The following is a 59,472-nucleotide window of genomic DNA, read 5'->3' on the forward strand; positions in this document are numbered from 1 at the left end:
AGAACCAAAAATGAAAAGGAGATAACAATGTACCAAATATGTGAAAGGATGTTTTCAGCGGAGTTATTGTGTCATTATTGTGATATCATGATATCAATTCAATGCTTATAAATCATATAATAATCAAAAAATAATTTTAAGATTCATTCCCAAAATCAAAATATTATTCATTAAAGTGTCTCAGGTAAACAAAAATTACAAAATTGATTGACAAGCCAATATAATCCATTGATAACCCCAATTAAGAGACAAAGAGTTGTATTTACTAAAGGTGTGAAAACTATCAGTGATAGGTAAACAGATGACACTAATGAGTTGGAGTTAGTTATTTTAATATATTGATTAGCTTCACTTAATTTTTTTAATCCTTTAATCATCACAATATAATAAGAATTATGAAGTGTACATGCTCATTTAACACCAAGTTATGTATGCAGTGAAAAATATTTTCATCAAGTGTTGATTGACTTTAAATTTTTCAGGTTCATATTGGTTTATATTCGCTTTTCTCAAACAATAGGTTATTAGTCATACCCTACAAAATCATTGATGCATTATGTAAACAACACATGGCTAATCTAACATTTGAACAGTGAACAAAACAAGAGAAATGAATACATCTTTATTATTAACAGCAATATAAATTATCATGATGAGCATCAACTAAATTCAAACCAAACAAACATTAATGCAGAAATGAATATTATTCCTGGATTTGCATTGGTTTTACCGGCGTTCAGTTACTGTCAGCTGAAAAAAAAAATGCCCAAATTTTGTCCGACTTATACGAGGGTCAAGACTAAATCCTTAGAATTTGGAGCTGAAAAGGGCCCCCGACTTATAGTAGGATCGACTATTAGGCGAGTATCTACGGTAATACGTGATTTAAAATAGGCTTCATTTGGGAACATAAGTGTAATCTTTGATGCATGATTATCGGTCGGACTGTGGAAATCGTGAATCTTTGTAAAGGTCATTAAATTCCAAAAAATATTATTAAAATAAAAGTTGACCAATAAGAATTTAGAATCGCCTCTACTTTATATGTTATCCGCTGCATCTAAAAAGGAAGACAATTTATCCTTTGTAATCCAAAATTGCTTCCTGATATAAAATTTCTGTTCAAATTTTACTCTTGAAATGAATGCAATATATTAGATATGTTTCTAATCAAATTATTTTTCATTTTGAGAGACCCGTTTTGTCACCTTACTGAATAGTTCAAGAGAAAAAATATTCCTGATATCATGTAAATATATGTAAATCACTGATTTAAAGTCAGTGGTGTTAGTATAAAAATAATAATTAACTAGACTCTGGTAATTGGCAGTGTAAACTAGCAAAATAGAAACATATATAAACAATGCCATCAATATTCTCCATAAACTTCCCCTCCCCATAAAAAATTACAACAAACATCCAAACTTAGCACACCATTCACACACTTTTTACACTGGACATTCATGTTTCTAATAATGACTACGGATAAAATCAAACAAATCCTTCAACTTACATTTTGTATTTACAAATATTCATCTTCTCATTTACTATTATTTGTCATATCACTTTTAACAATAACTAAAACATCGCTATTTAAAAGTATATATACTACTTAAATAACAAACCACAAAACGTATATATGTATAGAACACACTATGGCAAATGAGATCCTGCTCAATAATGAAAGTATGATAATGGTCAAAAACAACTGTTTTAAAAGATATCTCCATAGCTAATTATGACAACTTTTGAAACTTTTGATGGATAATAGTTAATGCCAAATGAATTTTCCTCAATCAATAGGTGCGCGTCTTGTGAAAACACCCTAAACGTTTCCTATAATTATATTTACTTATAAACTTAAACATCAGCGAGAGGAAATTGTGGCAACATCTCTCAGTCTGCTTCATATTTAACTACACTTTTAAAAATCAAAACTGAAGAAAACTTTATAACTGTACTAGACAATGAATTTATAAAATAAAACAAATAAAAAAAATTGATATTAAATTGTCCTTTAGTAGTTACCCAAGTTTATTTTTAAAACCGAAAACAATCAGATCTAATCAATTTTTGATTGCAGGTTTTGACATTACTGAACCTGCATCGCAAATTACTTTAACAGACAGATCACTTTAGTTTGACGGTGTCAGAGCTGCATGCAGGCAGTGTCAGTATATATCCAATCATGAACGATACTTCCATATGTCCAGATGGTATCTGAAATACCCGAATAACCGTTTAACGTCCATTCTAAATAAAACTGTCATCAAACATCTGATTCACTTAAATTTTTGCTCCTGATCAAGTTCAATGTCGATGATGCCGGGGAGCACTCGGTTACTGTTGTTGCATTAGACATGTTACTTCCCATTAATCTAGCAAATGCTGGATTTGATAGACGTTTATCTACATTGATTTCTACATCGGCATATTGTCTCTGTTTACTTTTACTGATTGGTCCCCATGTTGGTAATGGTTTCACCCCATCCTTCATCAACTGTAAAATAATAAATGCTGTTTTTGATACGTTGGCATTACGGGAGAATTACACAGTTTGGTGCATTATCAGATATGATGCAGATGAAGCATACTCTCAGTGACATATTACAAGTAAAAATCTGCAATTACTTTTAGAAAGTATTGCATGTTTGGAATATTTTAAATATCACTTATTTTGAATACATTGTAAAATTTGGATGCTTTTAACCATTACGTTTCTATAAACAATATTGAGTAATAATTTCAAGGGGTGCATAGACAGAGTCATATTTGAATATCACTTTTCATTTATTTCGAAAGTTTTTGGTGATACCAATACAAAAGATGTTTCGCTTTAAACAATAACTGTTTCGTGATATACGTGTAGTTTCTTTTCGTCTAGATGTGTTAGTCATGTTAAAGCACATCCTACCAAGCAGTTTTGAATCGTGATATATTTAGTGTTTAATGACTGTATTACTCACTTCAAATCCTCCAATTCGGCAGTATTTATATAGGAACCATGCTGGTATAACAACTATAGGGAACATAGCAATCAACCATCCTAGACTTTTTGCCCATTCTGGATACAGAACATCATCAAGGTCAGGTTCTTTGTACATAGCAATGTTCATAATTATAGTTATCTACAAAAAAAGGTAATGTGATAAAAAGTACATATCAAAAATGTGCAAATACAAATATTACCTTCATGTTCATTGAATTCTAGTATCAAATCTTAAATGACGATGTTAACATTAAAATTAATGCAAATAAAAATTACTTCAATTTTAAAAATAGCCTAATATTTGTATACTTTTCTTCATTTTCAGCATGATTGTCACCCTTAACACAATTTTAACATTATCTAATAATAATTAAGTATTACTGTATTTTTTTTTATAATAAAAATCATTGTTGAAAATAAAGCACACAACTTACAGCAATGACTAACGCGGATCCATATCTCCAACATATATACCAGTATTTGCCAGGTTGATGGCCAAGCATCATGTTTATATTGTCTGCAAACTTGCTGTAACCTAAGGAAGTAACAGAAAGGATATAAAACATTGTCTCAAAATAATTTTATGCCAAATATTATGAAATATACGACAGACATACAAGTATGTACAAGAAGTAACGTTTCTTTGTTTTTGCAGATGACCATTAGTCATGGATAACTTGTTACAAATTAATAAATGAGATTTGTGGAATGCAACAGTAGCAGAACAAAATATAAACACAAAACACATCTACAGATCTACAATTGATCTGTAGTAAATCTTGAAACCGCTAGGATTTCCTTTCTCTATGCTATGATACCAATACCTGTTCTCGGACGAAAATTAACGGCTGATGGAATTCTATTTTTAGAACTGAATCACCCAAGATGTCTTGTTCAAGTTCGGCATTATATTTCTGTATATGTACTTACCATAGACCCAATTGATAGTAATCAGTTCCACCAGACCAACAACTAACAGTGGGAATCCGCCTACACTATAATCTACCAGGTTCAACAAGAATATACCACCCTGAAAAATCAAAAACAATGATGAATTAGATGATTGGTTGAATAACGCGCTAGGCAATTATTTCATGCATATTCAGGACGAAGCAATAATGACATTAATTCAAAGTGCGTATATCATGTATATCAAACTTTAATTTTCAACTGATGTTCAAGTCAGCATCATCAATATTTGACATCATCAAAATTATTATATTTGTATTTTATATTGACTAGTTAAGTCCATTTTCTGTCATTACGAAGATGAAAGTTATGCCTTTTATGGTGGATAAACAAGATATCAAACCATCAGAGAAGAAAATGTTTAACTGTCAAGAAAAAACGAAGCAAATCATCTTTTTACTTATTGTCTTCTATGTATAATTCATTATCAGTAATTTTCATTGGAAAGTACGAATTTCACACAAAATAAGAACGTATTCATTCGAACCAAGAACTGAACATCACTCTTAAAAATATTATGTACATCTAAATCTTTAATCTTTTTTCCGTGGCATTACTCTTTGTTCATTAACCGCAATGAAAAATAAAAATTATTGCTTATTCTCCAATAAATAAAATATAGATTGTACATTTAGCTATCTGTCCCAAGTGTAAGGCTGAACAAGATTCCTTTGATAGATGGTCAATCAACATAAATTTGATATCGATAAAATAAGTACCAATTAATTACAGAACATAGACATTCATTCAATCTTTCCATGGAAATAAATAGAGATAAGTTCAACCACGTGAGTTCACATCGTCATGCGATCAAACTTTCACCAAAGATATTTTTAAACATGATGTAATAGTACTCGCTTTGTCTATATTAAGGTTATCTGACTTAATGGTACACACTTTACTTAAAACTAATACTTACATTACATATCATTGGAAGTCCCAGTAAAAATGCAACAGAGCAAAAGATTGCACGGAAAGCAATATTGTATTTCCTTTCTTTTCTCAAAATGGGGAATTCATCTCCTATTGCACTCAGTACGCATTCAATAATTGAAAACTGAAACAAACAAAAAATAATTTTCTATATCGATATATTAAGAATCTAAAAACAAAATCAATCTACTAATTTATGCAGTAGTCTTCATTTTTCTTGTGTTTTAAACTGAATTTCAGATAGTCTTAAATTTCTAATTACAAATAATATCGTGGAAATTTTTTTTGCTCACAATTGATGAAATGCACATGAAACTTACCTCTGAACCGAAGCCAAGAGTAGCCATCATGATGAAGAAAAACACTGCCCACATCGGTGAAACAGGCATACGGGAGAGTGCTTCTGGATAAACAACAAAAGCCAATCCAGGTCCTATAAAAAAGAATATATATAGATTGAAAAATTACACTATCATGACTATAGACCGATTTTATATGCTGAAACGAAATCTGCATGATAGTTCCTCATTCATGATTTGTTTTTTTTAAATATTGTTATTAAGATTTAAGTGCATAGTGAAATCATATTTTATATGATTAAGATAATATTGTATTGTATCTTTAAAAATTACATACCATCATCAGCGACATCCTCTATTCCTACTCCTTTTTCTAATGCCATGAAACCCAGAACAGAAAAGATGACAAGACCTGCAAAAATACTTGTACCACAGTTGATAAAGCATACAATTAATGAATCTCGATAACAGTTGTTGTTGAATTTGTTGTAGCTTGCCATAGCAATTAATCCTCCTGAGCAGGCACTCAGCGAGTAGAAGATCTGTGTTGCGGCATCACTCCAGACACGTGGGTCTAGTAGACGTTCGAAGTCGGGTTTCAAATAGTACGCAATTCCAGTGCCTGCTCCTGGTAAGGTAACACCCCGGATAAACAAAACTGTCAGCATAATATAGGGGAATATGGCAGTGAAATATACAACCTATAAAAAAAGTAAAAGTAGGATAAAATTTTGATAATTTTTATTTGACATGTGAGGGTGTGGATGGAGGTTTACAGAATAGAGAATAATGGGCAATAAATATAATGAATTGACAAAAATAGACAAAAAAATAATGAATAGAGAATAATGAGGTGCTTAAACATAAAGAATAGAGAATAATGGGCAAAAAATATAAAGAATAGAGAAAAATGGCCTAAAAAGTTAAAGAATACAGAACTGAAGGACCCTCCATCCAGACCCTTACATATCTAGTGATTGAAACGTGTTAGTGTTTGTTTGTAATGTGTTTTTCCCTTATTACTTTTTTCATGCTGTTACATTATTTTGTTTTTGAAGGTAAATATAAAATATTCAATGGAAATACAAATCATGTCAACAATACATTGTTTACTAATAATGCGCCATATTTATCGTTTTTTATGTTTACTGATACTTATCATAGGAAATCAAAGTTCATTACCAAGAAATAGATTTATAAAAACAGGATACGGACACCACTTAATAATATCCGGCTTCTGAGCAACACATGTTACTTCTAAAACTTATTTACAGTTCACCTCTTTCAATGTCGCTTTTCCATTTATATTGATAGGTTTTATATTTTAAACGGCTCATGCAATCATGATGTTTAAACATTCAATCATAGAAACGAAGGATTTGTTATAGTAGGATTGGTAATATTATATTATAATAAATTATTTTTTTTTACTACTATAAAATCTGTGTAGAAAAGAAAACAAAACAAACAAACGTGTTTCTTTGAAATCAGTGTTCTAATCGCGAAAAACGGTCAAATTGCATTTTGCCATAGTACACACTAGTGCAATATTACGAAAGAGAATTTAGTAGCCTTTTGTTGTGATTATTACTGCTTATGGGCTATAGATTTTTTATGGGAAAGCGCAAGCGTTTCCTACTTGAGTGTATTGTAAAGTAATACTTGTTAACGACATGAGGGGCCTATATATACTTACAACTATTACTTTTATCTGTACAAAAACGGAACGGTGCATAGTAAAATGCAAAAGACTGTTATTGTAATACCGTTATTTGCATAATGAAACAAAACATATCTTTATTATTATGCTTTACAAAATCTGGAACATACCTTTCCTAAAGACTTGATTCCTTTCATTAAGACTAAAAACACCAGGAGCCAAGCAATAAACAGAGATAACGCTAAATGCCATTGGATGGTTCCAAACTCATCTATAGAGTCATTCTGTGAAAGTACATTAAACCTGCAATGAAAATCCGGATACTATGAAAACTTTCAGGTACGGTAAACTAATCAAGCCTACAACAATCGAGTTAAACAATACGAATAGTATTTGGTATGGTCAACTCCTCTGCAATATGCAAGATTTTTTTTGTAATAAAACATACGGCAGAAGATTTGACCAAATTAACTGAATATGATTATACCTGTAGTATTCCTCGCTTGGAGTTCTGGTGAAGTTGAGCTGGGGAGAACTCGTAGTAGTATTCTCGAGAGTTGCATTGATTGTTTCTGTAAACAAAAAGAACTCAAAGTAAGCTCCAATATAATCAGCACAATTGTGTAACTTATGCTTTTTTGGTGTATGGATTTGCGTATGTATGATTCAAAACAAAATATGTTAATCAAATATTCAAAACTTCAAGACATGCACATGTACTAAAGTTCTATATTTCAATATCATTTCTGATGGCTTTAAATAACTTTTTCCTAATGCAAATATACATACCATTTCTCATATATTGAGAGTCGGTGGGAATAAGGCAGTGCTTGGTGTTCCAATCATTATCACACGTTGTCCATGGTAACACGGAAGTAAAAGAAGAGTAGAGATAATACAGAACGTGCGCTATAACAACATTGTAATATAATCCGATTAACCATGACACAATAACCATTGAATAGCCAAGACCTGAAAGAAAAAGAAAATAGTGCATTTTATTTTTTAAAGACCTTTTCTCTCTCAAATAATCGGATTTCAAAATCAAGCTATGCACTTGTCATAAACACAAGCATTTTTTTTTGACTGAAATGCTTTTTTTCAAAACTCTAAAACTTGTTATCTATACATGTACTACATGATCCTGCATGCATATGCGTAAGTGATGATTCAAAGTTATATCAAGATCAGTAAGCGTACATTATCAGAGAACGTTAAACTTAAATCGTCTATTTGAGGAAAAATAGTGTTTAAAATACTTAATTTGGTGTAACATATTGTTAAATACGAAAAGCAAAAAAAAAAAACTGCTTATGTATGCAAATCACGTTTAACTTACCTTTCATCAGAGGGTTTAATCTCCATATTGTTATTGGACCTAGACTAGCGTACTGTCCTAGCGCCAGCTCCATGTAGAACAACGGCAAACCAACTACAGCTAACATGATGCAGTAAGGCAACAAAAACGCACCTGGAAAATATAGGTGATCAAGACAAGGTTATATTTACATCGAAAATAAAAACACATTATCAAATCAACAGATGGAATAAACTACTTTAGTATCATGTTCTCTTTTGGTACATGTCTTTTTCAGAGCTGTGCGCTCCATGAAAGTAATGCATATAAATATGAAATTTGATTGAAACTGTTTTACTCATAGAATATTTGTTTTTTTCTTTTGTCAAAATTTAACCCCCTTTTCTACATTTGATGTATATGACACCCACCTCCACCGTTTTTGTAGCAGAGGTATGGGAATCGCCAAACATTTCCAAGTCCGACGGCATATCCAATCATTGTCAACATAAATTCTAATTTGCCACCCCATGCTGCTCTTTCCTGGCATTCTTCCAGTTTTGCATTGAAATCTGCACTTCCATCACTTCCATCACTTCCATCACTTCCCATAGAACTGAATGAACTGGATACATCGTAGTCTTTTCGTTGTGGGTTCGTGACATGAAGTTCTTTCTGAAAATAAAATTAAATTAAAATATATACCAGTATATGTATATGAATATATATAAATAATAAACAGCTGATGTCATATAAGTTGTAAAAATTGAAATTCAGGAATTACGTTTAAAAAAGAAATTTTCTTTTTCATGTAGACAACAACGATTTATTTTACATGTTATAGTGCCAATGGAAGCTACCTTAACTTCTTCAAAATTCAAACGACAGGAAGACCTTTGCGACAATACTATCATTTTGGCATTTTAGGCTATAGTTACAATAACATGCACAGACTAAACAATTAAATAAACATACGAAGATGTCGTAAGATTGCCAATGAGACAACTCAAAAAACCAAATAATGTAAAAGTGAACAATAATTATTGTAGGTCAGCGTACGGCCTTCAACAATGAACAAACCGCATAGTAAGCTATAAAAGGCCCAGAAAGAACAAATGTAAAACAATTCAAACGACAAAACTAACGGCCTGATTTATGTACAAAAACAACAAACGAAAAACAAATAAGATATACGGCAATAAACGACAACCACTGAATTACAGGCTTCTGACTTGGAACAGGCACATACAGAATGTGGCGGGATTAAACATGTTTGCTGGCGCCAAAACCTCCACCTAATCTAGCTAGTGGTGTAACAGTACAACATAAGAACAAACTATAAATAAAATGCTCCGCAGGGCGCAGCTTGATACGACCGCAGAGGTCGAACCCTGAACAGTTGGGGCAAGTATGGACACAACATTAAAGCTTGATACAGCTCTGAATTTGGATTGTGATTAAATATTTGACACAGCATAGGTTTCTGACACAGAATGAATGTGGTCTAAGAACTTAAAAATTTTAAATTGGACATTCACCTATTATGGTCCAATATCCAAAATCTAAATACATGGTTAGATTCAGCATATCAAAGAACCCCAAGAATTCAATTTTTGATGAAATCAAACAAAGTTTAATTTTGGACCCTTTTGACCTCAATGTGGACAAAGTTGATAACGGGGCCCAAAAATCAAAAATCTAAATACATGGTTAGATTCAGCATATCAAAGAACCCCATATATTCAATTTTTGTTGAAATCAAACAAAGTTTAATTTTGGACCCCGATTTGGACCAACTTGAAAACTGGGCCCATAATCAAAAATCTAAATACATGGTTAGATTCAGCATATCAAAGAACCCCATATATTCAATTTTTGTTGAAATCAAACAAAGTTTAATTTTGGACCCCGATTTTGACCAACTTGAAAACTGGGCCCATAATCAAAAATCTAAATACATGTTCAGATTCAGCATATCAAAGAACCCTAAAAATTCAATTTTTGTTAAAATCAAACTAAGTTTAATTTTGGACCCTTTGGACCTTAATGTAGACCAATTTGAAAACGGAACCAAAAATTAAGAATCTAAATACACGGTTAGATTCGGCATATCAAAGAACCCCAATAATTCAATTTTTGATGAAATCAAACAAAGTTAAATTTTGGACCCTTTGGACCTCAATGTGGACCAATTTAAAAACCGGGCCCAAAATCCAAAAACTTAATACACGGTTAGATTCAGCATATTAAAGAACCCCAAGAATTCAAAAATAAAACCCCATTGAAATTGATAAAGAAATAAGCAATTTATACGAAGTATCTTCTTTTGCACAATACTGTGCAATTGAATATTTCTTGCTATTGCGCAATACTGTACAATTGACAATTTCTTGCTATTGCGCAATATTGTGCTATTGGATATTTCTTGCTATTGCGCAATACTGTGCAATTGAAGATTTCTTGCTATTGCGCAATACTGTGCAATTGAAGATTTCTTGCTATTGTGCAATACTGTGCAATTGAAAATTTCTTGCTATTGCACAATACTTATTATATAATAATTTACACATCCTGTTTGGTGTGTATCTCCTACCATATCATTATTATTTGCTTTTAAATATAAATCAGAAATAACCAACTTAAAATGGAAAATTAAAAAAAAAAAAAAAAAAATCCCCCCCCCCCAAATTTTTTGAACCCCCTTATGATTCATCACCCCCAAACTCAATCACAGCCTTCCCTTTGTGGTATGGTACCTTGCAGTACAATTTCAGAGAGATCCATACACTTGAACACAAGTTATTGTCTGGAAACTAGAAAAATGCTTATTTTTGGCCCCTTTTTGGCCCCCAATTCCTAAACGTTTCGGGCAATTACCCCCAAACTCAATTCCAGCTTTCCCTTTGTGATATGGAACCTTGTAGTACAATTTCAGAAATATCCAAACACTTACACACAAGTTATTGTCATGAAACTAGAAAATTGCTTGTTTTTTGGCCCTTTTTTGGCCCCTAATTCCTAAAATTTTGAGGCAATTACCCCCAAAATCAATTACAGCCTTCCCTTTGTGATATGGAACCTTGTGGTACAATGTCAGAGAGATCCATACACTTACACACAAGTTATTGTCTGGAAGTTACAAAAATGCTTATTTTTGGCCCCTTTTTGGCCCCTAATTCCTTAACTGTTGGTACCATAACCCCCAAAATCAATCCCAACCTTCCTTTCGTGGTATTGAACCTTATGGTAAAATTTCATGGAGATCCATTCACTTAAACTAAAGTTAGAGTGCGAAAACCAATGTGTCTTCGGACGACGCCGGACGACGCCGGACGACGACGACGACGACGACGACGACGCCAACGTCATACCAATATACGACCAAAAAATTTTTAATTTTTGCGGTCGTATAAAAATCAGTTGAAAAGGCTTAACTTTATGTCATGTCTGATAAAAAACATTAAAACTAAGAACGTTGCCGGGATAATGTCACAAAATAACCAGAGTAACGTGGTTTGGCACGTCACTGAAATCCGTTATTTGAAAAAAAGGAACACCTCAGCTTTAAAAATCATGTTTTCAATGTATTATTTGTTAGTTGTATTTAAAGTTATTGGTGTCTTATTTGTCTATATTTTGTAGTTAAGCAAGTTGTTGTCCCATTGACGTATTCCCCACATCTCCTAACTTTTATTCATTACAGAAGGAATATTTTGATCAAAGTCTTATTTGTTCACTTGAATAATGTCTTGGATAAAAGATTATTTATTATATAACTCTACATAATCTATTATATCGAAAATTTCAATCCCACATTTGTTTACTTGCGGCTTTCAAATACCGTGATAGATATATTGTTATTTCTAATCAAATAAAGTCACATTTGGTCAAAAGACTTATTTATTAATATCATGACACATTGATCGTTAAATGGTCAGTGTTGACCCTAACAAATATTTGCGTAAAGAAAAGTGACATTTTACTTTTAATGTTACCGACATCCTTTTACTAACCAGGAATTGAGCTTTATTGAAAAATTAAATTATGATCAGATCTAGAGGTAAAAAAAGTGGCGACAAAGTCTGCCATTAGAGAGCAAAAACTTTGAATGAAATGACACTAGGTTACTTGTGTGGCTGTCCTTCTCCCTCCCGAATCCGAACATGGTATAAAACATGTAATTTTCAGTTTGTAAGGTGGAGAAAACTCGGTTTTCTCAAAGTTTACCAGATATCACTTTCAGGTTGATTTGTAAATAAGCATGAATAAATTTTCCAGTGAACTTAATTTCTTTTCAAGGCGTTAAGTTTCTATAAAGAATCAATTCTATAAGATGATACAGTCGTAAAACAGATTGCATTACTGATTTTACATGTTGTATCTGGTATAAAGCAGTCAAACCCAGAGCATGCCAGAAACAACTGGATTTCTCACGAATCAATATTCAGTATTCAGATCGATTTAACTGATATATTTCTAATCAACGAAAAACAGCTAATTATCAGTCAAAAATGTACCAAAGCAGGAATATGTTTCAAATCAGTTATTTCTAGCCAATTAAGAAACTTCTTATCGATTATTAGCAAATATACGTCATCATTCAGGAATCTTGTGGAAAAGTCTGGTAACCATGGCAAAACACATATCATGTGCTATATTTGACGATGCAAAGAGCACTAATGTACAGAAATAGAAACAAAACATAAACATACTTTAGCCAATCCTACACTTTGTAACACTCAAAAACTAATTATTCAATAAAGTTGGCCAACGTTCAAGAATATATAGAAGTAAACAAGAATCAAATAATACTGCCAAATACAAGTTAGATAAGTAACAACACGAAGGATTTCTGAATTTGGACAAATAAAGTAGGAACAAATTATTAACTAATAGAACCCATGGGAATCCCATATGTTATATGTTTTCACCCGGGGGTTTCCAACAACCTACACCCCATGTGGTCACATGTGTTTATCTTCACTCCTTTGTTGACATTTGATAAGAGACTGATTGATTTTCCTGAAAACAAAAATGCCATTTATCTTGCTGGGTATGACATGTATGATACAAACTTACAAATAGTACTTTCCTTCAATCCCTCGGGTTATAAATGTGCATTTCTTAAAAAAAAAAATTGTTTGTTTGATACAAATAGTAAATAGTTTAGGTGACATATTATATGCACCACTTGATAAACATGTTAAAAAGGAGTAGTCAAAATAAAAGGCAAACAAATAAATGATTGAACATTTAAATTTCTTATGATTTGTAAAATAGTCCGAGGAAGATATACGTCACAACTAATAAAGTCATTAAATTTTTCCGCCTTTATGAAATTTTAAAGTATGATTTCCCCTGTGTTTTTGTATTATGACTTCCTTCTTAGCGCCATGTGGATTTGTTTGTATACAGATACATATACTCCAAATGTTTATAATTTTATGTATGAGCATGGAAGTATTATATGGACAGAGAGCACATATACACCCCTTTTTGACACCGAAAACCACATTTATCCATTAATATTATTGTTATTATTATTATTATTATTCACTTTTAGGTTAAATGGCACAAAATGGCGCGAAACAGAATAAGATGTGAAACTGTATATATATAGTGGATTTTTAAAGATTTTTATCTCGCATGATGACATCGGTTGTCATTTTTCAAACGCTACAATTTTTTTATTTTATACCATTGTTTTTAAAAGAACTTAACAAAAGAAGAAACTCATCAAGATATTATTATATTTTATGAGTATGAAATCGCGTATGAGTAATTATTTAAGAGAACGCACTGGAAAAGGAATCAGCAATATAATAATAAATTTCCTAAAGCTTTACTTACAACTTCAACGACTTGAACGCCTGGGAAGAGATACTGGACATTTTCTCCGCCATCAACAACTCCATCTTCCATACCAGAAACTGGTAAAAATCCAGACTCTGAATCAACAGCTTTTGTGTCTCTCATCATTTTAATTATGACGATTTTATTTCACTTGTTTAGTTAATTTCAAGACACGCTATATCAGTATATTTGATATGTTTCTTCGTTCGCTTCCTATTTCAGTATGAAAATAAACAATTGAAATTGTGTGTAATTTGTAGTAAAGTTAATTATTCATGACATGCGTCATGGAATTATTTCCCAGCCTAACTTTCATTGATAAACGATTGTCACGTGACAGGGTCAGGGAGGTGAAAACGACGATTTGTAAATATTTACGCTCCTGTGCGATCTTTTACTTCTTATATGGTTTATAGGGCGCGTAAGGAATGCTAATTTTATCGGTTGAATGACGTGGGAAGTGGGTCGTTCAAGAAATAAGAAATAAGACTTATAGTAAATATTTCTCAGAATGCACTATACCCTTGAATATAAACATATATGTCTCTGATTTTTCAGAAATCTTGTGTATCGAGCATATTCATAATATTTTTATGAATATTTCTCAATGTTTACACTCATCCGACTGTATATATTTATTTTTATCTGTAATACATGAAAAGTTATTTTTACAACAGCAAGCACAAATGTTTTTGTATTAACCCCCAGGTCGAGTTTCTTGTTTTAATCTCTAATTTTCCCACCACTATTTCCAAAGCATCAAGTAAATCTGTTAATTCTTTACTTGTGAAATTATACATGTATGCATGGAGAGACAATCAATGGAAAATAATAAAACGAATACTCTGTCGTAAAACTAAACATTTTTAAATTAACCGATAGTTTTTATCGACAAAAATATTAAACAAATAGTTGACAGGTGAATCGATCTTTAAATATTTCAGGTCAATTGAATATTTATTGAAACGAATCTGTGTTATTTTCCAACACGGATAAAATTTCCATGATAGAAGGTTTTACCGTAACTATAGTATCTCTATGAAAGTGATTAAGAATTTCGAAATATTTCCAACGTCATAATATATTCTTTGTTAGTCTTAGCATGGAAATATTATTGTCAATATAATACTTCCATGGTCTTAACTAATGGACAAAACAAACTTTCAATAATTTCTGTTCCCACTGGGACTGATATATTATAGTCCTAGTTTCTGACCAGATTTCTTTTCACTGTACGTAAATATACAATTTTAAGAAGCGTCAGTATCAGTTGATGTTGAATTACTTTTTTAAAAACCAGTGTTTTTGCATAATAATTTAATTCTGAAATCCCTTGCCGGTCAATGGCGTTTTTAAAAGAAAATCAACGGAGTAAAATACTTCCATAATAAACATCATTCAGAGCAATGGGTATACATTTTTGTTGGGAGGAAATATAATGGAAGCTGAGCGGAAACTCTGGTATACATTTTAGGAAAAAGACCCAAATACTGACAAAGAAAGTTTCAATGTTCAATTCAGGTGTACTGAAATTTATAAAATACGCAAACAAATCTTTTAAAAATATTTTTAATAGAAAACGCCGATTTAACATAAGTATAATATGGGATAATCGCGTTGTGAACGGACCAATTGGATACGTGACGCTTAAGGATGCCATTTTCACTGAGATGCCAAATGTCTGATTTAGTAAGAAAGTTTTAGCTGGGTGGTATCCAGCGGATATAGGTTACAAATGGATTCCAACTGTGTATAAAGTGCTGCTCTCAGATAAAATGTAAATTTATTCATCAGAGGATTGTGACAGATATTAATAAAGAATACATAACAATAAGAGCCTTACACTAATAAATGCAAAACCATAATGTTAAATATATGAATGAACCTGTTTATTTCTGACATACTTATCATTCATTGCAAACTCCGTTCAAAACAAAAAAAAAAGAACCCACACATATCATCTCAACATTAATAGAAGTTCATTACTATAGTAAAGTACTTCTGACTTACTCATACAAGTTGTTGTTGTTTTTTATTATACGATTCTTTATTGTCATATAAGTACACCATTATACTTGTGACAAAAACAAATAATAACAACAACAAAACATAAACTGATTTGAATACATATACATGTATATATATACATACAAGGAAAAATAACTACGAGTCCCCTGTCCTCAGCTTTTAAAGACTTTTCACTACATGTCTATTGTCAAGATTGAATATATTATTATTCTGTAAATGTTTACAATCTCATTGTTGATGTGTTATTAACTTCCTGGGGCCATAATTTGGCGAAATAAGTTTATTCTATTTTAGTCTAATTTTATTCTATTCATACATAACTGACCTTCACTTATGTATTTATTATGCGGAACATTTTAGTTTACTTCCGTTTATGTTGGCTACGCAAATGAACAAACCTAAGGAATAGGTCAAGACATTGTACAATTAATATTCCACCAATTAATAGACTATTGCTATATATATATATTTGGTCTTTTGGGAAATGTTGTTTGTGCTGTATTTAGACCCCTCTACCTTGAAATTTGTTTTGCATGCACACGTATAAAAATTGCGGTTTTTATCCAGCGCAGTCATAGGTTTGAACGTTGTTTTCAATTTAGACTTGAAGAGGTAAATTGTATGACTTTCCAAATACCGTTTCGATCCCTAACATCACTGAAGAGACATTAATTGTCGAAATCCGGATATGGTGTATAAATTTTTTGCACCTCATGTTTGCGATTTACCATCTTTTCGCAATTTTATTGTTTTCTGTTTGGTATTAAAATTAATAATTAAGATCTATGTAACATCTGGTGATCAATTTATTTGGCAATCGCCAATGGCAGTCAGCAGGGTTTAAGAACATCAGTTGTTCGACCATTTAGTCAAATGCGTTTTGTTAAAATATACTTTTTCACTTTTTGGTCTTTTGGAAAATGTTGTTTGTGATGTATTTAGACCCCTCTACCAAGATATTTGTTTTACATGCACACGTATAAAAAATGCGGTTTTTATCCAACGCAGGCATAGGTTTGAACGTTGTTTTCAATTTAGACTAGTTTATATTTTTTCGTTTGGGCTTGTATTATATTTTCCTTCGGGTTTATATGATCCGTTCATCCTATTTCGACTCTTTAAAATTCAAGAGTCAATCCTAAATTAAGGTAAATTGTATGGCTTTCCAAATACCGTTTCGATCCCTAACATCACTGAAGAGACATTAATTGTTGAAATCCGGATATGGTGTATAATTTTTTTGCACCTCATGTTTGCGATTTACCATCTTTTCGCAATTTTATTGTTTTCTGTTTGGTATTAAAATTAATAATTAAGATCCATGTAACATCTGGTGATCAATTTATTTGGCAATCGCCAATGGCAGTCAGCAGGGTTTAAGAACATCAGTTGTTCGACCTGTTAGTCAAATGCGTTTTGTTAAAATATACTTTTCACTTTTTGGTCTTTTGGAAAATGTTGTTTGTGCTGTATTTAGACCCCTCTACCAAGAAATTTGTTTTACATGCACACGTATAAAAATGCGGTTTTTATCCAACGCAATCAAAGGTTTGAACGTTGTTTTCAATTTAGACTTGTTTATATATATACATATATATATAAATAAGGAGATCTGGTATGATTACCAATGAGACAACTATCCACCAGCGGTCAAAGTGCCGAAGATATGAGCAATTATATAGGTAACCGTACGGCCTTCAACAATGAGAAAAAACCCATACCGTATAATCAGATATAAAAGGACCCGACATGACAAAATGTGAAACAAATCAAACGAAAATACAAATGGTCTAATTTATAACAATATATAATTTACAAAAAAAACCCTAATATATCAGACATGAACCAACGACAACCACTGAACTTCAGGTTCATAACTTGGGACAGGCACATAAAGAATGTGGGGGACTGTTAAACATGTTTGTGAACGCTCAACCCTCCCATAACATGGGAAAGTGGTGTCCCAAGTCAGGAGCCTGTAATTCAGTGGTTGTCGTTTGTTGTTATATATCATATTTGTTTTTCGTTCATTGTTTTGTACATAAATCTGTCCGTTAGTTTTCTCGTTTGAATTATTTTACATTTGTCATTTCGGGGTCTTTTATAGCTGACTATGCGGTATGGGTTTTGCTCATTGTTGAAGGCCGTACGGTGACCTATAGTTGTTAATTTCTATGTCATTTGGTCTCTTGTGGAGAGTAATAGCACAACATATGAACTTACTGTAAAAAGCAGTTGCAAATGGCAGTTTTTGGTGGGCTTCGTATTGCTCTGTGTTTAGTTTTCTATGTTGTGTTTTGTGTACTTTTGTTTGTCTGTTTGTCTTTTTCTTTTTTAGCCATGGCGTTTTCAGTTCATTTCCGACTTATGAGTTTGAATGTTCTTTTGGTAATTTTCGCCTCTCCTTTGTTAACTTAAGGTTTATAAAATGTAAACACCACGACTGTCTACGTGGTGAAATATTATTGATACATGGATTCAACCTTTAAAACTGTTTCCGGGAAATTGCGGTAAACTTTAACTTCCAAGAATTATTAAGGGTATACTTGACTCAATTATGATAAAGCACAAGGTATGGTAAGGGCCATTTCCGTCCCCCTTTTCTTCGAATTTGGAAACTTTAAAGTTGAAGCTCATCCCGAATGTGAAATGATCTGTAGTATCTGGTTGTCCATGTATTACCTTATTTTGTTGTATTATTTGCTCATTTCTGTTCATGAGACCTTTAAAAGACTATGAACGACGAAAAGTGCCAAAATTCTACAATTGTGTAATGTTTTGAGAAGAAATTCTACATCAGCTTCAATCTAGACCATCCTGAAGTTTTCACTCATTTACTCTACTCTAATATATATATCTTTCATTGTAAAAAATATCAGGATGGTCTATTGCTAAGCAACATTTGTGTTGCTAGGTTCAAAATGAACTCCGTAATATAAAATCATGACGACTAACTTAGATAATTTTTATGATATGTATGTTGGAGCATGGAAGTATCATATTGTCAATATAATACTTCCATTTTTGAAGTGTGACAACAAATTAGTAGATGTAGACAAATTGTTCAAAGATTACTTAATTCGTAGTTCAGATATAGCAAAAAGAACTAACTTTTGAACCGTTGCAAACCATATTTCTAATTATGGTAAGCATTAAGTAAACTGAAATTTAATGATATTTAATTTGTTACTTCAATGTATTCTTTAATTAACAATCTTATTTGTAATTGTGCTAATTTATATGGATAAAGAAAGGCATACATGATAATTTTACTATTTAATGAAATCCGATGCTATAGGCAACCTGCCTTTCACAGGAACATAAACAGCGGGGATCAAAACACCCATTATTATACCATGTCCTTTTATTCATCATGCATATATAATATATAATCTGATACTGTTTGAAAAATTGTCAGATGCATCTTCAAATGGATCAAACGTACTGCTGCAGTCTTGAAATTCTAAAGACTGCAAAATCGTCATCCAGACCTTCAGAGGATCATTAATCCATATGAATTCTGAAATCCAAATGTTTTCGGACAAGAAAACATTTCGGTAAACATTTGAATAATACATTTTCATATCATGACAGTTAAAAGCACATACATTTTGTACGACATACGAATGAAGAGAAATGCCAATGCAACCCGTCAAGCCTGACAACTAGATGCTCTAAAGAGCTTGTGTCGCTCACATAGGTCAATGAGCATCTTCAACAATGGACTCTCTCCAACATCAAGTTGTGGACTAGAATAGAATTCACGACAAAAATCTTTTTGTTTTGCTGATCTTGTATTGATGATAATTTTTCTATTTACAATTTCTCTCTATTTTCTTTAGTTTTTATCTAATACACAAAAAAACGGTAAAACAATTATCATTTAAGACAATCACTCCTTTAAAGAGTAATCCGACAATTTCTGCAAAATTTTACTTATTTGTAGATCCTGTCTTGCTGACATTTTTCAATTTAAAGTGTCTATCTATCTTTTACAGTTTTCAAGATAGTAGGCAAAAAAGTAAAATACTGGTAAAAATCGTCATTCAAGAGCAAGAACTCCTACAATGAACCGACTGACGTTTTCGGCTATTTGACTTATTAGTAGTCTTGCTGATCAGTTTTGCTTCTTTAATTTTCTATCCATCTATTATAGTTTTTTCAGACATTAGACAAAAACGCAAAAAATGGTAGAAATCATAATTAAAGGGCAATAACTCAAATAAGGGGTCGACAGACGCTTTAAAGCTTGTAAACGTATTTGTAGATCTTGTATTGCTGATCATTGTTGCTTATCTAAATTTCTATATATCTATTATAGTTTATAGATATTAGGCAAGCACGCAAAAATTGATAAAAATTGTCATTAAAGGGCAATAATCCCGATAAGGGGTCATCAGGCGAGTTCAAGATTGTGAACTTATTTGTAGATCTTGTCTTGCTGATAATTTTTTGCTTATTTAAGATTCTATCTATCTATGATACTTTTTCATATATTAGACAAAAACGCAAATTTTTTTTTAATATTCGTCATTAAAGGGCAATAACTCCAATAAGGAGTCGTCTCACGAATTCGACCATCGGAAATTATTTGTAGATCTTGTCTTGCTGATCATTTTTGGTATATGAAGTTTCTCTCTATCTATTCTAGTTTTTTTCAGATATTAGACAAAAATGGAAAAAAATTCGGTAAAATTCGTCATTTAAGGGCAATAACTCTTACAAGAAGTCGTCTGACAGTTTTTTGATTGATTCATTGATTGGTGTTCAACGCCGCTTTCAACACTTTTGTGCTGTTTCGTGGCGGTCAGTTTTTATTGGTGGAGGAAGCCGGAGTGCCCGGAGAGAATTACCGACTTTCGGTAGAAAAACTGACAATGACAGTTTTGAAGTAAATAGACAATTGGTAGATCTCATCATTATTTCTGCATCTTTCAGGTTTTCTCCATTTATATCAGTTTTCAAGATATTAGACCAAACTTGCATTTTCCCCTATGTTATATTTTTAACTGTCGGTCATGTTGGTTGGCAGGTGGGGTCATTGGACACGTTTTTTAAAACAAGATTCTCTAATGATGATTGTGGTCCAGTTTGGTTAACTTGATTTGGCCCAGTAGTTTCAGAGAAGATTTTTTTAAAGTTAACGACGACAGATGACGACGGACGCCAAGTGATAAGAAAAATTCACTTCGCCTTTTAGGCCATGGCCAGGTGAGCTAAAAAGTAGACAAGAGATCTAGGGGTCAATATAGGTCTTCAATGGACAAGTGTCTATACTATATGTCATGCTCTATATTCAATCTGATTAAAATACAGATCATGTATCCAAGTAAACAAAGTCTGGACACAGGATATGTGTAAACAAAGTCTGGACACAGGATATGTATTTTAATCAGATAGTGCTCTATTAAATCGTTGCAAGTTGAATTCATTAAACGAACACTACATAAGATTTTCAACTAACACCAAATTCTTTAAGAACAAAACAAAATCTCGGAGATATCTAAAGATGGCAATGAACTATATACAATGTAGATTCCGGACAATAACATTTATCGAGATTACCATTCAAATCATGCCAATTCTTAGCACTTGGTACTGGGCGAGTGTTACCCTCGGGACCAAGCGCTGCATCACTGGTAATTATTTAAATGTTTTATATTGATTTCAATGAGAACTATGTGTGTGAATAGTACTAATAGGCCGTAGACTCGGCACATCTTATTCTCAAATCACAATAGCATTTTGACACCGGACCATATTGGTTGTTTCTAATATCTACGTTGGAAATATACACAACTGCAGGGCTTGTTTTATTAGAAAAATATTGAGTTGACATTAACTGATGCTGTTGCTCTTAAATATCATTCCACACGCACTGTTGAGTAATTTCACTGATAGATATAAGATTCATCTAAACATAGATGTGTGTCTGAAAATTAAAGGATCAAAGTCAATTTATATAATGGAAATAAAAACAAAGCATAGATTTTGTATAAATTATAACTTTTAATGATCAACAGGTATATGACATTACAAATATGAATGAAAAAAGGACAATTATGAAATACAAAATGTTAAAAAGACTATGTTTTATGAACATTAGCACATCAATGATTCTTGACTAACCAATATTTTATATTCTAAAAGTTTTTTATTTGCATGCAAAATATATTGTTTAATTGTGTCTTATCACTAAACCTATTCAAAGGGATAGATTTACCATATGCAGTGTGTGATACATTATATACACTGCTGGTAATAGTATGTTTTAACATGGCTTAACTGATAAAGGAAGTCCAATATTGACAAAAGTGTTCTTAATTATATGGTCAAACCTGTATAGAATTACAAAGGGAGCACAATTATGTGCCCTTTATAAAGTTGTTGATTTTATAAGCTGTGATAATAAGATATTTTTATGAGAAGGGATTTTTTTTATAAAGACTACAAGCCTGAGCTGGTACCTGATGTATGTGCTCGTTCTGGCAGGTTCCACTGTATTTATTACATTTTTCTTGGCATCGAAGAAATTTCAGTAGTATTAAATAAAGTTTATATTACATTATGTTTTTTTTAATTCTTTTTCGTCCAAAAAAACAAACCCTAAAATGACCTATACAAAAGAGCCAAAATGTCAATACTGCTTGAGGAAGTTTGCAATCTAAGCCTTAGCACAATTATATAACTTTATGACGTAGAAATTTACACACAAGATGTATCATTTGAATAATGTCAATACCAAAGCACTAGCTTCTGGGTGGCTGATACCCTCAGAGACTGATAGTCCAGCAGCAGCAGCGGCGGTACCAACTACTGATGATCCACAAGTATGCCAGCTCATTAAATTATTAAAATCACATACATTTTGTATTTCTCTTTCCATGGGTGATCCTTACATACAAGTTTTTACTAGTTCTTGTGAACTTACATGTTCAACAGGATATACAGTTATTGACTAGACAAAAAAAGTCTACATTGCTTTGCTTAAGTAGCTTTCACAATATCCAGATCCTTTTAAAACTACTACTACATCATTGAACATGTATTTACAGGTTAAATATAATTATTACGCACAGCAATTATGCAATCTAGTACCAAATATTTCGTCAATTTTTTATACAAAATTGCACTTTTACATTACTTATTTAAAAGGTTTCATAATGAGTGAGAATCATATGACATGTTAAACTTTTCTCTTGTGGTAAAAATACCCTCTATGTTGCTCATTTTGCCGTTATACCTCATCAGATAAGACGCAGACTAATTAATAAAAGTCTTAATTTAATAACATGTTGCATAAGAACACGCAGTCTTCTGACTTTATCTTCTGGACCATGATCATCAACAAATTATTATTTAGATTAAAATGGTGAGATAAAGTAGATGTAGTTTAAAACGAAATTTGCTAGTCACCATCAAACTTATTGATATCCAATGGAAATGTTGCAATTTGATATTATATTGGAGGAAAGGCCAGTCAAATTAACACATTTGTGTTATCACCTGTGTGATATACAAGAAATATCTCTTCTATGCAGGAGATATATAACAGGTCACAACCATAAGAGAGATATCAGAATAGAAATGAATCATGGACGTGTCAGGGCAATTATAAAAGTACATATATTCAAAGTAGTACAAGAAGTAAATTAATTTATTTATCTAAAATGGATAGTAAATTTTTCAAAACTGAAATTTTAAGATCTTTTGAAGGAAGACAACTTTTGCATAAATCAACTATGAGCAGTCAAGCTTTAGATAAAAACAGTCATCAATTGACTGAAAATACAACAAAAATACAGGTTGATTAATGCATAAATTACAAAAAGAATTAGGAAGACTTTACTACATGTATGACAACAAATATCACCAACAGGTTTTTCCCTATCTGGGTATATCCTACCAAAAATTAATATCAGCATACCCCTTCTTAAGAAAGTATACACAAATATTATACAAATTACAAATATGTTTGGTCACTTAAATATTATATTAAGTTCATAATTTTCAGATATATTTTATGCTATGGTGTTTAAGACCAAAACATAAAAATAAACATAGCTAAGTCACAAAAGTTAATGTTAATAAATTATAAAGTTATAACAATATTTTCATAGTTGCATATAAATATGTGACAGAAATATAAAATATTCTCCTTCTAAATTATTATATATCAAAGTTAAAACGAGACTATAAACAACTGCCATACAAGTGGGAGATTTAGCTAGCTATAAAACCATATTTATCCAACCTTTTTCTTTGGAAAATGTCTGTACCAAGTCAGGAATATGGCAGTTGTTTTTCACTTGTTCTGTTGATTGATAGCATTTGATTTTGCCAGTTTTTATGGACTTCCCCTTTTTGAATTTCCTTTGGAGTTTGGTATTTTTGTTATACTTTATAATGGTCAACATTAAACTGTTAGTAAGTAATAAAGTAATATCCTCCTATACAAACAGACTGGCTGAAAGTGTTTAACAAAACTTTATCTAGGCAAGTATGGGACACATTGGGGGCAACAATAAAGAGACAATCATTTTTGTCTGGCCAAATTAAATTGATTTTGATTTCTTTGGATTCACTTGCATCAACTTTAAGCAAATAATATTTATAGAATAAAAATTTTCATGGTATCCTGCTGAAAAATGCCTAAATTTTACACTTTAACATGACTTATTAACTTTTCAAAGGTCTATGGATAATTTCTTTGTTTGAACCCCAAAATGGAAAAAAGCATCACATCATAAGTTGAATTCCAAGTATTAAGGATATTTAAAAACCAATCACAACATTTTGGTGTATGTCTTTAGAAAATATTACCCAAAATTCATTAGATTCTAAAATGGCAATTTTATTGATGTAATAAAAGTTGAAAACATTTCAAAACATTTCTATAATCATGATAAAATTGAGTTTTTTCTCTTAAAATATAAATAGAGCATCTTATATTTTGCCACTACTTCCATAAAGAATTATTTTGTATAAAAAAAAACAACATTAAAATATCGAGTACTCCAATCTCTTTTTGTATCAGAAAAATCAATTTTGCTCAGTTGCACCTCTTCATTTGCATCCAAAAATCCAAAGAACTTAAAATTAAATCAGCGAGGGCCTTAAAATTTAACAATTCACTTTCAAAGATACAACAATGAACAGGACACATTAGCTAAAGTGAAAAGACAATATCATATAAAGAATTCAAAAAGACAAATAGAAAGTATTATGTTAATACTAATCATATTACCAATGCATAAGACATAGGTAATATATTTCAACAACATTTATATATATAAGAAATATATAAAAATAACTTTATTTTAGTACCTGATTTTGCCCCCATTTCAATTTATATATTATCACAAACCCATTAATTTTGGTGATGTTAAAAAAATCCAGGTGATAGTGGCACAGATTTATTAATTTTGGTGATCATATTTTGCATAAAATATATTCATGATCATATTTAATAAAGCAACAATATCAGGAAAATATCAGGTACTAAATTTGCAACCCATGCAATATTATTTTAAATACATGTACAAAAATTTATCACAGATCAATGCATTCACATTTCTAAAAACATAGAACACTATATAAATCTTATTCTTAAATACTAAACAACAGTACATCTAGAAGGTTTATCCAATAAATCATACATGGTACTCAGAAAACGTATTTTGAAATATGTCTTAATTTATCCTTTGGATTGAAAAAAAGAAACGTTTTTGTTGCTTTCCCATTTTAAATTTTTAAAATGCCTCCTCTGCATACCATGTATGTTTAAGTTGAAAATTATGCTCATCAGCTATGTATAAAAAAAGATAATAAATATTCTGTTCTCTTGATTATATACATTTCAAATGATAGTATGTGACCCCTTTAAACATTTTATTCTGATATATATTTCTGTACGAAGTTCCCACAAAAAATCTAAAATAAATCTACCAAATAATAAATTTCAACCTTAATTTATATGAAACTGATGATCAAATACAATATTAAGTTCTGAAAGTTTTTGAATATGACTAATTATGAACCTGTTTGTTCTGGTGTTATCTGGAGTAAAAGACAACTAGGAATGGTAACTCCTCCTCAACATTGTCAGACATTTTCTTGACCTTTGCCTCCGCCAGTAAAACATTTTACCTCAACCAATAATTGAATTTTGTATATTTTCTACTTGAAACATGAGGTTAAAAGGAAACCATTTGTTTCAATATTTGAATACTGAATATCTCCTTGACAATTGTTTGAAGAAGAAATAATGCATATTAAATATTTGTTGAAAGCAAGAGAATTTTTTAAACATTGTGTTTAATAATTGAAAAATCAGAAGATTTGTACATTTTGATGTTCTTGATATTTGCATTAAAGTTGATAAAAGGAAAAAGGATAAATTGTACTTTTTCAATTAAATCTTCTGGCATAAAATCCAAATAAAAATAGTTTTTATTTTTTAGTAGAATCAAATTTATTTCCCTTACAAAAAGATGTTTTTTAATACATGCCACCATCATTCAAAATGTTACAAGTTAGCTTTATCTAAATAGATTTTGGAATGCACTTTTTTATCTTGTTTCAACTAAAAATCCATAAGACAATTAAATTACAAAAGAACACAACATTGCAATTATCTCCCTTGATAGAAAAAATATGTTTGATGTTATTATGAGTGTTCAAATCAATTGCATGGATAATCTTCAAACAATCTAGCCAACTATGTGACAGGGAAACATAACATAATTTGATCAAAAGGTTACCAAGGTTACCATCTCTTGTTTCATTAAATAAGAAGATAAAACAAATCCTGCTCAATTTAAAAAGAAAAACCTTTAATTTCACATACTAACAGAAAGATGAGAAACAAACTGTAAAAATTACATCAATTAATAAAGGTTATTACATTTATGACTAATTATAAATCAATTTATCAAGAAAATATCATTTCTTTTCTTTTTATTTTTGTGTAAGGAAAAATAAAAAATTCTGATGTATTTATCAGCTAAATTATTGATTATTGCAAAAAATGACTAATTCATTGTACCAGACCAATCTTTTAAAATATAACTAATCAAATCATCATTTTGAAAAATACCAGTAATCAAATTTTTGTCCTGTTATTACAATGTATATTAGAGTCTTTTATGTCCAAGAAGATTTTTCAGAATATTTCTATATACACATATAAGAGGTTTATAGTAAATTATCTACCCCATAGACATTTTCTTCCTTTAGTTGTCTACTATTGCCAGATTTAATTTGGATCCTTTCATCTACGAATCCTCACTTTCATTACAAAAATAAAAAGTTTGAGAAAATTCTTTTCCATGTATATATTTAAACAAAACAACCATATCAATATACTATTGATGGCTAAAATAGTATATAAACTAAAAATGTGGAGTTAATGTTTTAATAAATGAAAATTCATATGTAAGGTATTTATAAATAAACGGACAATGTGTCAATGGGACACAGATGATTCCCCCAATTGCATATAACATCATAAAGGGGCATAAGTAGAGAACTGTAAAAGTGATACCACCCAAATTCCAATTTGATCTGTGTTTTATGGTAATAAGCATTTTGTATAAGTTTCATAACATTAGGTTGAGGCAAACTAAAGTTAGAGAACGGAAACTAATTTTGAGACGTACATACAGACGGACAAGGGGAACACTTAATGCCCCCTCCGCCACGGCTGGGGCATAAAAATAATTTAAATTTTACACAAGATAATAATATCACTGGTAACATCTTCTTCTTTGTCCTCTAATTTCTGGATGTAACCCTCAAATTAGCAATTCCTCTGACACTTACTAATCTTCACTGGTCTACAGTTATATGCAGTATCTTGTATACATACCTGCAAAAGATAACATATATCTATTTACATTCTATCTTTTTGTTTTTGATAAAGGCTGAAAATTTTTTTTTGTCCTTTGTTCAAAACTTTCCTTTTAAATTTTTTAAAAAGATGTACATAATTTACATAACCCACGGTGGATGAGTGCTAATATTCAATAATATAAGATAATAAATACCAAGAATATGTCTCTGTAGAAAACCATTCTTCGCTCGCACTTCTTATTTTTTCCTATGTTCAGTGAACTTGGAAATCTGTGTCAAGCCCTAGTTTGGCATTTTAAATATTTCACTTTATAATGAACATGTGTACTAAATTTCAAGTTGATGTGACCACAATCTCATGGTAAACTTCCTTACCATAACATTACAATCTACCACAAATCAAAACTTTAACCTGATCAGTGGACTGTAAAATCTGGGCCACAACTCTAATTTGGCATATATTTTTAAACATTCACACCACAATGACCACATGTACTAAGTTATAACTTCACGTGAACACAACCTCATGGTAAACTGCATTAAACCTAAAACTTAACCAACAGACATAGATTGATGGACACATACACTAGTTAACATGATAACCCCCACCCCCTACCCCCTCTTGGTAAACACTACTGGTATCCTAGATGGGACTTTAACAAACTACATTTTGTAATGAATAAATACATGTAATGAGAATGATCAGGCAAACTTTTGAGGAAGGAAGTACAAATGTATAAACTACAGACTATGTGTTATGTAGGTAATGATAATGATAAAGCCAATTATTACATAATACAATGACCATTTCTGCCAAAGTCAAGGTTGTTGGTTAAAATATTTTGGCTGTAGTTACATTTTTTTAATTTTTTTAAAAACATTGTCAAAAACTTATTTCAGGTTACGATTTTGATGAAATTTTTACTGTTAAGTTCATAAATGTGTTTGTTTGTAAAATTTTTAGGACAAAGGGGGTGTACACTTTTAACCATCCTCCCCTGAATGCGGCACTCCCATCAGGAATTGAAAATCATTCTGACTAGGGGCACCCATTTGGTTGTGTGAGATGTATAGATACCCAGTCACAGTTAGTTGTAATAGGCTTGAAATCGGGTGCCTTGTAATGGAAGGTATACACACTCTCTACACTTGTAACAACTCTTTAAGGGGTTTGTAGGTGTCTGCCTCTTTCTAACATTCCCTTATTTTCCAGTGGCAGTCAAAATATCAGCCCTTTATCCTGGTTGACCCATGCCACTTTGCAAATCTTACCTCTTGGTTTAATGGTTAATTTGTTCTCCACAAGAATATGCATAAAAATCTAAAAAAGCGCTTTATGATTTCACATAATGCAGCTTTTGAAAATTTAGCTGTTATGTCAGCGGGACATTGAGCAACCAATAATCCATTAATCTTAATCTTGGTCAAATACTGCTTTAGGAAGTTCCATAATGCTGCTTTTGAAAAATCAGCTGTTATTTCAGCTGGGTTAAATTCTATTTTAAAATTGTTTAGATTTTTAATCTTGAACATTAATCTTTAATATTTCTAAATATAAAACTAGTTATGTAAGAAAAGAGGTTAAATGACATTTGAAAACAAAATTTACAGTTTTCTTGCATAAAGAACTAAATAATGTAAATAAAACATGCAAAAATAAGTTATAAACTATAAATATATAGACAATTTGAATGGAGTATGCTCCTTATCTAAATTCAGAGGCAAGAAAACCTGTTAAAATTATTTGCAAAAAGAATAGTCAGTTGATCATAATCTACAAGTAGAAGGGATGGACATTAAAATTTGGACAGAAAATGAAATCTCATTAAATATCATTCTAATATGATGTGCTTCTTTTACTTTGTAAACAACAGCATGATAAAATTCTCAATATATCTATACTAAGCACAGACTCAGTCTGAGATATACATATCAATGGCTGTTACAATCTACCTTCCACTTAAACCACATGTTTCGTAACCAAAGGGCAAACACTATTTCAATTTTGTTGTATTAAAATCGGAATTGAAAAAAAAGCTACTATGCATTTCAAAAAGAAATAATGCTTTAGAGCACGAAAAAATGTACAAAATTAATGCTCGTGATAAAATTTGAATATAACGGCCCATTAATTATTATTTAATAAGTAGAGGATGTTAAAGAACACTTTTTATTGGATGATATATTCTTTGAAAATTCTAGAAAATCATTCATCCATAGTATGAATAATAATTCTAAAAAGTCCTAATATAAAACAAGATGATGTGGTATGATTGCCAATGAGACAACTATCCAAACAAGTCCAAATAACATAGATTTAAGCAATTCAACATGGTAAATATATGATTCATTATAATTACAAATCAAATCAAATGTTTAATTATTTGTCAGTGTTGGTGTTGTCATGACAATTCTCTAAATTGACATATCTGATTTTTTTCAGTCTTTGTGCAAGGTGCTAGGGCTGATCCAAAAGTTTGAGGACAATTCTTGTGAAATCATATGCATAAAGAAACACATTAAAAATGTCAATAAAATGCTCCGCTGGGCCAGCTTGATACGACCGCAGAGGTCAAACCCTGAACAGTTGGAGCAAGTATGGACACAACATTCAAGCTTGATACAGCTCTGAATTTGGATTGTGATTAAATATTTGACACAGCATAGGCTTCTGACACAAAATGAATGTGGTCTAAGAACTTAAAATTTTTTAGTTCACCTATTATGGTCCAATATCCAAAATCTAAATACATACACGGTTAGATTCAGCATATCAAAGAACCCCAAGAATTCATTTTTTGTTTAAATCAAACTAAGTTTAATTTTGGACCCTTTGGACCTTAATGTAGACCAATTGGAAAACGGGACCAAAAATTAAAAATCCTAATACACAATGCCAATTCACTGATTGTCTTATTGATAACCTTAATTATTACATTGGTTGCAATGAATTACATTGATTTCCCAGTGAAATAAAAACTGTTAGATTCAGCATATCAAAGAACCCCAATATTTCAATTTGTGATGAAATCAAACCATATCATTATTATTTGCTTTTATATATAAATAAAAAATAACCAACTTAAAATGGAAAATTTTAAAGAAAAAAAAAAAGGAAAATAAAAATCCCTTCCCCAATTTTTTAAACCCCCTTATGATTCATCACCCCAAACTCAATCCAAGCCTTCCCTTTGTAGTATGGTACCTTGCAGTACAATTTCAGAGAGAACCATACACTTGAACACAACTTATTGTCTGGAAACTAGAAAAATGCTTATTTTTGGCCCCTTATTCCTGAACGTTTTGGGCAATTACCCCCAAACTCAATTCCAGCTTTCCCTTTGTGATATGGAAACTTGTAGTACAATTTCAGAAAGATCCATACACTTACACACAAGTTATTGTCATGAAACTAGAAAAATGCTTGTTTTTTGCCCCTTTTTGGCCCCTTATTCCTTAACATTTTGGGCAATTACCCCCAAACTCAATTCCAGCTTGCCCTTTGTGATATGGAACCTTGTAGTACAATTTCAGAAGATCCATAAACTTACACACAAGTTATTGTCATGAAACTAGAAAAATGCTTATTTTTTGCCCCTTTTTTGGCCCCTAATTCATAAAATTTTGAGGCAATTACCCCCAAAATCAATCCCAGCATTCCCTTTGTGATATGGAACCTTGTGGTACAATGTCAGAGAGATCCATACACTAACACACAAGTTATTATCTGGAAGTTACAAAAATGCTTATTTTTGGCCCCTAATTCCTTAACTGTTGGTACCATAACCCCCAAAATCAATCCCAACCATCCTTTTGTGGTATTGAACCTTATGGTAAAATTTCATAGAGATCCATTTACTTAAACTAAAGTTATTGTGCGAAAACCAATGGGTCTTCGGACGACCAAGACGCAGACGACACCAACGTCATACCAATATACGGCCGCAAAATTTTTTTGCGGTCGTATAAAAACTGATCATAATATTTATTTCAAAAACTCATATTTAAATTTTCAATCGTTTTCCATTAGAAAAGTTACCCATAATGTTTTATTGTTTTAATAAGTTGATGAACTTTGGTTTCAATCTAACAAAGATCAATAAAGATAAGTTCTCCATACTTGCTCCTCATTTTCATTCATTTGTCACACACATAACAAATGAACAACCAAACGAAAATAAGGAGAACGTGCAGAGAACAAATTTGTTCAAATTGATTTGATTAAAACTTTTCAAAATATTCCACTTATGATGAAATCTCTGAGTTTTCATATCCCTATTTCTCATTTGGGCAGTGGAAAAATGTACACCCAATGGGCCTACATGTATTACAAAATCAACTCAATTTCTATCATGCAAGAGGACTAAGTCACCTTTTCTAGGCTGTTTACCTGTGTTTTACACAGCTGGCAAGCTATCAGAAACACAATGACAATTAAACACGATTTATCAATTCACAAGCAAATTGTAAATCATCAATAAAACTCTTATAATTGTTGTTGTAATGAATTCACTTTAAAAATATAATTTACTACTGGATGAATGTGGTTCTTACTCACACCTATATAAGCATGTGTAAAATTCATCTTTAAATTACATGATTTTACATTTAAATTAAAAAATATATAATTCCCGTTAAATACCGGTATATGATTGAAGTAATTAAAATAATAACAATAAACTTTCAAAGTTTAAAAAAAAAATAAAAAAATCAATGATTCAATCCCAAGGTCTGGTTAGGAAGACCCTTATCTAAGAGCAATTGAGGCCAATGATTGTACAGGTTTTATAAATCAATATAAATATCCAGTTTAAATTTAATTCGTTAGAACAGATCTAGAGTTACTGATGTGATACCTTCAAAATATTTTTTCTTAGATTTGAAAATGAAAGGTTTATTATCACAAACAAAGATAGCATACTCAACTAACATTCAATTACTTTGACAAGCTTAATGAATCATTGAATCTGAGCTACTGGCCCATGGGTGTACTTGAATATGAAACCCAAATGTTAAACTTCTAATCAAAGAGCTGAAAGCTCTAAGTAAAAATGACGCCATTGTCTCTCATATTGGGATATTTTTGATACAAGTCTTGATTTTTACTTAATTTACCTACTGAATCTTAGGCGACGTTTCAATTTATGGTAGGTAGGGTGACTGATAGAATAGATATGAATTGTTTCCACAATCTATAGCGTTTTTATTTGTTTGTCAAGATATATATATATGTGTGTGAAGTGAAAATAACTACTAGTTGTTCTGCTGTACAAAGAAATAGCTCAAGACTACCTGAACAATCTACAATATTCAAAGTAATATGTGAATGTGTTTCCCTTATTTGTAGAATTATTTAACAAAATGATTATGAAGAGCCTGTAGTAAGAAAGCTCTTATACCCAACATAGTCCTTATTCAAGAGATAAGTTACAGGTGACCTAGTGACAAAATCACATTGTTATTTCAGTTACCTAAACATGATCAATTTCTGTAGATTTAGACAATAGTATTGTTATACTAGTTTCACAATTATAAACAAAGTGACACCATCTATACAACTCAATTTCATTGTGAAGAGGCTGTAGTAAGCAAGCTTACACTGAAATCTTAAAATGACAACATAAATTATTGCAAAATTATTTTTTTTCAAATGATTTAATGTTGAGTACTGTCATGACTGTAGTCATTTATTTCAAATAATTGACCCGTAATAAAATAAGGAGATGGGGTGTGATTGCCAAAGAGATAACAGTCTGATGTACTATCTACCAGAGTCCAAATAATGTGGCTGTTGGCAGTTATAAGTCACTTTCAGACCTCAACAATGTACCAAACCGGTTTATTGTTTTCAGGTACCACAGGAAAAAGAGGAGTTGTGGCCAGGTGCTGCCAGGATTTAAAACTATTAGAATTACACAGTTTTGTCTGCATTCAGAGAAAATTTCATGCTGTAAACACAGCCATTTTTGTTGGTGTATATTAGATAAACCTTAAAGGTGGATTATCAGATTATTGGTCACAGGAATATTAAAGTGATTGTTGACTTTTCAAATATAAAAATATGCACAAAGAAGGAAATATATCTGATTCCTTGTGAAAATTAAAAGATAGAATATTGTACTTTAATTGATTTGGTAATTTAATTTCAAGAATGACAACATGTATGATCTGTTACCATAAGTGTAAAATTTGTCCATTAGCTACTGTTTATTATGTTTATGGTTGAACTGTATCTTTGAACTTTGTCAATCAGTCATGATTTACTTCTTAAGCTGTGTAAGAACCTTCTTGTAATTGAAATTGGTCTGCCATGATCACGATTTCTACAATATTCTGAGTTCCTAACAAGTTCTTTTTTTGTTTGTTACTTTAATCAAAATTATATTTGCGCACACCCAAAAGTGACAGAATAGTCAACATGATGACGGTGGTCACTAACTGGTAGAAGTAGAAGAAGTTCAAAATTTAGCACATTTGCAGTTTACAATACCCAAAGATCAAGAGAAACAACGATTTTGATTGGCTGATCACAGTTGTCTCCCTTGGGAAAAGTTTGAGGAAAACAATAGAAAACCAAATGGTCCAGAATATGTACATGCAAACAGCTATTACCACACAGATGGCACTACAAATAAGGCACTACAGCCCACACCCATGTGGAACGCAACAAAGTGTACCAGGAGTTGTACCTCATATACCACCAAATCCAACGCAGCACTATACACATCTACCACAATGCATACCAGGAATTGTACCTCAGATACCACCAAACCCAATGCAGCACTTTATGCATATACCACAAGGTATACCAGGAGTTATACCTCATATAACACCAAATATATCGCAGCACTTCATGCATTTACCACCAAAGCCAGTGCAAACAGGCATGTATGTTTCATCAAATTCATCACAAAACTTCATGCATATACCACCATATCTAGGGCAGAATGTGCATCTAAATCCTACAAACAGTTCCATGCATACAGCACCAAATCCATTGATATTGCAAAGGCAAATGAATATACCATCAGCATATCATCCCCCTACAATGTATGGAACACCAACAGGAATTTGCAATCCTCTTATTGCAATGAACGCTACAACGCAGAATACACATACCATCTTGCCTCATCCTCCGGAATACAGCAGGCCAGTCATGATCAACAGACAACAAAAACCCCATCATATGTCACAGAATGGAAATGAGATACGGATAAATCCACAGCAGTCAAGACAGCAAGAACCGCTCCTCCATAATTATACTACGAGAGAAGAAATCATACAAAATCCTAATAATGACCAACTGAGGGATGACAAAACAAAGAGTTACCAGCAAAACTCAAAAACTGATGACAAAAAAGACAACTGCCAGCAACATCAAACACTTAATGAAACGTCTTCATATAATGCTTTATATGAGCAGAGCAAGGAATCATCTCAAATAAGAAATGAAAGACTAAATGATCATGAAAAAGGAAAAGAGAAACAAATTTGGACACAGACAGAGGAGCAAAATCTAAGAGAAGTCAACAGCAAACCCATATCGAATATGGAAATTCATGAAAGCAGCTCGACGACTCAGGAAGATCAGAGTATAAACATGAATACAAAGGAACACCATTTTCGTCTCAACAGCCAAAGAGGATGGCCTCCGGAGATAACCCACCAAAAAACAACAGACAAAGAACGTGTGATAAAAACATCAACATTATAACATTTAATATTGAAGGACTAAAAACCAATATTGCATACCTACACACGTTAGATCTTTTGAAAACAATATTATGTCTTCAGGAACATTTTTTATGGGACTTTCAAAAGAAGGAAATAAAGATACTACTACCAAAGATGGATGATCATACAAGGTGTTATGACACAAACGACCCATTGGATAGCTTTAAATTGCCAAAAGGAAGAGGAGGGGTATCTGTTCTGTGGCCCTCACAATGGTCAAGCAGAATCAAGAAATTGAAAGACGGAAATGAAAGGATAATAGCAATCCTTATAACAGCAACTAAGGATATTTGCCTTATCAATTCGTATATGCCAACACATAATTCTGCCTCTCTTTCAGAATATACAGAATGCTTGGACATTATATATGGTATAATACAGAAAAACGAAAATACGCACAAAATTGTACTAGCTGGAGATTTAAATGGAACATTACAAACATCAAGAACTAACAAACATGACAAAATGCTCAGGAATTTTGCCAAGAACATGAATCTGACAACTGGAGTCGAATTAGTAAACACTCACACATTCTTCCATCATGCAGGCAACTCCTCATCCCAAATTGATTACATACTGATTCAAGATGAAAATTTGGTAGAGGACTATACAATAGAGGAAAAATCTTGTGCAAACACCTCGGCACACACAATTGTTAAAATGGAAAAAACCTCTCAAATGACAATAAAATGCTTCGCTGGGCGCAGCTTGATACGACCGCAGAGGTCGAACCCTGAACAGTTGGGGCAAGTATGAACACAACATTCAAGCTTGATACAGCTCTGAATTTGGATTGTGATTAAATATTTGACACATCATAGGTTTCTGACACAGAAAGAATGTGGTCTAAGAACTTCAATTTTTTTAATTTACCTATTATGGTCCAATGTCCAAAATCAAAATACATGGTTAGATTCAGCATATCAAAGAACCCCATATATTCAATTTTTGTTGAAATCAAACAAAGTTTAATTTTGGAACCCAATTTGGACCAACTTGAAAACTTGGCCAAAAATCTAAAATCTAAATACATGTTTAGATTCAGCATATCAAAGAACCCCATATATTCAATTTTTGTTGAAATCAAACAAAGTTTAATTTTGTTGGACCCCAACTTGGACCAACTTGAAAACTGGGCTCATAATCAAAAATCTAAACACATGTTTAGATTCAGCATATCAAAGAACCCCAAAAATTCAATTTTTGTTAAAATAAAACTAAGTTTAATTTTGGACCCTTTTGACCTCAATATGAACCAATTTGATAGCGGGCCCACAAATAAAAAATCTAAATACAAGGTAAGATTCAGCATATCAAAGAACCCCATATATTCAATTTTTGTTGAAATCAAACAAAGTTTAATTTTGGACCCCAGTTTGGACCAAATTGAAAACTGGGCCAAAAATCTAAAATCTAAATACATGTTTAGATTCAGCATATCAAAGAACCCCACATATTCAATTTTTGTTGAAATCAAACAAAGTTTAATTTTGGACCCCAACTTGGACCAACTTGAAAACTGGGCCCATAATCAAAAATCTAAACACATGTTTAGATTCAGCATATCAAAGAACCCCAAGAATTCAATTTTTGTTAAAATCAAACTAAGTTTAATTTTGGACCCTTTGGACCTTAATGTAGACCAATTAAAAAAACGGGACCCAAAATTAAAAATCTAAATACACGGTTAGATTTGGCATATCAAAGAACCCCAAAAATTCAATTTTTGATGAAATCAAACAAAGTTTAATTTTGGACCCTTTTGACCTCAATATGAAACAATTTGATAGCGGGCCCACAAATAAAAAATCTAAATACAAGGTAAGATTCAGCATATCAAAGAACCCCATATATTCAATTTTTGTTGAAATCAAACAAAGTTTAATTTTGGACCCCAGTTTGGACCAACTTGAAAACTGGGCCAAAAATCTAAAATCTAAATACATGTTTAGATTCAGCATATCAAAGAACCCCATATATTCAATTTTTGTTGAAATCAAACAAAGTTTAATTTTGGACCCCAACTTGGACCAACTTGAAAACTGGGCCCATAATCAAAAATCTAAACACATGTTTAGATTCAGCATATCAAAGAACCCCAAGAATTCAATTTTTGTTAAAATCAAACTAAGTTTAATTTTGGACCCTTTGGACCTTAATGTAGACCAATTTAAAAAACGGGACCCAAAATTAAAAATCTAAATACACGGTTAAATTTGGCATATCAAAGAACCCCAATAATTCAATTTTTGATGAAATCAAACAAAGTTTAATTTTGGACCCTTTTGACCTCAATATGAACCAATTTGATAGCGGGGTCCACAAATAAAAAATCTAAATACATGGTTAGATTCAGCATATCAAAGAACCCCATATATTCAATTTTTTGTTGAAATCAAACAAAGTTTAATTTTGGACCCCAATTTGGACCAACTTGAAAACTGGGCCAAAAATCAAAAATCTAAATACATGTTTAGATTCAGCATATATTCAATTTTTGTTAAAATCAAACAAATTTTAATTTTGGACCCTTTGGACCTTAATGTAGACCAATTTGAAAACTGGATCCAAAATTAAAAATCTAAATACATCGTTAGATTCGGCATAACAAATAAATAAATGTGGTCAAAGATTTCACAAATCTAATGCCCCATACTGTGCAATTAAAGATTACTTCTTGAAATTTTTCAATATTTGAAATTTGAAAAAAAAATAATATTTGAAGAATAATTCTTTTTAATTTCTGAAATCTGAAATGAGAAAAAATTGACCCCCCACAATTTCTTTTTACCCCCCCCCCCATTTTTTCCCCCAAACCATAATTACCCATTTAAATTTACCATAGTGCTAACTTAATCTATTTTATAATAGAATTTAAAATATAGTGTCAAATCTTTCATATGGATTTTTTCGTAAAAAAAAAAGATGCAACATTTGCAGATATTTTTACTGGTCTTCCTTTATAAATATGCATTTCTTTAAACATAATTTAAAAGCAGTGTAAGGGAAGTAACCAAAACGTTGTATTTGGATTACCTCCCTTACACTGTTTTAAATTATCTTAATTGTTCATTAACCATTACTTTATACATAATTTAAAAGCAGTGTAAGGGAGATAATTTCAATGATGTATTTGATTTATCTCCCTTACACTGCTTTAAATTATGTTTTGTACTAAAGTATTTGTCCATTAACCAGGACAACCTTCTTTTTCCCCCTTTTTTGCCCCTAATTCTTAAACGGTTTGAGCCATAACCCCTCAAAGCAAATCCTAACCATCCCTTTGTCGTATGGAAACTTGTAGTATAATTTCAGAGAGATCCATACACCGTTCCACAGTTATTGTCTGGAAACTAGAAAATGCTTATTTTTGGCCCCTTTTTGGCCCCTAATTCCTTAACTGTTGGTACCAAAACCCCCAAAATCAATCCCCACCTTCCTTTTGTTGTATTAAACCTTATGGTAAAATTTCATAGAGATCCATTCACTTTAACTAAAGTTAGAGTGCGAAAACTAATGCGTCTTCGGACGACGACGCCGGACGACGACAACGTCATACCAATATACGACCACAAAAATTTTTTTGCGGTCGTATAAAAATCAGAAAATCAAACCAACAGAACAATAAATCAAAGTACAAATTGCAATGGGATCAAATTGACAAAAAGAGTTATAATAGTATCATTCAAAACAGTATAAGCTCCATAGAGAATGAAAAAGATGTAAACATACAGTTAGACATGTTAATGGAAGCAATGACTATTGCAGGTAAAAAAACAATGCCAACTAAATTGTTGCAAACAAAAGGTCCAAAATGGAAAGCCTCTCCTGAAGTTCTTACAATTTTAAAATCATGTAAAGAGATATACAAGAAATGGCAGAGTGTTGGAAAAACAAAAGATCATGTCTTAGCAAGTGAGCTAAAGAATGAAAAAAGAAGTTAAGAAGCAAACTTAGAGCAGAGCAAGCATTAGACAGACAAAAACTATATCAGCAAATAATAGACAATCCCAACACACAGCTATTTTATAGGCTGATAAACAGAAGTAGAAATAACAATCGACCAACAACAAATTGCCTTAAAATCAATGGTGAATACATGTTCCTACCAGAAGAGCAAAGAAAAGGTTTTGCACAGTACTATGAAGACCTAAGTATACCAAAAGAAGAACAGTACGACTGTAACTATTTGAATTTATGCAAAATTAGACAAAGTTGCATACAAGAGGCCTTACAGGAATGTACAGATATTCCAGAATTGTTTACAGAATCTGAAATAGAGAAAGCAATAGATTGTCTTAACACCAAAAAAAGTCCTGATGAATATGGAATCACAGCAGAACATTTAAAAAATGCAAAAGAAATTGTAACACCAGCTTTAAAATCAATATTTAACAACATCTTATAATATAGGAAGGTTCCAACCTTATTCAAGTCCGGAATACTCACTCCAGTGCTTAAAAAAGATAAAGATTCCACTGAATTAGGCAATTATAGAGGCATAACAGTTACACCGGTTACAGGAAAAACATTTGAGTACTCATTCCTAACCAAGCTGAATTTAGAATCAAAAACAGACCTCCAGTTTGGCTTTACAAAAGGTCTGTCACCAATAATGGCCAGTCTAATTATATCAGAAGACAGGTATGAGGAAAAAAAAGGATCTGAAAATTTCTTTATTAATATTTTGGACGTAAAATCTGCATTTGATGTAGTTCAGCATTATATTCTGATGGACAAGATGCTGAATCAGGATATACATCCAGTATATTGGAAGATACTTACAGAACTCTATAATGACCTGACATCAAAAGTGAAATGGCTGGACGGTATCAGTACCCCATTCAACATCAAACAAGGTGTGAGACAAGGAGGAATATTATCCACTCATCTTTACAAGGTTTTTGTCCAGAATTTACTTGTAGAATTAGAAGAAAATGCTCTAGGATATCACCTAGGAAATATATATGCAGGCACCCCAACATGTGCTGATGACATAGCATTTATCTCTAACAATGAAAATGAGCTTCAGATAATGCTAAACGTACTGAGCAGATATGCCAATGAACATCATTATACCATACATCCAATGAAAACACAAATTATTGATTGCTCAAAGACAAAAAGTAACTATAAATGGAATTAAGGTGGAAATGAAATAAATACTGCTGAATCAGGTGTACATCTAGGTATTATAAGAGCTGAAAAGAATGAATGCCAAATAAATATTCAAGAAAGAATACAATTTGCGAGAAGGACGAAATATGCACTAATGGGGTCAGGAGTCCATGGAACAAATGGTCTGGATCCTCCAACATCATACAATATCTATAAAACATATGTTGTACCAAGGCTTATATATGGACTCGAAGTATTACCCATGACAAAGACAAATATTGAGCAACTTGAAAAATTTCACAGGAAAAATCTCCGGCATATACAATCCCTACCAGAAAGAATATCTAACGCAGCAGTCTTACTATTAATAGGAGCCTTGCCGATAGAGGCAGAAATACACAAAAGATGTCTATCACTCCTTTTATCTTTGTTAAACTGTGGAAATGATCAAATACATCAAATATTAACCAGACAAGTAACTACAAATTTTGACAACAATAAGAGCTTTTTTACAAGAATAATGGATATATTAGAAATGTATGGGCTGCCAAGCATCACTCAATTACAAAAGAACACGCCAAAGAAAGAGCATTGGAAAAACACTATCAAGATAAAAGTGGATAAATTTTGGAATGAAAAGACCCTAGCTGATGTAGAAAACAAATCAAGTCTAAAATTCCTCAATACAAGCAATCTAGAACCAAACAAACCACATCATGTCTGGAATGTTAAACAACTCCCACGATTCGAACTACGAAAGGCAATCATAAAAGCAAGAGTAATGACCGGGACATATATACTGCAAGCGGATAAATACAAATTCACACATTACAATGTGGAAGCAACTTGACAACTTTGTTGCAGTGGTAATGAGGATGTGATACATTTCCTAACAACCTGTCCAATACTAAGTACTACAAGAGAAAAGTACTTCTCAGAAATAAGAGAAATCATCACCAATGAGATTACTGCAGAAAAGTGGAACAATGTCTTTAAAAACAAGACAGCAATCTCTCAGTTGATAGTAGACTGTACAAAATATAAAGAAGTGCTCAACAATTCTAATAAATTAGTGAACATTATTGAGAACAAAACAAGAAACTTGATTTTTCAACTACATATGGACAGATTGAAAATTCTGGAAAAAAATAATGAATAAGAATAGACAGAAGGATATGTATATGAATAATTCCATAACAAACAGTATTCATAGCTCAGGACAACATGAGGAATATTTCAGTGAACAGAATATAATGCCTTAATATAATACATATAGACATTAGAATACATAGCCCGGCACCGAGTCTGAAATATGAAATATAAAGTATACAATGCATAAAATATAATGTACATAATGTGCAAACAAAGAAAATAAAAAAAAGAAAAGAATCAAAATTCATATACATATATATTCTAAAAGCTATTTTAATCTCATTTAAAACTCACTATTGATGCCAAATTATCTTATAATTAATGCAATAATTAAATAAAGTGAATATAAAATCTTAGTAGACAAAAGGAAAGAGATCAAAAATCGTCACAGATAACATCCAAAACCACCTTAGTTAAAAAGAAATAAATAAATAATTTTATTTTATTTTATTATTTTAAAGTGTACTATTTTACTCCAATAAGTTCTATATAAATGTAAAATGCACCAAATCCATTATGTATTTTACATTATTATGAAATCGCTACTCTTAATATATTATAGCGGATTAAAATCCTGTTTTTTATCAAATCTGATCATATTTTACTTAATATTATCTTTTAACAATAACTGGTTTACTTTTATTCTAGATTTTATATAAAACAATAATAATTGATTTTAACATATACATGAGGTGAGATAGTTTAAAAATAAAACCCAATTCCCTGTATATATGCCATGTAAAAAATAAAACTTTGTTTCTTTTATATGCATGTGCTGTACATATTTACAATGTGATTAAAAATTTAATAATGCATTAAGGGTATATACTCCATTCGGAGGTGCTCCTACTTAAAGGAGGCTAATACACAGAAGAAGAAGAAGGAAAGTTTGAAATATTGGGAACAGTAGAATTTAACAAAATCGTGGTTTAGAGGTTTTTACACGATCACAATCGTGCAATCGTGACAAGGGGTCAAAATCGAGTATTTCACGCCTGAATCGTGCAAGTTGGCAGGTATGACAGGTTAAGAAATTAAAGAATGAAAATTACAAATTTAATTCTGTTCCAGTTTTATTTCCAACAATATGATTGAAAATTGTCCGACGGTCACGAAGGTTAATGACCTCCATTTTGTACACAACAAGACAAATTGAAGGGAGACAACACCATCTGTTATTTTAAAATGTACATTTGTAACGCTGGAGTTGTCTTTCTTTTACAAATGTATGGGCATACTAACATTCACTTTAAGTATGTAAAATACGGAACCGAGTTCGGAATGCGTGTTGGAAGTCTGGTCAATGGTAAAAGAAAATTGACTGTGTCATTTTCTAAAAATTAACAAAAAAGTGTAAAATTTTTTAGGACCTTTTATAACATGTATACAAGTTCTTCTGCAAATTTAAAATCTTCATGTTTTAAGATAAGTAACATTCATTCAATTGTTCAAACATAAGAAAAACACTTACTTTCTGTTTAAAAGGATGTTATAACTTATAAATATAGTAAACACTTACTTTCTGTTTAAAAGGATGTTATAACTATAAAAAACACTTACTTTCTGTTTAAAAGGATGTTATAACTATAAGAAACACTTACTTTCTGTTTAAAATGATGTTATAACTATAATAAACACTTACTTTCTGTTTAAAAGGATGTTATAACTATAATAAACACTTACTTTCTGTTTAAAAGGATGTTATAACTATAATAAACACTTACTTTCTGTTTAAAAGGATGTTATAACTATAATAAAAACCACGATCATAACTATTCCTACAAAAAACATCATGATCATCTTTTTTCTTCTTTGTGCTTGCATTTGTTCTGATGTGACAACAAAACTCTATTAAATAGAAAAAATACAAATATAAACATATTTTTTTCATGTAAGTATAAATGTCAATACTTTGTCCTGAAATCGTTACAATTTTTCTAATGAGCCTGATATCAAGTGGTTCTCTACTTGAGAAACATTCTTCAATTCATGAGTTACCTTTCTTTTATTGCAGATTCTCAAAAAAATTTGAGACAGTGCATATAGCAAGTAATGAGATCATTTTGTTTTAGACATCATAAATACACATGTACTTTTATCATGGCTATACCTTTTTAGAATCAATACCTCACAAAAAAGTAAAATTAAGCAAATATAACAATGATCTTGCAGGATCTACATTTGTAAACTAATATTAGAATTTAAAAGTAACTTAGTGTTTTGAAGGTTAAGTTTACAAGTTCAATACACTAGACGTCATTTGTGATGGTTTTGGGCAACAAACAAATATTTAGTAGGGAAATTAAATGGAATGTCTAAGTTGGCATAAAAGATACAGTTAGACAATTCTTAACTGAATAAGGCTACTATATTTTTGAGGAGTAAACATCTTTTAGGATGATTATGATCATGAATGCTGAACACTTTTCACTAGTGTTTAAAAGAATTTTTAGTGTATTTTCAAATATGGTACTTACCTATACATGTACAATGGACTGAAAACTCTTAAAAGTCAAAAGCTCAGGACTCGGCTGCAAATATGTACATGCATATTGGTCAGTTGTATCATACATGTATAAGCAATACAGTCCATCTAATTGAATAATATTGTGTTGAATTCTACTAAAGACATGGGGCTGCCATACTCAATGGCTGTTGACAACAATTGTAGTTCCAAACCATATCAAAAATTCCTCATTTCCCAAAAATTTGGAACGAGGCAGTTTTTGAAATTTTTACAACAGACCTTTGGTAATGGTCATAATTCACATAGTCAGGAAAGCTATTTATTGTTTCTGACATAACCAATTTTATTGTAAAACATATATATTAACTTAAGGTGGTACATAACACTACAGGGAGATAACTCTGTAAAAATCAGCTGAAAGTTTTAATCACATTCTATTGTTAAGGAAATATTTAGCTTCTCAATGATCAAAATTAGTGTTTGTCAAACTGCTATATATCCAATGAAATTTTTTCGATAAAGTGTGTGGTTCAAATTTTAAAATTTTTTTATATTTTTGTCAAAGGGTCAAAGTAAATATTTTGTCAAAATTTTATGAAAATTAAACGAGCCAAATTATTTTTAGTCAAGGTGTTTGGTACCACCTTAATGTGCATAAATAATACATACTGTGCCAGTATATGCACTAGGGGCCATAGTAGTTGGAGCTACAGTTGTACATGTTGGATATGTGTTATAAGCATATCCTGAAGGAGAATAATTAGATCCTTGCATCCCAGGCCCTGGTGGATATCCCTGCATTCCAGGTCCTGGAGGATACCCTGGATAAGTCTGCTGTGGATAAGGTTGAGTTGGTCCACCATACTGCTGAGGTGGAGCATATTGTTGTTGTGGATAAGGCGTTTGTGTAGGATAGGGAGTACTAGGAGGAGGCTGGCCTTTTATAGCATCTTCATATGATGGTGGTGGAGGTAGATTTGCTGTAAGAAAATATAGTTATTTTATTGTATAGAACAAATTTCTGAAATACATGATACAGAACTTAATCAAACTATAAACTTCTAAACAAGTAACGAAAACATAGACATGTACATGTACTAACTTATTTAGGTAAACTACAGAGGTGGATTTCAAGGAGGGGAATAATGCATAGACTTTTGTTAAGAATAACATTGTCTTGCCTGGGCCCCCTTTTTTAAATCCTGAATCCACAACTGAAATAAACAGTAAATGACAAACTTTATCTACACTTGCAAAATAAAAAGAAACTTGCCCAGGTTTATTAATCAGTATGTTAGCATTTACTTTTAAAATTTATTAGACAAGGAAAGGTAACTCTTGTTAGAATGTCCATCAGTCTGTCCATATAATTGTAAATCATCAATTTATTTTAATGTGATTGTAAATGTTTCTTTTTTTCCTATGGTCTTACAATTCTAAATATGTGTACTTTCTGGAGCAGTGCCCTCTCACAAATACTGTCGATTACAATAAATCTTTATGTTGAGATTTTATGAAACCAGTAATGTTAGGAATAATGTTTCAGATTTTTCTTTTCTTGAGTGCATAACCATAAGTACATGGGCTACCAACAGCTGTAGCTACATAGACCAGATAGACAAAGGAGAGATTTGTGTGAACATGGTTTAACTCAACCCCATTGGCTGCTGTGTCTTTAACCAAGACAGGCTATATCTGGACAACATGGACAATGCTACATGTACAAAATGTATATACATTGTGTAATTGTTGTTATTTGTCTTTGTGAAACATCAATTTTTTCAGAGAAGTTAGGTGCTGGTGGTTGATGTGGTCTGTTGTACTATCCAATATTTTTCAGAGAAGTTGGGTGTTGGTGGTGGATGTGGTCTGTTGTACTATCCAATATTTTTCAGAGAAGTTGGGTGTTGGTGGTGAATGTGGTCTGTTGCACTATTCAATATGTTTCAGAGAAGTTGGGTGCTGGTGGTGGATGTGGTCTGTTGTACTATCCAATATTTTTCAGAGAAGTTGGGTGTTGGTGGTGAATGTGGTCTGTTGCACTATCCAATATTTTTCAGAGAAGTTGGGTGTTGGTGGTGAATGTGGTCTGTTGCATTATTCAATATGTTTCAGAGAAGTTGGGTGCTGGTGGTGGATGCGGTCTGTTGTACTATCCAATATTTTTCAGAGAAGTTGGGTGTTGGTGGTGAATGTGGTCTTTTGCACTATTCAATATGTTTCAGAGAAGTTGGGTGCTGGTGGTGGATGTGGTCTGTTGTACTATCCAATATTTTTCCCGATTTCTGTTATTCATTTTAGACATCATATGAAGGAATGAAATAATTGCTTATTATAGTATAAAATTAATATTTCAGAAATTTTTTCGGTCATTAGAATTAATGAAATGTTCGGTAATTTTGGTTAAATCCGACATATACATGCACATTTTGTACAATAATTTACTCATGAAGTAAACTACAAAGAGGAATATTTCAAAATTTCCCAAAATATAAATAACCACTTCAGGCAATTTGAACAAAAATTACTTCCTTCAAGCTGTTTCCCAAACCTTTTTTTCATCATGTTTATAGTGAATTGGAAAATATATTATTTGTCAGTTCAGTTAATGAAGTATTAGCTAAAGTTAAACAATAGAACTTCATTACACCCTTTCAATTGCACAAAATTGGTTTAACATCAAGAATCAAAAAATATATATATATATCAAACAATAGGCCAAAGAATCAAATGGTAAATGGTATCAAAATTATGTCAAAAATGGTTGTTACCAGTGGTAACTGGTTCCTATCATCTCATGATGACAGATGCCAAAAATAGTTCAATAGTTATTATTTCATAATATTCCTTTTAATGTACTATCATGCCTGTGATAATATAGGCAAGTATATATGAATTCTAAATTGATATAAACCAATTTAAACAGCAGTATTAAATGAAGATGAAAAACAATTTTGGAAAAAAAACCCAGATATAATTCTAACTTCAACCAGACAACATGGACAAAGAATGAAGAAGATACAGTAACAGAATAGGGGTTGATAGAGTAACTAATGATTAATAAAATGCTTCGCTGAGCGCAGCCTGATACGACTGCAGAGGTCGCACCCTGAACAGTTGGGGCAAATTTGGACACAATATTAAAGCTTGATACTGTCTGAATTTTGATTGTAATCAAATTTTTTACATAATATAGGTTTCTGACACAAAACAAATGTGGTCAAAGGTCTCACAAATCTATTGCGCAATACTCTGCAATTGAAGATTTCTTCTAAAAACTTTTCAAAAATTTGAAATTTGAAAAATTTTAAGAAAAAAAATATGAACCCCTTAAAAAAATTAGAAAAAAATACCCCCCCCCCCAATTTTTTTAATCCCCCTTGGAGCAATTACCCCCAAACTCAATCCCAGCCTTTGCTTAGTATTATGGAACCTTGTAGTACACTTAAACACAAGTTATTGTCTGGAAACTAGAAAAAAGTGTGTTTTTGGCCCTTATTTTGTCCCTAATTCCTGCATATTTGGGGCAATTACCCCCAAACTCAATCCCAGCCTTCCCTTTGTGATATGGAACCTTGTGGTACAATGTCAGAGAGATCCATACACTTACACACAAGTTATTGTCCGGAAACTACAAAATTGCTTGTTTTGGGCCCCTTTTTGGTCCTTAATTCCTAAATTGTTGGCACCATAACCCCCAAAATGAATCCCAACATTCTACTTGTGGTATTAAACATTGTGGTACAATTTCAGAGCAATTTAAATACTTATACACAAGTTATTATCCTGAAACTAGAAAAATGCTTGTTTTGGGCCCCTTATTCCTAAACGGTTGGGACCATCACCCCCAAAATTTTAAATCAATCCAAACCTTCCTTTTGTGGTATTGAACCTTCTTAAAAAATTTCATAGAGATCCATTCACTTAAACTAAAGTTATTGTCCGGAAACCAAATGTGTCTTCGGACGACGTCGCAGATGACGACGACATCATAGCATTATACGAACCCAAAAAAATTTTTGCGGTCCTATAAAAACTTGATAGCTTGTATCAGATGTTAGGAATGACAGTTTTAAGCCCTTTATATAATTTTTTATTCATTACATTTATCATTTAAATTATAAGATAAGATATCTTTATTTCAGACACAAAAGGGTCATATAAATTGTAAATATATATATATCAATGTATATATATATACATTCAAGCTCCCTCACATATGGCATTATATCCACAGATCTATATTCTAAGCCTACTGATACTCACCAATACTTGTCCCCTAAGAGTTGCCATCCTGCTCATTATACTAAGAGCATATCCCATACAGTCAGGCACTCAGAGTCAACACAGAAACAACTATGTCAACTCGAAACCCGCTTGAAGAGAAGGGGCTACAAACACAGAACGATTCAAAAAAGTTTTCTGAAAGCAGAAACTATCCCAAGGAGTAAACTGTTAGAATACAAAGATAAAAAGAAAAATAAAAGGACTCCATGTGTTCTTACCTACCACCCATCTCTCAAAAAAAATTTCATGTCATACGTGAGCATTGGAAAACAGTTGAAAAGAATTCCAAAAAATCTAAGATTTTTCCCGAACCTCCCATGATAGCTTTTAGGCAACCCAATAGTCTGCGGAACCTTTTGGTGCGGGCTGAGGTGTCTGATCATAGAAGTACTTCTGGAAAATGTCGTTTCTGTGATGAAAAACGCTGCAAATGCTGCCCACAGATGCATCACTCATCAACTTTTCACAGTAAGGCAACCGAAAATAACTATAAGATATTTTGCAATGTTACCGGCAAAAGTATGAACATGATGAATATTATCTACATTCTAGAATGTTCAGTTTGTGGCCTCCAATATGTTCGTGAGTCAAAGCAGCCTTTCCACAAATGCCTCAATGGCCATAGGCCTAGGAGTGATATCTCTAAGAAGCCACTTCTCTCAGTTTCTCAGCATTTCAGACAGTCGGGTCATAAACTTGATGACTTTAACCGCATGAAAATCCTAGTGATTGAACAGAACATTCACTGGACTGATGCCCAGCTACAGGTTCAGGAGAGCTTTTGGATAAAGGAACTAAATGAACATCATCCAAACGGCATCAATAAGAAATACTTCTCATTTTGGGGTATACATATGGACAGTCACATATATCATGTATATTTGAGTATCAAGTTTTGTTGTAAATTATGATGTTAAAAATTTGGGATTAAATCAATAGACCAAAACTTACCTGTATTACTGAGCTATTTTTACACATACAATAAGTATTGTAAAAAACTATTGACACTGACGAAGGCTATTTGTTAAGCCGAAATATTTGTCAACACGATTTTATAACATCATCTTCGTATATTACCATCGTATATTAGTACCGTTGTGCAAATCTTTAGACTTATATATATATACATGTATACAAGTCTAAATTGAAAACAACATTCAAACCTATGATTGCTTTGGATAAAAACCGCAATTTTTATACGTGTGCATGCAAAACAAATTTCTTGGTAGAGGGGTCTAAATACCGCACAAACAACATTTTCCAAAAGACCTAAAAAGTGAAAAGTATATTTTAACAAAAAGCATTTGACTAGCAGGTCGAACAACGGATGTTCTTAAAGCCTACTGACTGCCAAATAACCGGATCACCAGATGTAACAAAATGGATCTTAATTATAATGTTTAATACCAAACAGAAAACAATAAACATGCGGAAAAGATGGTATACTGCAAACAAAAGGTGCAAAAATTAGTACACCATATCCGGATTTCGACAATTAATGTCTCTTCAGTGATGTTAGGAATCGAAACGGTATTTGGAAGGCCGTATAATTTACCTCAATTTAGGATAAACTCTTGAATTTTGAAGAGTCGAAATAGGATGAACGGATCATATAAACCCGAAGGAAAATATAATACAAGCCCAAACGACAAAATATAAACAAGTCTAAATTGAAAACAACGTTCAAACCTATGATTGCGTTGGATAAAAACTGCAATTTTTATACATGTGCATGCAAAACAAATTTCTTGGTAGAGGGGTCTAAATACAGCACAGACAACATTTTCCGAAAGACCAAAAAAGCGAAAAAGTATATTTTAACAAAATGCATTTGACTAGCAGGTTGAACAACGGATGTTCTTAAACCCTGCTGACTGCCATTGGCGATTACCAAATAATCGGATCACCAGATGTAACAAAATGGATCTTAATTATAAATTTAATACCAAACAGAAAACAATAATCGGTTATTTATTTTTGTAAACTAAGAGGACAGATTATCTATTTTCTGCACTATTGTAGCAAGATTTTTCATTTTCATTAAAGCAAGGGACTGATTATTTATTTTCACAACTATATTTATAATATTCGAAAACATACAATTTTAAAATTATTTGTTTATTATAAATAATTCATGTATAGTAAAGTCATTATGTATCATTTAATCAGAATTAATTATTATCCTCTGCAGAAATGAATCTTCTATATTCCCCAATGCATATACATGTATTGCATACAAACACAGTATTAAAGTTTGGTTGTAACTAAGGCTCTTTTAAATTTTTTTTTAAGGGTTTTTGAACCGCTGAAGGCCCAAAGAAGCTATAGAACAAATGATGCAAAATCATGCCTTCTGGGTGTTCCCCAGACCCTTTAAATTTCTTAAACTGAAAATGCAAGTTCTGTTTTAATAATTTTATGACAATATTTTGGTCTTAAAGCAAAATCACGTTATAGATTCAGTGTAAGACTTAAGTTTCTAGGAACAACATCAAAAGACAAATATGCATGATAAAGCAAAAATGTAATTCACATAGCTAAGTCTGTGGCTGCTGTGTTTTTTTAAACTCAAGATCAAGTTAATAATAAAATTACTAAATTACAAAATGAATGCAACACTAACAGAATACAGACATGACAGAAGGGCAATCAATGAACAAAAGACAAATAAATAAGAAACATTGATCCCGAAAAATCAGGGGCTACGTCTGAGGGAGAACAGAACTTGCTTCTTGCAAGGCACTCACGGTGAACACAATTTGATATAGAGACAAGCGTTTGGTTTTGAAATTTCCTACATGAGGCATTTGTCTCAATGTAGTTACGGCCCTGATTTAATAAAAGTGAGGTAAGTGTTCCTGAGACAATTAACCTCAAGTTAAATGAAACCAATTTTCTGACATTTCAAGTACATTTAAATAATATTTATACTTTTATTATTAAAAGATATGGGAAGTGTTTCCCCGATTTTTTTTTGGAAAAAAGATGAATTTATGAAGAATCTGGTGCCATCTCATACTTTCGATTAGACCTGCTGAGTTATTTATTTTCAATACATTGCAAGTCAGGTAATTTATTTTCAAACTACCACAGAACAAACCATTTATTTTTGTGATTATCAAGGCTGAGTTATTTATTTTCAAAATCCACCTGGCCCCCCCCAGAATATCAAATGGTCGTCCCCTAATACCAAACAGAAAACAATAAACTTGCGGAAAAGATGATATACCGCAAACAAAAGGTGCAAAAATTAGTACACCATATCCGGATTTTGACAATTAATGTCTCTTCAGTGATGTTAGGGATCGAAACAGTATTTGGAAGGCCATAAAATTTACCTCAATTTAGGATAGACTCTTGAATTTTAAAGAATCGAAATAGGATGAACGGATCATATAAACCCTAAGGAAAATATAATACAAGCCCAAACGACAAAATATAAACAAGTCTAAATTGAAAACGACGTTCAAACCTATGATTGCGTTGGATAAAAACCGCAATTTTTATACGTGTGCATGCAAAACAAATTTCTTGGTAGAGGGGTCTAAATACAGCACAAACAACATTTTCCAAAAGACCAAAAAAGTGAAAAAGTATATTTTAACAAAACGCATTTGACTAACAGGTCGAACAACTGATGTTCTTAAACCCTGCTGACTGCCATTGGCGATTGCCAAATACATGGATCACAAGATGTAACAAAATGGATCTTTAAAAATTAATAATCTAATACCAAACAGAAAACAATAAACTTGCGGAAAAGATGATATACCGCAAACAAAAGGTGCAAAAATTAGTACACCATATCCGGATTTCGACAATTAATGTCTCTTCAGTGATGTTAGGGATCGAAACAGTATATATATATATATATACATGTACATGTAACACAAAATATTTTGTCTTTACTGGATAAAATGTTATAAATTACAAATTTGCATATAAATTTTTCTTTTATTAATGGAAGTTGAAAATTATAAACCATTGTACAACAAAATAAAAAATCAAACAATATGGGCGAACAGACTTTGGGAAAATTGAGGATTGATCCCTAAAGAGAGGCTTGTAAAAATTGAAAATATGGTATGTAATAAATTTCTTTTGACATGAATTTGGGAGACATTCATTCTTAAAATTAACTTCTATTTTTACAAGTAATTTTTACAACCCTTTTTATGAGATCTTCCCAATTTGTTAAACAGGAAGGGACCAGAATCGCAACCTGTCAGGAGGATGGCAGGCTAGCAGACACAGGGTTACAATATCATATCTGAGGCCAAAAAAAAATATATGTCTGTTTAAGGTTACATACTTTAAAAAAATAGGGTAGGTAGGTCGGTATTTCCATTTTATTTTATTTTTTGTGACACGATTTTGATTCATGCCGTTTCATCTTGTCGTGGTCCGAGTTGATCATGGGCCGAGTTTACCCGTATTTTTAATGATTGGATTATTTCCATTGGAAAAATATGGCGGCAAAGTGTTTATTTCATCACACGAGTTGGGAATTTCCTTAAAACAGCTGTCATATTCACGATTGTGAACATTAGGATGTATCAGGCAATTGATTTATATTATTTGCAACACTAACTTTGCTTTTGACACGAGTTCAGTTTATTTTTCACTCTACGACGGAAATAAAATGACTTAGGGTCGGCGCTCAAAAGTAGGTACGGTCGGGTAACCGTAAACAGACATATATTTTTTTTTGGCCTGAGGGTACACTAAGAACAGGGGCAAATTAACTCAGATTTGTGAGAAAGTTATCTAAGTAAGGCTGATCCATTGTGAGGGAATATCAAATACTTGGATGAAATTGTTAAAACAGTTATACTGTACATGAAAAACTGTAACCCTGACTCGAGAGAATCGAACACAGGGTAACGTTACCGGATCTGATTTGAATACAGACCAATTCTATTCTATTTCCAAGTAAGATTCAACTTCTACAATGTTTACAATCAACAGGATATACAAGAATATCAGACATATCAAATGAATTCAGTCACACCCATCATACATGTCATATATCCCAGGGATTACTGATTAGTTTTATTATTTCATGTTTCAGAATTGGGAAAATTGACTGGATTCATTATCTTAATACTACCTACCTGCGTCATCTGACATCTTTGGGATTTTTGTTGAATTTTAAAGTACTTTCTATTTCATAATTTCATAAACAAAACAATAAAATATCGCATTCTAAACCGGAAGTACTATAAGCATTACAACTATGAGACCTAACCCGGAATCACGATGGAAAATATACGTACAGAACTGCAGAGTCCCAAGTTCATGTTACGAATCGATCAGCACGCTATTTTACAATGATATTGGCGTACATGTCTGATTGCGAAAAATTACAAATACAAATGCAAATAATCTTATTAAGTAACTAATCAAAGTACCCACAAATGAACACTATGAAATGATAGTAAAATAGCTTCTTCATTTTTTTTTGAAATCTGAAAATATGTGTCATTTTGCGTAAGCTTGATGAACAGGAAAATTTATTAAAAAATATATTTTGCTAATAGGAACTTTTGTATGAAACAAGGAAGAAAATATAGCTACATTTAGTAATATATATTGTCTCTTCAGTCAGGGACTTTCTATACTCAAGTATAGAAATTCCCTGCTTCAGTCCTGTCCCTCAGTTCTAGTGAAAGCTTTCATCACAAATATTCTAAAACTTTAAGTTGACAGTTACTTTCTAATGTGATTAACATAAAATCAGCCTGATGATATTTCATAATTATAAAAGACATTTTCAGTGCTTCTACACAACTCTATACACAACAGTAAGAAGATAGTTAAAATGAATGGTCTTATATAAACACCCATGATATTTATTTGATTCAAACGTGAATTGATTGGTGTTCTAATATCAACCCCTATGACTCAATCTGGATAAAATATAGACCTCTGTTTTCGTTATCCTCATAAGAGGTCAGAGGTCTATATCTTAATTAGATTGCCCCAGGCCTATGTGAAATTTTAATGCACGAATTATACAAAACAATACAAACTTGAACACAAAATCAAGCAAATTCTTTGAAATACATTTTTTTTTGTATAACTTCCTCGCATCACCCTGTTAGTTAAATATATTACAAAATAGTAACATCGAGTCAATATGATTTTCACTTGAACTCACACAATTTACATATGAGCTGCGTCGGATAGAAATCGACCTTATGCAAGTGCACGTATACATGTACATGAAGAAATAACTGTCACAATCCCCATGTCTTCAAATGTTGTATATAAGCACAAGCACTACAAGATTAACATGATGACTTCAAAATCACTAGGGATCTTCCTCTCATATGTGACCATATAACAACTTGAAGCAAGCTGAAAGTTGCAATCTGATAAAAAAAGTAATAAAGTTGGCATTCGGAAACGTAAATGATTGACGAACTAACGGATGACTGTGTTAAAGAATATGTAATTTCAAAATTACAAGCGATTAATAGTAATATTTATACCTGAAATATGTGGATAACATAGTAATTATAATAAATACAATGAATCCGTAGAAAGTTAATACTATATTGCTCCAATCTTTTGAATTACTTTTCACCAGACTGTATCTATATTTCTATAGTCTCCTAGTTTAGGAACACATTATTGGCCATTTTGTAACCATGGTGAATGTATCCGGTCGGATATTGACCACTATAACACCTTGTTTTCGGTTTATGACATCTTGTTCTTGCTTTGAAACAACTAATTACCAGTGCTTGGATTGAAAATTGCCTTTTACGTAGTAAATAGTTACTAAAGGTAATTAACAAGTAATTTACAAATAATGAATAACTTACAGTAAACCATAAATTTATTAAGCTTTATTGTTTTGTGTACCTCGAAGAGATATATATTGGGAATAATCGTCAATAAAAAATGTAACTAAATCGCTGAGCGATCATTCATCTACCATAAAAAGAAAGAACAAAACTCGATCAATTTAAGAACAAAATGATAAATAAATATTTTGTGTTTGTGGATCAAAAATCGTCTCAGTTTCATGATGAAAACTGATACTGTAGGACCAAATTATAAATGCCTAAAGCTAACTCAAAACGCGGCTTTTTAAGTATTTTATCAAAAATTTTAACAAAATTAATATCAAACTTCTTAGGAACGTGGACCTAAAAAGTGTCTTTCGAATACAAAATGATTAATTTTGGTTATAAACGTCCTATGATGCAATAGCTTACGTGAACATGTAAAATTTGCAATATTGCCTTCAACAGCAATATGTATCGCTGTATAAGAGAGGCGAAAGATACCAAAGGGACATTCAAACTCATAAGTCGAAAATAAACTGACAACGACATGGCTAAAAAAGAAAAAGACAAACAGACAAACAATAGTACACAAAACACAACATAGAAAACTAAAGACTGAGCAACACGAACCCCATCAAAAACTGGGAGTGATCTCAGGTGCTCCGGAAGGGTAAGCAGATCCTGCTCCATTAACATTTTTATTTATTGAAAATATGTAAATCTGATGATCGGTTGTGAGAATATCATTGAGATTTTGGCCCTGTGAGTGAAACAAAAGGAAATTTACCCTACCTCTTGTTAATATGTGTATATGAATAAAAAGACAATTCAGAAAAAACTCAAAACTAATTTGTTACTGTATCCTAGTACACTTGATATATATAATAACAAATATTTATACAAATTTAATCGAAAAAGGTTCATTTCCGATTTTATGAGAATAACTATATAAGATAAAATATACGCATACGTTCATGTGTACATGCTGAAGCCTCCGGGTGCGGGATTTTCTCCTTGTGTTGAAGACCCATTGGTGGCCTCCGGCTATTTTCTGCTCTTTGGTCGGGTTGTTGTCTCTTTGACACATTCCCCATTTCCATTCTCAATTTTATGTACTTTTACAACCAGAAACCAGACATACATGTAAATATATATACTAGAAAGTTTCTCATTATTTAGTAGAAACTGAGAACAATAACAATCAGTTTGGTTAACCATCGTGACACCATACTAAGGTTTAATCAGTATTTTACAACCTTGTGGCATTTCATAATTATGATGATATTAAGAATGGCTTTTTTTTAATAGCATTAAATGTCAAGGAAAGTTTAACAATAGTAGATCGTGGTTACAATGCGTCAATGCGACAACAACCCAACAACTCTAGCGGTCAACATATTAAGAGCTTCATTTATAGACAAGTGTCTAAACAAAACATCGAGCTCTAACGTCACAGTACCCAAATTGCACCTATTCAGCAAAAATAGCAGTGGAAATCTTACAAGTTTTCTTTGAGACTAAACAATTTGTATTTTTATGAGTTGACAGTATACACGTCTTTCAAGATAGGTTGATATATTTAAGGAATGGCTGTAATATTTTTTCTGTCTATGAAGAAATAACATCAAAAATGTGGTGCACACTGAATAACCCGCGTAGCGGGTTATTTTAAAGTGTGCACCACATTTTTTATGTTATTTCCAATAGACAGAAAAAATACTACAGTCATTTTTTATAATTTAATTCTAAATTCCATTTTAAACCGGAGTAAACCATGAAAAAACGTTGATGACGTCACGGTCACATGACAAAATTATCATTCGTCATAACTCGGCCGATTCCGTACCTCATCTAAGAAGAGTAGCGGAGTCACCCGAGGATTGCCGATTGCAAAATTATGTCAATAAGCTGATAAACAAAACAACGTCAGCCAATCAGAAGACGCGTTACATCCAAAATTAAATTATTTAAGGAATGACTGTAATATTTTTTCTGTCTATGAAGAAATAACATCAAAAATGTGGTGTACACTGAACAACCCGCGTAGCGGGTTATTTTAAAGTGTGCACCACATTTTTTATGTTATTTCGAATAGACAGAAAAAATATGACAGTCATTTCTTATAATTTAATTCTAAATTCCATTTTAAACCGTAGTTAACCATGAAAAAACGTTGATGACATCACGGTCACTTTAATATGTTGCATCAAAAAGACAATTAAAGATATGAATTACAAAAAATCCTAAATCGAGAAGGAAATTGTCCATGATTTGGTCGAAGTTGCATGTAGGTTTGATTGATTGATTTTTGCGTAAACGCCCACTGGCAAATATTTCATGTATATTCAGGTCAAACATTCAAGACGTCGTCAAGCAATATTTCATGTCTAAAAGTGATTCCGAGTTTGAGTTCATTGCAATAAAATATTCTTACCTTTCGAGACCAATCCATTTGGCTTAATCCATCTTCACAGTAAAGCTAACAGCTCTCCCTCGTCTATTATTTTCGGCGACTATTTTAACTTCATGCATGCGCAGATCTTTCTGTAAAGAAAAAAATCAGAGATAGTTACAGTCCATGTACTTACACGAGTTGTAAAGTAAAATGAAAAGCATATTAAGCTTATATATCAGATCAAAGTAACACTGATAAATTATATAAGTATTAACTAAAATACCGAACTCCAAGGTAAATAAAAAAGGGGGGAGTCCATAAAGCCTGGCAAATAACACTTAAACTAAAATTAACTGAATATAACCGATAGTCTATCAAATGAAGTAACCAATTTATTTCTGAATCATGCAGAAGGTAAAATCCGGTAGAAACTTCCCCTTTACCTCATAACCCGCCTAGCCATAAGGACCAATGCGAAGTTTGATCATCAATTTGGTTCAATCGGTATTATTATTCGTTTCAAAGCTGTTACTGAAAAGGGGAGAAAAAATAGCAAGGGGCAATCATAAACCATAAGTCGAAACACTATGATCAGAAGAAATATGAAGAAAAGACAATTAAACGACAGTCCACAATACACTACACAGAGAACTGAAGATTGAGCTATGAACACAAACAACGAAGTTTCCGATTGAAACAAGCATTCTTGACCAAATGAGAAAGTCATACAAATATCTGAATGCTTTCATGAATCTATCTTGGATGTATCTGTTGATAAACAACCGATCAAGACACCTTAAAATACTTCAATCAATACTACCCGAGAATTCTTTCTCACGTTAATCCCTTTACAGTCCATCTGTTCTCTAGGTATTATCTGAGCGTACAAAATGTTTTTCAGTTACGTATTCTTTGGATTTACAAAGTGATTCATTGATGAATAATCATATTGATGGGTAATGTTATCAGTGAAAGGCAAATTGGAATGCAATATAACATATGTCAATGTTTTTGTTTTCGAATAACAGAAAGTATAGGGCAGTGCCAGGTAAGTTACTTTTCATTTCAATCCTACTTGATCCAGTAGATTCATTGATTGATTGATTATTGTTTTGCTTGCAATCAGAGCAGATACGACGAGAGTATATTTTTACAAGTTTAAAAAAAAAGTGCTGAATCTACTTTAGCGATCATCGCGCTATAAACATAGTTCAAATGGACCACACCCACATCTTTTTCGTCAATTGATGGGCCAAAATGCAACCGAAACCGATCCCACCAAGCAACAGTATCAATATGGCTTCCAAATACCAGTTTTAGGATGAAATAATGTGTGCTTGTTTTACGTCCAGATGGTACTCTTTCTATTCTAAATCCTACTTTGAAAAAAAATTCCTGATACTAGCAAGAAATACTTTGTAACGGACACCATTAATATGCTTGATTTGCTTGATTGCACTGAAAAATATTTGATGTGTTCAGTAAACAAGTTTTTTTCTGTTGGGACAAGGTGTGGTCCTCTTCTCTTCAATTTTTTTTCATTAGGAAGACTTTATACAGGGGCTTTGAATGAAAAATAATCTAGCACCATCCATTAATTTCACGTTCCGGTGTTAATATGTATAGTCCTCTCACTAACTT

At 31.9% G+C, this 59,472-nt stretch overlaps 2 protein-coding genes across 2 annotated transcripts; both read right to left on the reverse strand.

The window, feature by feature from the left end:
• Positions 1-1,535: 1,535 nt before the first annotated feature.
• LOC127705941 (sodium- and chloride-dependent glycine transporter 1-like) lies at positions 1,536-14,277 on the reverse strand. The gene is made up of 13 exons (XM_052210304.1): positions 13,998-14,277; positions 8,579-8,822; positions 8,190-8,321; positions 7,640-7,822; positions 7,338-7,422; positions 7,021-7,153; positions 5,528-5,891; positions 5,212-5,324; positions 4,878-5,015; positions 3,920-4,019; positions 3,424-3,524; positions 2,967-3,128; positions 1,536-2,500 (listed from the first exon to the last, which is right to left on the reverse strand). Exons 1-13 carry the CDS (start codon positions 14,124-14,126, stop codon positions 2,270-2,272), a joined length of 2,115 nt encoding a protein of 704 aa, XP_052066264.1. The 5' UTR covers positions 14,127-14,277; the 3' UTR covers positions 1,536-2,269.
• A 7,740-nt stretch (positions 14,278-22,017) lies between these two features.
• Positions 22,018-53,861, reverse strand: LOC127705960 (uncharacterized). Its single transcript, XM_052210344.1, has 4 exons — positions 53,754-53,861; positions 45,022-45,332; positions 43,610-43,733; positions 22,018-27,897 (listed from the first exon to the last, which is right to left on the reverse strand). The coding sequence occupies exons 1-3, from the start codon at positions 53,767-53,769 to the stop codon at positions 43,617-43,619; spliced, it is 444 nt and encodes a 147-aa protein (XP_052066304.1). The 5' UTR covers positions 53,770-53,861; the 3' UTR covers positions 22,018-27,897; positions 43,610-43,616.
• Positions 53,862-59,472: the final 5,611 nt, after the last annotated feature.

Source organism: Mytilus californianus, unplaced genomic scaffold (genome assembly GCF_021869535.1).
Source record: "Mytilus californianus isolate M0D057914Y unplaced genomic scaffold, xbMytCali1.0.p SCAF_6, whole genome shotgun sequence".
NCBI classification, from domain to species: domain Eukaryota; kingdom Metazoa; phylum Mollusca; class Bivalvia; order Mytilida; family Mytilidae; genus Mytilus; species Mytilus californianus.

Bases quoted from the DNA above. Each gene is read 5' to 3' on its own strand.
- LOC127705941 (XM_052210304.1), bottom strand. From the start codon at position 14,126: ATGATGAGAGACACAAAAGCTGTTGATTCAGAGTCTGGATTTTTACCA. The intron at 4,020-4,877 runs GTAAGTATTAGT...TTGATTTTTCAG, and splicing joins GACTTCCAATGATATGTAAT to GGTGGTATATTCTTGTTGAA. The intron at 2,501-2,966 runs GTGAGTAATACA...ATTATTTTACAG, and splicing joins GCCGAATTGGAGGATTTGAA to TTGATGAAGGATGGGGTGAA.
- LOC127705960 (XM_052210344.1), bottom strand. The intron at 43,734-45,021 runs GTATGTATTATT...TCTATTTAATAG, and splicing joins CTAGTGCATATACTGGCACA to AGTTTTGTTGTCACATCAGA.